This window comes from Amphiprion ocellaris, chromosome 4 (assembly GCF_022539595.1).
Source record: "Amphiprion ocellaris isolate individual 3 ecotype Okinawa chromosome 4, ASM2253959v1, whole genome shotgun sequence".
Classification (NCBI taxonomy): Eukaryota; Metazoa; Chordata; class Actinopteri; family Pomacentridae; genus Amphiprion; species Amphiprion ocellaris.
In genome coordinates, this window is record NC_072769.1 from 30669561 (window position 1) to 30741649 (window position 72089).

A 72089-nucleotide genomic window follows, 5' to 3' on the forward strand; every position below is an offset into this window, starting at 1 on the left:
TAATTTTCTTCAAGTTCCATCTGGTTATGACTTAGCTTATTAGTTTCTTATGGGTTGTGTGGTTGGCAATGTTTTTTTTTTTGTTGCTATTTTTCTCAAGTCTTTTCTGATGTCTTACATTCCTCATCAAACCATTTGTCAGTTTTTCTTTCATAAGGTCAGCTTTAATAGCTGTCTTATGAAAAATCACATTGGTACCACCAATGACTGTGTTTACACCCTCTCTGGTGAGGACATATTGATTTTGGTTATATATTGATATGTCATTCATCAGATGAAGTGTATAAGGCCATGATGGATTTGTCTCTCTGTAAGTAAGATTTAATTTACACAGCCTGCTGGAATCTCTTGTTGTGTGACTCATTTGACTCGAGAGTATAAAGAACATATTTACTTGGTTGTGGTTTGAAAGGGGAGATTGCTGTATGATTGTGAATGCACTGATATTGGAGGGTCCATCAGCGACTGCACAGTCCACTACACTTAACTTAAGAGCTGAGGCATGTGTGAATCTCCCTAAAGACTGCTCTTTACACCCACTGTTAACCACTATGGACATCCCTAATGCAGTACAGACACACACTACCTTCCGGCCCCTTTGATTTATTTCACAGTCAAGGTTGTTCTGACACGTGATGGTTGCCTGGTTAAACAAGGGAGACTGATGAAATAAATGGTTGTCGCCCTGTAGGGCAACGATATCAAGTTCAGTTCTTGTTCTTCCATTCAGATCTCCATTCAGAAGCACATTTCCCAGAGTTTAGAAATAGGAGAGTTCTGAATGGAGAGTTTAAAAAATGTCAGAAGGGGAGCTTTTTAGTTTGATTCCCACTGTTGCCAAGTGCTCGTTGAAAAGGGAACTTTGGTTTTGTTGGCTTCTCCTTACTATGTGAAGTGCTTTTAGATGGCATGTGTTATGATTTTGGTGCTGAATAAAACAAACCTGAATTGAAAAAAAGACAAACTACCAACGGGGTTAAAAACAGCAGAGATATAGATCCATATCCAATCTCTGAGGTTTGATCTAATCTTACCCAAATGTGTGATTTATCTTGTTTTACAGGTGAGATCTCATCTAAACCACACCAAGACCCCCTTGGATGTTCTGTTCCTGCACATGTTCTTTAATTTTTTAGAGGGCACCGTGACATTATCTCCTGAAGGACAGTGAGTGAGCAGATCATTTTGACACCAGGCTTCTGTAAACACAATCACATTAATGTTTTTTATCCCCCTGAGGTGCAGTGGAGCAGCTGTTCAGGATGTTATGAACATAGTGGACATTCAGGCTCCACATATGGTTTACTAGCAAAGGAAAACACTATTATTTATCCTGCAACTTTACACCCACTTCTACTAAACACTGTTTTGCCTCCTTGATTGATGGATGGGTGTCAACCGTTTTTTGCTTTTTTGTTTGTTTTTTGTTTTGTCTGTTTGTCTTGAAAGCAGGGTGGTATGAATCATGGCTGGCATTTTAACCCCTAAACTACTGAAACACTGTCCTGGCACAATCTATAAAATGATTTCTGAATCATTTTAGGCTGACAGCTGCTAGTGAATACTTGTGACATTCTGCTGGGTTGAGCTAGACAAGTTTCCACATGTAAAGGTGCAAGTACACTGATCTTGCCAAGACATACACCGAATCTTTACTTCTCTCCACTGTAACTACTCTGCATAGGCAAAATACTTGAGCAATTATCTTAAATTTCACCTAGACAATTGTGAATCGGTACTGTCCTTAAGGGGTATGTGAGACTTCAGCTGTCCTATGAACACAATTGCGATAACCGTCAATTCTGTATGCACATCTTTTTTAAAGTATCATTGTCAGTCTTTATCTAAAGTTGGTATTTAATTATGAGTGTCATGATCTCTGTTCCAGCCTCTTAATCCGTCTCCCTCTTTCTCCCTCTCTCGCTTGTCCTCTCTTTCTTTCTCTCTCCCTCACTCATTCTCTCTCTCTCTCCCGCCCTACATGCAGCCTATTGATTGCAGAAATTGGAGATAGTTGCGGTGATCGGCTCACCTGTCAATCACCTCACGCTATAAAACCCCAGTTCAGTCATCCACTCTCCGCCAGACCACAGACTTCCATAGACAGTCATAGCCCTGTGTTCCCACTGGTCCCTGATCTGTCTCCAGCCTGCTGTCCCCTAGCTGATGCTTCCTGGTCGACCTGCATCGGCAAAACGCTCGCCATCCCAACCCTCGGCGTCCCCAAGCCAGCCTGCGCCCCCTTAGTCTTGTTCCCTGCTTTGTCAGTACATCGTTTTGGTTTACTGGTTTAGTTACTTCAATTAACTTAGCTAGTTATTCATCCGAAGATTTCTTAGGCCCATAGTTTTGAGTTCTCATAGTTTTGCCCATCTTTTGAATGGTGTTTGGTTTAGTTTTCCTCTCAGTTCAGTTTCCCCATTCTGTATTGGTTTCAGTTTCTTGTCTTATTTAATAAAGCTGTTTTGAATCCTCTGCCGGTCTCCGTCAGCTCTCTGTGTCTAACCCTAACACCCTAACCCCCCCCCACCGCCGTGACAGAGAGATATTGAAATGTGAAATGGTCTGAAGTGGTGGTTTGCCAACTGACAGTCTCCATTTCTTTGTGCCGACATAAAAGTGTGCCTTTGTCTTACTGTCCTCTTTTCTCCTTCCTCCTCTGCGCTCCCTTTTCTCTACTCCCTCCCACAGCACGTGGGACATGGGACTGGTTCACCAGATAGCATATTAAGCTATTGTCAAAATAGCAAAAACACCCACAAGTCAAGCAGCGTTTGGAAAGAGTACACAGTTCTGCTTTTCTTTCTTGGCTGGCATTGCCTCTGCCAAACTGATTTAAAGGAATGGTCAGGGCTCACAGAAAGTGTGTGGTCAAGCTCGCCTTTGTGCAATAACAGAAAAGACGTGGTGGGAAATGCAATAATATAGAGGAGGAGAGTATGAGCAAAGTTTATCTTTCCTATTCCAGTGTGACAGAACATGTTTCACTGAGGGATAAAATAAGTGAAGTAAGAATCTGTTTTTACCAGACATTTGCCATTAAAAATAAACAATGCAAACTTCTTTATGTAAGAGAACAGTGTACAGTTATCATCTGTTGTCAACTGATAAACAGACTAAAAAAGAGGGAAAGCAGAGCAGGAGTTGCAGGGGAGAAACATCCTTGAAGCATGTTCGCTGGATTCTTGTAACGTTTTGACATCAACCTAACTACAGGCCTAAAAACACCAAAGAAACTGCAGAGTCTCTGTAGTGGATTGTAGCTATGCCAAAATTTGTAATTACTTCTGGAAAATCAGTCTCTGAGTGGTGGCATGTCCAACTGGGGAAACAGTCAGCAGCGAGGGGAGGAGAGAGTGAGGAAGAGGAAGGAGAGATCTGTTTTCAGATCTGATTCAAGCCACGGAGAAACAGAGGAGTAGGAGTAAAGAAAATGAAGAAGACAGAGAAGTTGTAAACAGAGGGATAAAGGTGGATTCATGGATAAGAACTGACCAATAAACTACTTCACTGAACAGAGATCCTGTAAAGCTCAGCAACAGCTTCAGAGCCTCACTGTTTATTTCATGGACACACAGTGCAGATCCCATGAAAAAAAACACACTGTTGCAGCTCCTACTGAATCACACCACAAAAAAGCATATCAGAAGGTACACCTATTGATATTTTACTGTTTTTTTCCATCAGAACTGATGACACAGGACCAACTCCAACATATTTACTGATGTCAGCTTTAAATGTAGGATGATGCTTTTACCTGAGTCATTCCACAATTGCCCATTTAATTGTTCAATCTGCATTACCTCCAATTAACTACCCTATGTCAGGATGGCCAGGTGGTCAAAGATGCTGCATTCAGGTTGCAGTCTCCCCTGGAGGTGTGGGTTGAAATCCTATTTCTGACAACAACTTAAAGCAATTCCCCTTGGGGCTCAATAAAGGACTTTTGATTCTGACTCTGAGACAAAAGTAGCTTGTACCCAGTCACTGGCATTAATCCTTTCTGTACCGGATTGGGTGAACAAACCATTCAGTGGGCTCCCATTGAATTTAGCTCCTGATTGTTTAAGGATGAACACAGGTTAACGTTAGTGTGCATCATCAGTTCTTTTGTGTTAGAATTTGGCCTAATTCTAGCTATGTTAAGGTGAGCTTGTAGAAATAACATTTGTGTAACTGAGTTGGCAGGTTGCCCAGAAACTAGAGAAGTGGATTAGCAGCTGATATTGGCATTTCCTCTGTTGAGATTAGTTTCTATATGATCTTTGACATAAATAAACATCCATCCATCTATTATCTATACACCACTTAATCCTCATTAGGGTCGTGGGGGAGCTGGAGTCTATCCCAGCTGACTTAGGGCAAAGGCAGGAGACACCCTGGACAGGTCACCAGTCTATCACAGGGTTACTTATAGAGACAAACAATCACTCTCACATTCACACCTATGGACTATTTAGAATCATCAGTTAACCTAAACATGTTTTTGGACTGTGTAAAGAAGCTGGAGTAGCTGGACAAAAAACCCACGCCTGCACAGGGAGAACATGCAAACTCCATGCAGAAAGATCCCAGGTCCAGATGCTTCTAGCCGCAAGGCGACGATGCTAACCACAGAGTCAGCATGCAGCCCCACATAAATAAATATGATAAATAAAAACTTGGACCGTGCTGCGCTTTTACTTGCTTTGCATGTTCAGAAAGACTTTCTGCAGCAGGTGACTTTGGAGGTGGATTAGAAGTTAGACACAAAGATATATTTTCTGTATTATTTTTAGAATATTTTTTAATACTTTTCATGTTTACAAAAATATCTTTTTCTTTACTGGTTGGACAAGATGAATGTTTGGGTGGGCCTACAGCTACCAAGTGCAAGAATTCTGTTGCATAGTAAAAAGCTTTTCAATTAGCTCTGCTGTTGTTAAATTACTATTTACAACAGCAGAGGTGAAGAATTAAATCATTGCTCCTATTACACTGGAGGCATATTTTACACAGAAGTGGTACTAGGGCATAGCTGGGCATAGCTGGGTACTGGGTAATGTTAGTACAGGTACGAGGCCAGTGAGTGAGTGGATCATATCCTTCATGGCATAATTATACAAATTCATAACGTTTTTTAAAGTTTTGGTAACATTACAAATAAACACAACTAGGATTGTGATTATGGCTGATTAATTGCAATTATTCTGACAGATGTGTGTCACTTGGTCACGATCATAGTGAGAATGGCAATTTTTGCATTTATTTTCCACTGAAAAAAAAGATAAAAATGATGCTGGGATTTTTGCAGCAATTTGTATCAGCCATGGTCCTTGTAACGTGATTTACAGACATGTAAAGACATCTCTGTAGGACTACACTGCTTCACTTAAATGGCAAGCTATGATGCATTTTTCCTTTATCAAAACATTGCAGCTGGTATGATTTGGATATTGCACTGCATAGTTTAGCTGTTAAGGTAATTTAATGAGTGTTTTTCTCTCTCCAAATTTTAATTAATATCTTGTAATTCAGTTATGTTTTTTCAAAGTGTTTGCTTAACTATAGTGTGTATGTGACTCAGTTAAGATCAAACCATGCTGAGAAATACATGCAGTGATTTGCACTACAAAGCTTTTGTCGGACAATGTGGTGTCTAACTCCCTTGTGCAGTGTGACATTTTGTTTCTGTTAAAAGAAAAAAATAATCAAAATGACAACGGATCGCTCTGCCAAAGGATTACACGGCTACGACAGTGTCAAAATCTGACGCCTGTCTGTGCTGAAGATGGGCTCACTAAATCAAAACCATGTTCTGAAAATAGACAAAGTGCGGCATATTTGCCAGGGGAAACACTTAAAATTCCTCAACTTTATTATATATGTATTGCCTCATGTCCATATGGAGCTTGCATCATATAGGAGATGCTGCTAGTTAAATGCAAACTTCAGCTGATTCCCCTTGGTGAGCGGTAACCTTGAGGAAATCCCCTCTACAGCCACATCAACATTCATTGCACACAGTTTCTTTCTGCAGCATGCATCTTGCTCCTGAAAACTGTTTTTATGTGAATTTTGATGACTCAGCAGTCCATCAGTGTAGTGACACAAACCTGTCACACAACCAGTACTGAAATTTGAAATAGATTTTAATAAAGTGTCTTCAGCATCATATATTTGGTTCTTTCATAATTTTATTAGAAGTCTTCTGGAAGATAAGAATCTGCTGGATATACATCGAGGAATTTAAATGACCACTTTCGGTGATATGAAAAGCTGTGTTAATCAAATTTTCTTAGTGACATGGCTTCTTGTGAGTAACTATGACTGACTACAGCTGCTGACTCATCTGAGGCAATTTCAATAGGGCCCATTTAAAACACTCATTAGACTCAGCCACAAACACTACGGTGGGAATGTCTGGGGAGCTCAGAGTTGATTAGAAAAAACAAATCATTGACTTGAACAAGTCAGGGAAGTCACCCGGAGTCATTTCAAAGCAGCTACAGATCCCAAAATCATCTGTGCAAACAAATGTTTATACGTATAAAGAGTATGGTACAGTTGAGTCACTGCCACGATCAGGAAGGAAACACAAACTACCAGCTGCTACTAAGAGATAGTTGGTCAGGATGGTCAAGAGTCAACCAAGAACTACTTAAAAGCAGGTGTGCAATTAACCACAGGCTGCTGGAACACAGGTGTCTGTGTCCAGAGTGTTATCCATCATCATGGGCTGACAGGCTGCTGTGCAAGAAGGAAGCTCTTCTTCCAAAAATGGCACCTTTAAGCACAACTGAACTTTTCTGCTTATCATGTGGTCAAAGAAAAGGCCTTCGGGAGGATAGTTCTGTGTTCAGATGAAACAAAAATTGAGCTATGGCTTCACCCAGAACCCTGGGTCATTGACACAGTTTGGTGTTCCAAAAGATAATGACCCCAAGCACACATCAAAAGTGGTACAAAAAAAAGAAAAAGTTAAATTAGGCCAGAATTAGAATTTTGGACTGGTCCTCTTAAAGTCCTGACTTAGATCTCATTAAGAACCTGTGGCCTGTGCTAAAGTTAGTTAGAGAGCCAGCAAATTTAGTTGAACATCAATTCTGTGAATACGAGTCATCAAAGATACAACCAGAAACTTTCCAGACGCTTGTGGATAGCTACCAAAAGTGCCTAACTGGGGTGAAAATGGCCATGGGACAATTAACAACATTTTAGAATTGCTGTATGTGCTGTATATTTCTGACCCAGCAGATTTTGTCATATTTCCAGAAGACCGATAATAAATCTTTGAAAGATTTGTTGTTTTAATGTTTCTGTCATAGAAAATCAAGAATTATAGGAGTCATTGGAATGTCAAGACTGGCATAATATACATTGTCTTTACAAATGTATGTAATATACACACTCTTCTGATAGCTCCATTTGTAAGAATGATAATCCTACGAAAAAATAACGTAGTTACATTTAATGACATTAGACACTGATGGGAAACAATGTATGTGGATGTACCTTCACAAAGTTAAATGAAGGAATATGGAAATAAATAAATGAATACGACCTGAAACAAATGGCTCCAGCAGAATTTACATTATTTACTGACAACGCTGAGGGAAGTGGTATATGTAAAGGGTCATTAGGAGACACGAACCTGAATGAAGTCAAGGCTGGACTAGTTGCAAACAAATCTAGATCAGCCTTTGATTTCAGCTCATAAAATAAATGCAATATTTGTTTGCAGGCTCAGGGGGAGCCGGGGCTGACATTCCCCACCAGCACACTCCAAACGAAATAAAAGTAATGAAATGAAATAATACTCCAGTGACATACATATTAATAACTTTCTGATTTATAGGAAGGAGCAAAAAAAGAAAACTAATTAAAAAAAACTCATTGTGTAGTTCCTTCACTAAAAACTGAAATGTCTGATGTAATTTAAATTGTGCAGATGACCAGTCTTAAGATTTCCTAAATGTGTGTGTGTGTGTGTGTGTGTGTGTGTGTGTGTGTGTGTGTGTGTGTGTAGGTGTGTGTGTGTGTGTGAATGTGGAGCTAAAGCATGTTAATTACCTTTTTTTCCTCTCACAGTTCCTCACCTAGCTCCATGTTAAAATGTCCTTCCTATTTTGGAATGGAAACAAGTCTGCTCTGCTAGTTTTGATTATTGAGTCTGGCCTTTCTTTCTTGATATGTTCACATTTGTCACAAACCCTCATGTGTCGAAAACTTAGGAGATAACTTCGTGTTGATTTCTGCAGTTTCCCAACTCTGCTGAGCTCTACTAAGCTGAGGAAAACATAAATGCACATTTTCTTGATGTCCTCATTATTTGTAAGTGAGACATTATTTGCTCATATTAACCTCATAAAATTGACAAGGCAGCAGAGTGTTATGTTAAACGATAAGGGACATTCACACTCCCATTCCCAGAATGTTCAAATATTGTTTTTAAAAACAACCGCAACACATTAGGAGCTGCAAATGAGTTTACTTACAGGAGGTGTGCGGTTAGACAAACTTAAACATTTAATTGTATTTCTGTACTGAATTTATCCAAATTGAAGAAAAAATATGATTTATGACTCAGAAAACAAGGGTCCTTTCAAAGTCATTTTCAAACTAAATCTCCCATAATGCCAATTTTTTATTTTTTTTTTAAATCACGTGGCTCCTTATTGAATCAGATAAGGCTAGAAGAACCACATAAGTTCCAGTTTACATTGATTTCTGTCCAGATCGATATAATATATTCAAAGAAAACTTTGAAGTGCACTGTGTTCCTCTATATGTTCAAAACTTGGCCAATAAATGTGCTTTTGATGGAACACAAAGTTGTAGTCATGACAGCAGACAATGCTTTAAAAATGGATGTTGCTGCAAAGAAACGACAATTTCAGGAACATGAATCCTTCGCACACATCTTCAACCTGGCAGAACAGAAGATCTATACAATAAAAACAACACCCAAGATTAATGCCACCAATTCAGCCTCTGACCAAATGTGAAATATGGTCACAATCACCTCTTGTGTTCCTAAGTTCCTGTGCTGAATAATGGCCAAGTGTATTAGCAGAACATTATGATGCAGTGGTGAAGTTACCCTTCGACCTTTTGGATCAAAAACATGATCATTTTCATCATCTTATCCTGTTAGACGTTTGTGTGAAGTTTTATTGTAACTGGCGTATGAATTTTTGAATAATGGTTAAAGATGTGTTTTGTGAGGTCACAGTGATCTTTGACCTCCAAACTGTAATCTGTTCATCCTTGAGTCCAAGACGATGTTTGTACCAGGCGTAATCTAATTCCCTCCAGATGTTCCTGATATATCGTGTTCAGAAGGATGTGACGAAAGTGAGGTCATGGTGACTTTTGACCACAAAAAATCTAATCAGTTTTGGTTCTTGAGTCAAAGCGGGCGTTCGAGTCATATTTGAAGAACTCCTTCCAAGCTGTTCGAGAGTTATCTTGTACATGAGACTGAGATAGACGGACAAACGGACTATTGCTGCCAGCGAGGAGGCATTTTAAAATTTCACATATAAAAAAAATGTTTTTCAAGCAACTTAAGTTTAAGACATTAAGTTGTCTTAAACTTAATGTCATAATTAAATCTAATTGAAAGTTTAATTTGGACAACAATCCCTTCAAAGCAGCACATGTAGGCAACTATCTCTATGTATTAAGGCTTTGATCATGGAAGCTGTAGACGGTTTCAGTCACTGACTGAAGTCTAACTTATTTGCTCTATACTGCATCTTCAAAAAGAAATGTGGGTCGAAGTGACAAGACTGTCACATGAGAAGCTTTCAGCTAAGCATTTTTTTGATTTCTGTTTTTTGAAGTTAATAAAAAATCTCTATATTTGAAGAATGAGCTCATGAAACTCTTTAAACAACTGTTATCTCTGTTTCAAACCTGCAATAGCATCAGTCAGAGAACTAGCGGCGAGAAAGACTGTTTATCTCAATTTCATTTCACAGACACTTCATAGGTTTTTCCTCACAACTCAGATGAGCAATGTTGTAAGTAATTAACTTCATTTTTGTACTTGCTGGTTAAGTTAAAAGGATTTATTCACATGTACTTATGCTGTTATTTTCTGTTTTTGCTGCAGTTTTCACTCTGTTTGTAATGTGTATCAAGAGCCACAGTAAAGAAGTCAAGTTTGCTATGACTCTACTCATTTTGCAAGCACGACTTTAACTAGTTGGATAGCTGCAGTTTTTACTTCGCAGTGAAGACAGCACAAAGGTTTTCTATATATAGCTGTATTGTGTTAAAGTGACTGATGTTAGAGCCCAGAAGAGCATGTCTTTCACATAATAGAATAACGTTAAGACTGAGCTAAATAATATGTTGAGATTATAAAGTTGATCCAAAAACAGCGGAAAATAGTCCTGGCATGACAACAAATTTCTCTTGACAGCTTTTCTTCTCCAGCAACATTCTGTATGTCCTTTAAAAGAACAGGGGGACGAGGCCCAGAGAGGACACAGTGAGATTAAACAGCTGGTGATGAGATGTTACACTGGCTCATCCTGTTAAAAAGACATCAAGCCACATTTGGATAATCTCTTCATTGATTTTGAACATTTCTAAAGAGACGTCATTAAGCTCAACGCTAACGACCCCAAGTAAACAGTAAATCGTTTTTACAATTTCTGCCTTTTACACTCACACTAATGCATCAGAAAACAATTTGAGTTTAACGGTCTTGAACAAAGACGCTGGTGATAGAACCTCCACACAAGACCTTGTGTAGGTTTTTCTTATGCGCATAATTGCTCCTTCAGAAAACACTAACACGGGTACACTCATTATAGATTCTCTTTTCGGATGTTTGAGCGTTAAATGTTAAATGTCATACAACAGCTCAAAAATAAATCCAGGGCCATGTCTTTGTTACTGTAATCAAACATTTCAAAAAGCTAACTGTAGAAGTGTCCTTGTGCAGCGTGTTTGTCACTGCACAAGGACAGTAAACATCTGGGTTTCATTACAAGCTCATAGTGTTACCGAGCTTCTATCACAATCTCTGCCCCATGTTCTTGTCTGACTTCATTATACTGCTTGGAAACCTGGTGAACTGCTGTAGAGCGAATCTTCATTAACATATTCATGAGAAACCTGATTCTCATCATTAATATCTCATGTGATCCTTTCGGACAGAATAAGAATCAGACGGCTTGCTCCACAGACTGTACACGCAAAATATCTTCAACTAAGCATCTTTTTTGGACATGCAAATTTAATTACAAAAACCTGTTAGAGGTGTGACTCAAGGGACTGGATGATGATTTTGGTCTAAGTAGGTCAAGATGGTCAGTCAACCATTTTGTTTCAGGCTGAAATATCTCCACAACTATTTTATGAATTGCCATGATATTTTGAACACACCCTCATGATCCCCCGCAGATGAATCCCTCCATGAAACACTAGTAGCATGCTGACATTTTGGGTTAGGTTGTATTGAAATATCTTGACAACAACAGGATGGACTGGCATAAAAAAGGAACAAATATCCAACATGCCACAGAATTGATCCTGATAACTTTGGTGAGCCTCTAAATTTCCTTTTGGTGCAATGGTTTTCTTTACAAATAAAGCATCAAAAATGCAATCATGGATGCCACTTAGCAAACACAAAGAGTTAGACCTATGTAACAGGAACATTAAATTATAATTTTCTGTGCTCATACCTATTTTTTGTTGGTCGAACTGCCTGTTGGTTCTTTTGTGTTGCTGTCATTTTGACTTTTAGCTACTGCTCTGGTTATTAATTTCCTCATTTGTTACATTACTTTTCTTCTGTCCCTCTGTTTTGTAACTGCATAAAAATTGTGTCCTTTCCTTGTTCGAACACACTCCCATTAGATAACACGAGGCCCTGAAATAGCTAAACTTAATAATGCTACAATGAGCAGCAGTGACCCTCAGATTAGTGAGAGTTTTTGACCATTTAAATCAGTACGAATTAGGAATTTAGTAAAAACGCTTTCCATACTGACTTGTTTACTGTTAAATGTATCCAAACATGCCAAATACAGATATCACAGGTTCTTTTATCTCAGCAACGTTTGGCTCCTCCTCTCACTCAGAGCACTATTATTAATAGCTGAATGAGTTGCAGGTTTCATAAAGAACCAATTGTGTGATACTAAATTGAGTACTGCTGTAACATTCAAAAACAAGTTTTCAGGGCCTTTAGAGAAAAGAAACACAACAAAAACACCATAAAATGTTGAAAAAGGTTGTTGTCCAAGCAGAAAACCTTAAGTGCTCCTTGGCACAGTCACAGTCTTTAGGCAGTCTAACACTGTTTATCTTTTGTTCTTATCGCTCTCTTGGCTGCTCTTACATGCTCTACTCGAAAGTGAAAACAGACGGAGTATTTCACTCCTGTTGCATGCGCCATGCTGCCTCTGATTCAGCACCATGGACAGAGCCTGAGGCAGCGCTTGCTCCATGATAACAGACAATGCCACGGAAATTTTGCCTCAAGAAGATGCCGTTTGCACAGTTCACACAAACTCCTCGAGATATTTAACAGTGCCACTCTCCAACCATTTTCTGTCCTTCACGCCATATTTTATCTCATAGATAACAGAGTGGGATAAGTGTTCAGTCCATTCCTTTTTCTCTCTGTATGCCTCTCAGTTCTTTCTGGCCTAAATGTGCCATTTATATCTCGACATAACTAAATTTGCTAGTCCATTTCCTCCTACAGAATCGAAGAGGCCCCGTTATTTTCTGCCTGCCTATTCAACCGTCCTTCCCACACCACTCTATTTCCCCAAAGTATCACAGGCTAATACTGGGAGAAGGATGATCCTTCTGTCTCAGTGCATTCTCCTGACTTTTAGCCTCCCCCTGGTGAAGATCTAATTCACTTCGCTGTGGTGTCTCTCTTCCTGTATGAGACCTTATAGGAATCACCTTTCACTTCACTCTCCCCTTCTCAGTCAATCCTTTCCCCACCTTCTCCTTTCCATCCTGTGGCCTTTCCCTATCATATGCTCTGGTGGTCCATGCCCATTGATAAGACATGATGGGTAAAGAAGGAATAAAAATATGCCAGCCTCCTGTTCACCTCTACTTTGCTACTTCCCTTGCATTCAGCTCTGTCTCCTCTCATCCTGGCTTATCACTCGCTCCGGTGGTCCACACTGTAGGACCAAAGGTTTTAGATGCGGTAATGCCGCAAGCCACTGAGGTACAGATCTGTGTGTGTGTGTGTGTGTGTGTGTGTGTGTGTGTGTGTGTGTGTGTGTGTGTGTGTGTGTGTGTGTGTGTGTGTGTGTGTGTGTGTGTGTGTGTGTGTGTGTGTGTGTGTGTGTGTGTGTGTGTGTGTGTGTGTGTGTGTGTGAGAGATACTCAGGTGTGCCCAGGCCATAAATTAACAAATCAGGATGCAGACAGAACGGGGAAGCAGCTCATCCCGATCCAGTGTTTCTGTTACAGCATGGTTAACCCCGTGATTTACGGGTGTGAGGGCATGTGTGTCTGATGGGGATGGACGGCAGACAGGGACAGTCGAGCAAGTGTGGATGCTGTAGAGAGATTGTGTGATGGCTCTGCGTGTTTCCAACATTAAGTACAGGGATGGCTGAAGGACTGCTTTGTGACTGACAGCAAAGGGAGGATAGTAGATGGATGGTGTTGTAACAGCATCAAGCCCTAACCAGCTACTCTGTCTCTCGCTCCTCTCTTCTTAACTGCTTCATCACTCAGAAAATGACCTCTTTCCCCTCTTTTATGAATTTCATTTTATTTTAGCTTCTCTGCCCTTGCCTTTCCTGTTTTTTTCTGTGCAGAGCAGTCTGAACTTGAATAAAATACAAGAAATAGCTGTGTATCAACTACAAAACAGCTACACCACTAAAGCTCTTACTATAATTCCTACATGAGAAGAATAAAAAACATTTCCCTGAAAGCAGTCTGACCTAATGTAGTAAGTTAAGTATAATAGAGGTGGAGGGTGAAAGCAAGGGGAAAAAGAGGATGGGAAAGTAAAATAAAGAGATATCTGTGGCTATGAGTGTTTCTTCTTTAATTGTGTAAAGAGGAGAGCGAACCCTGGGAGACAAGAATGAACCAGGACACAATGAGATTGAGAGATAGAGACATGTGGGTGGATGTTAGAGAAAAGACAATAGTAACTGCATTAGAGGCCCTGCAGCTCTAGGCACTGGCAATATTGCATTTCCTGCTGAGAAAAACAACATGAAAACAGGCCCTTAAAGGAGAGGGAATTCGCAGCTCTGCCTGATACGGAGCTGCTATTCACCGTTAACACATCAAGTCGAACATGGAGCCAAAAGGACGCCCACGATTAAAAAAAACCACATGCTTACACATGCAGAAACAGGAATCCTGTATCTGAAGATTCCAGAAATCACAAAAAAAGAAAACTAGAGTTCACTGCCCTCCTAACAGCTCTGCCAGGCTGTACTGATTATTTAGGAGTAAACCAACTATCGCATGCTAATGGATGCTAACGTGTCAACTGGCTGTAAACTCAAAATACAGCTTTTGTGGATCAAATTATGATCATTTTTCAAATAGTGAACAATCACTTCACTCTGCAGGAAAGTAGCATTTCATGCTGGTAGCTTGACTGTAAACATAGTGTACAAAGAACAAAATAACCCATTGCATGATCGAACACTTATTCCGTGGCTCAAACCCTGCAGAACATCAGTCATTATTACCCTGTCACTGAGTATTGAACAACATATTGAAATAGAAAACTGCAAAGAAGTGAGAGAATGATGTACAGGCTATTGTATCTAACCCTACAAACATCTGTGCGTTTGTGAGAGCGTGGGTGGGCTGTAATTAACATGACCTTTAACGACTGATTACACCTGTCTGTTTGCATGAGCTGTGTTTGACTACAAGGGAAGACTGCTTTCATCCATCACTGCGTGAGTGTGTGCACGTTTATGTGTTACAGAGAGCATGAAGAAATAGGTGCAAGTGTATCCTTTCTTTTTCATCTCAAGGAATTCATGAGGAGAGCAACTGAAAATGACCTTTTTCGTGTTAAGACTCGACTTGCCATAATGAGCAGCTCATATGATATCCTTTTCCCACTTCTCCCCCCATACAGTTGATTCAGACTGGTGGGAATTATGATTCATTACGCCCATCGATTTACAGTATATGTTACTTGGGAGAGAAACTACACACAAACTACACACTATGTTAATGTTGCTGCTGCAGCATTCCTATAAACATAGTGTGTAGTATGTGTGCGCAGCATTAACAATGTTGAGTTCAATGCTGTCTTATTATGTGTATATACTATATAGTGCCTATAAAAAGTACCCCCCCCGCCGCCAGGAGATTTCCATTCTTCTTGCTGTGAAATACTCAATCAACTTAACTCGTCTTTTTTGACAAGAATTTATGAAAAAAAAAACTCCTCATGTCAAAGGGAAAACATATTACAAAGTGGAGCATGTCTGAGTGCAATGAATGTCTCTCAAGTGATTTTACTGTAAAGACACCTGTAACTGGAAGGTTCAGTCACTGGTAAATCAGTACTCCTGGCTATAATTACAATAAGAAGACAAAGGAACACTTCAAGCAACTCTGTCAAAAGGTTATTGAAAAGCAAAAGTCAGGGGAAGGTAGAATTTTTTTAGGTTACTGAATCAAAAAAAATCAAAGCTTTACAGGAAAGTGGCAAAGATGAAGTCTCTGTTGAACAAAGCTCATATTAAAAGATAAGGCTAGAGTTCACCAGAAGGCATGTGGGAGACTTTGAAGCCAACTTGAAGAAGGTTCTTTGATCTGGCGAGACCCAGATTTAGCTTTTTGGTGCTATGTTTGGCAGACACCAGACAACGCACATCATCCGAAATATTCCATCTGCACTGTGAAGCATGGTGGTGGCACCAACATAATGTGGGGATGCTTCTCGATAGCAGGTCCTGAATGGCTTGTCAAGGCACAACATAAAATGTATGCAGCAAAGTATAGGTGCATTTTAGAGGACACCCTGATGCATACTACAGGAGAAGAGCAACTAGAGAGAAGATTTATTTTCCAGCAAGACATGAACCTGAAGCATACAGCCAAACCTACACACAACTGGTTTAAATACAAGAGGGTGAATCCTCTGGAGTGGCTGAATTTGGTTTCCAGACCAGGTCCAACTGAAAACTTGTGGCTGGATTTGAAAAGAGATTTTATGCAGTAACTTATTTTACTTTTCATATTTTCAATTAATGACACTGGTTTGCAGAAGTCTGTTTTCATACTTATATGAAAGAATCGATTTTTGTAAATTCTTGTCAAAAAATTCTAATTAAATTGATCATGATTAAGTGTTCAAAAATTCTAACTTTCATATCTTTTAATAGGCACTGCGTGTTCCCATACACTATATACTACTACAAAGTCTGCATAAATATTCCCTCAGCTAAATGTAGACCAACATTGACATAATGAGAATTTTTTTTTTAATTTGCTTTTTAGCTGGATCTAAAGAAAAGTTAAAAAATAAATATGAGGTGCTCATTTCAGTGTAATTTAACTGAAAACATTTTACATCTGCTGTGTGAGCTCAAATGAGACTAAAAAAACTAAACAAGAAAACTAAATTTAAAAAGTGGCAACATCGCAAAATGTGAAAAGTTGTACATTTGCAGGGGCTGTATAGATTAGTGCCTGTGACTCAGCAATTACTTCTCATGGGGATGCAACTTTGGGTTTGCACCAAAATGTACTCTGTTGGCACAAAACTGTCTTCCCACTGTAATTTCAGGAGACTTAAACTCCCTCTCACTCGCATTTGTTTTTGCAAAGCACTTCCAAAAATGCACATAACAAAAAATATGTAGTTATTGTTACCATGCTGCTTATATTTACAAATGTGTCATCTGATTGAGCAGCCAGAAAAGCAAAACCAGCCATTTAATGAGAGCCGGACATCAGCTTGGGAGGGTGGAGTTCTCTCTGTACTCAGCTGCTGGGAGACCGAATGGTCAGTGAAGCCAGCATCAAATCTGAAGTTCTATAAGCTCATTATGTCTTTTGTAAAGATTGCTAAAGCTGAACCTGCCTTGTAAAGACTGCATGCATAAGTCTGTTGAGAGGAAGATACACATGCAAAGCAAAAAAGTGAGACAATTCACACAGTTGTGAACAATTCAGATTGTATGGGGTAATTCTCCACACACCAAAGGCTGAAACATGCTTCTTTGGGTTCCAAGTCCATAAAAATGCATGAGAAGTAATTGGAGATGTACATGTAACTGTTTATTTTATACATGCATGTGATATTTTTTCCTTCGCTGTTTGAAACTGACCACCTTATAGGAGTTGGATCAACTGATCAGCTTGCTTGTGTGTTCCAAACATGAGGAGAATCCTGTGCAACAGAGAAATCCTCGAGATGGCTCTGAGTCAAGATGGCTGACCATTACAGGAGGGAGTTGGATCTTTTCAGTTATTCAGATTAGTCATCCGAATTGTGAAAATGTGACTTTTATTTGATTGTGTCAGCTTTATATGTGCAATTGTGAGTGGTGCCAGAAATTTGCAAGGGTTCCAATTCTGTGGTTTCAAAGGCAGTTCAATAAATGCCATGATTCCCTAGCGCTGCTTTAAACATATTTCAGGAAGGGAGGTTTATTGACAAGTTTTCAGAAGATTTATTGCATAGGGGACCTTCAGTTCATTCCTGTGCATGAGGAGCTGATAAAAAAAAATAAGAAGTGTTGGAGGTGGAGGAGCAAACCAAGCTAAGAGAGGAGAAGAGATAAGCCTATTCAGCAAATCAATACCTCTCCAGTGTCACTTCATAATCTTCTCCACTCTAAATGATGATTTACACAGATTATCTCACAAACATCAAAGTGTAATACACCCATGAGTGTCTGGCAAGACACTAGCAAGACACTTTTTTTTTCGAATGCAAATGTTTCAGGGAAGCACATTTATTGTTATTTTACTCATTGTGCTCCTCACCTGGCGAGGCTGAATAACTACTGTTCAAGGGATGCAGAAGCAAATAAAACAGCAACGATGCATTACTCTCCCAATGAGAGGCTATCCATCTGGTTTCACACTGCTGAGTGATGTGTGGGAACAACACTGCAATGGAGGTGTTAATGTTCCATGTCACTCTCAGAGCTTCTCCATGGGAGCTAGCAATGAGAGGCACAGACTGACAGTACTTTATGTACAACAACAGAGTCGTCAGTGTGGCCAGCTGAAACAGATTCAATTCTAGATGGAGTCTCAGAGGAATACACTGAGTACTCTGTGGGAGTCCTTTATAACAGTTCAAGGGAAAGTTCTCAATAAAATACTGCCTTTAGTAATATAACTAACCACTCAGTGCATCTTTTTGGCCAAAATGCATGATGTAAACATGTAGTATCATGTAAATATTGCAGAAAACCATTGTAACTGTCAGTGTGAAGACTAAAACAACAATTTCATAATGTTCTCAGAAAAAACAGGTCACTACATAAGAAATGGGAGGAAGACAGTTCACTATGAAATAAGTCTAAATGCAAAGGTTAAGTCTCAGGTCTAAAGATCAAAGACTTCTTGCTTGCTGCAACATTTTGCACTAGTATCCAGTAGACATTCAATTTCCCTCAGTGACAAAAGACTTCGAAGGCTCAACAAATCACTTCCCAGTCCATGCTCCACAGGACATGTTGTGCTCTGAAGGACAAACAACAACGCTCTCTCAGTTGAATCCTGCCCTCTCTTGCTTGCTCTTTCCGTGCCTGTTACTATTTCTCCGTGAACCTGCATGTAAAAACGCAGCTGGACACAAGTCCAGACCTGCCCCCCACGGTTTGCTGAAAGTCAGAGGAGATCTAACTGAAGTGGAAGTAAACAAGGCATGCTAAAGGTTTGTGTAAACACGAAGATACATCACAGAGTCCCTGAAATGCAGGTCATATCTCAGGATATCTATGTAGAGCTATCTGGAACTGTTTGTGGGGTTGTGTTCTAAGCCTGGTACAAGAGATGTAATGCTGGTGTATCAGGTAAGCAGTTTGGTCCAGACTATAGTATCTCAACAACTGTTAAATGGATTGATATGAAGTTTCGCACAGAAATTTAGGTTCCTTGATGGATGAATCCTACCGATTTTGAAGATCCTCTGAGTTTTTCTGCCATGCAACCATGAGGATTACTTTTCAGACTTTGACAATTATTTAATGAAATGCCATTAATTCTGGGATCCATATTCAATTGTAATGTCTCATTAGGTGATGCATTATGCTTCCTCAAGTGCAATCCTATCAGGGTCAAACTTTTACATGTTCCCAGTACTTCAATTAATGACGAAATACCTACAAAATGAATGACATTCCCATTACACTCAACTGCGCTTGGGGCTAATCAGAAAATGTTAACAAGCCAACCTGAGATGGAGAACACTGGAAATATTAAACCGACTGAGTAATATCATGTTAGCATTTTGCTTAAAGCAAATATATCCTGACAGAGCTGCTAGCGTGGCTGTCAGCAGCTCACAGTCTGCATTTGATCAAACAGTGCAAAGGTTTAGTCAGTTCAAGATACTCATATGCTTGACTCCAAATAACTGGAGATCAAACTGTCAAATCTACATCTATAGTAATATAGGAGAGAATAAAATGAATTTATTGATAAAGGAAAGTAGACACTAGAAGGATAAAAAAGAAACTAAAGTACAAATAATGATGAATCTCATTAAAGTGAAGGAATCTGTCTACATTTTGCTACAGCAGGACACAAATACAGCATGCCACTCTACTCCTATGTAAAAACAAAGAGGGTAAAACCTAAATTTGCTACCTCAACTACAAAATTTTAATTTATAAAGATTACTGCTAGCTGTTAAGGAACAGTGTGAGACTTCAATTTGCTTTTGGCAAATTGTCACCAACCAACAGACCTTGCATGGTGGCACACTGTATGTATGTGTTTGTGTGGCATTGGGCCTCTGTGGGTGGATGAGAGGGTTGGCATGTGTGAGGAAAATAGTCTGTTCTGATTGTCTGTTCATAATATCTGGTGTTAGCATCACCATCAACCTGAACATCCATATTCATATAGATATTGATGTTATCAGTGGATTATTTTAATATGAATTATTGTAAATACAAAGGCATAAGCGTACATGCAAGCATTGTGGTTGCCCATTATTCTTGTATATAAGAACTTGTAGATTGCAGATGTACAGATGGATTAAAGCACATATACGGCTCTGGTTGTTTGTTTGTCTGTTTCTATAAGCAGCTTGTTTAGCCCTGAGCTAAAAACCCATAGAAAAGGCTATCATGCATTCAGAATTGCAAACAAACTATGATTTTCCAACCTACCTCCTGTGGAAACAATTCTGTCATGGCCATTGTCCTCACAGAAAGGATTAACAAACCACATACACACATTCACACATAAAGGCAAACAGACAAAGTCATCACTTGCAATGCCACCTCAGTGAATGAGTAAAAGCCAAAGGCCATTGCTAAATGACTAGTTAAATGTAAAATCACACACACGTGGTCAGACAGGACAGCGATGTCAGAGGACTCACTAATACACAAACACATTGCTCACATGCAAACATCAATACAAAGAGCAGCCTGAAGGTTACAGTGAAGTGTTTGGATTATACATGGAGGCTTTTATTTGTCATTGTGTAAATCCCATGAAATTTGTGCTCATGATCAAATATGAACACCAAAAACTGTTTTATGTTTGCAGTTTTTTTTCTTACTGTGGTCATGTACTCTCTCTATATATTCAACATTGTTCAGTTGTTTGAAATTTTCTTTTTGTTAAACTCGCAATTATGAAACTGACAAAATAATAATCAACTACAAGTTGTAGGTGATATTGACCAGATGATTGTTGGTTCGGTTGTTGGTGTGATACCTGCTTACCTATTTACATGGGCATGTATTCAGAATGTTTCAGATGTATTAATGGTAAAATGCTAAAAAAAAGCCCCCCCAAAAAGAGTAATAATTTAAAACATCAGTAACAACATAAAATTTGCATTTTCCCCATCAATCCACATTCAGTAACCCACAATAACAAAATGAAAACACGCTGTTATGCAAATTTGTTAACAATCTAAATCTGCAATCTCTCATTTACTAAAATTTTCTGATCTTTTGCTATGGTCTTGTGCAGACTTGTCGTATTCGTATTCTTACATTGTTATATTATATTCTGATATTATTAAGTATTCTTGAGAAGTGTCAAAAACTGAAGTCTACTTCTTTATGAGCTACAGACTCTCCAGAGACCTGTAAACAACACAGCAATTTTTATGTAACAAGAACATAAAACTGAGTTGTTTTATATCCCTCTGCCAGGAAAAACAGCTCAGTGTAGACACACTTGCACTAGGATATATATTTTCTAATGCAAGCAAGTATTTGCAGACAAAGAAGGGTTTAACAGCTGTGTTCATTGTCTGAGGTCAAAGTGAACACAGAACCATCAGTCTGGGATTTTAGATTGTGATTTCCTGGGGATGAACTGACCAAAGACACAAATGCAGCCTGTCATGAGCAGCATGACAAAAACCTCTCCACATGCACTCTGGTGTGTGTGAGGTTGTGAGGGTGGGCATCGGTGTGTGACTGGGAAGGAATGAGAGAAACAAAAAAGGGGAGCAGGTTGGAATGAAACTGAAAGCAAAAACGAAGCAAGACAGAATGATAGAGGGAACAATCAGCACACAGACATCCACAGTGGAAGGAGTTCAAAGAACACAGTGTTTATCAGGCAGCAGATGGACCGTTTCTGCGCCATTAAGGATCAAAGATGCAATAACCAAGCTAGCACCACATATAGACATGGGCGTACGTGTATGTTTCTGCTATTACATCCATGTGTAAGAGTGTGTGTGTTTGTGTGTGTGGGTGTGAATGTGTGTGTGTGTGTGGTATAAAAGGGGTTACTTACCTTTTTTTCATTTCCTTCATCTTCAAGAGGGGTTTCAAAGGGGCAGTTTGCACGATGGAAATGAAACAAAGTATTTGTAATTATGCGTCCATTCACGTGTAATCACCTGTAACAATGAAAAACAGTGTTTTTGTTAGCTTAGCATGAGTTCTTCCTATCTACTCTACATAAACAGTGGGTCCTCGTCTACAGAATCAGCCATGTTGTGTTGCCATATTTCTACAGGAGCACAGAATGAACAAACCAAACACTGGCAGAAAGAAGGGCGTTTTGCATATTTAGAGTGAAGTCACACTCATTGTAGGTTTTTCTACAGGCTTGAACAAAGAGGTATTCACTTGGTTGCAATCTTTAACCTCACTGCTAGATTCCACACAGGTCCTTTCAAAGCTTTACATTACATTTTGTTTTAAAAGATACTTGCACTTCAGCTCTTTTTGTCAAGAAATGCATGTAACTTGGAATTAAAACTTGGACATTGACGTTGAGAGCTTTTTAGAATGTGTTGCATATTATTTGGATTGAACACTACAAAATTAGCAAAAAAACACAGCTTTTCTTTTCTTTTCCAGAGCTAGAAACTTTGCTAATAAGACAAATAAATCAGTTTGGGTGGTTGCTGAAATAAAGAGGGTAGCTGTCAATGATTTGCAACAACCATGCGGCAGACATCTGTTGCTGGAAATAATGAAACACAATGATTCAGTGCACGGAGAGACACACGAACCTGTCAGCTAACTGAATTCAGACCATGTCGAAACTCGGTTTTTATGCATTTGTCCGATTCATGACTTGTGTTGCATTTCGCTTAACGAGGAGTCGCATCTGGTTTGTGCTGGTTTGTTCACAAGGCTCATTAAAATGCTACACTTCTTCGACTGTCACACACATGTACACAGGAACACCCTGTAGTTGTAAGTAATCCCACATACTTTATAAAATCTCCATATTCACAGGAAGATAAACAGCAGCATGCATAACCTTCCTATTATGGCTTTACATCTGGTCAATTGGCAGCTAAATATATGGGGTGTATAATGTGTGTGATTAGAGGCATAAAAAGACAGCATGAAGAGGGAGTCTGTGGTTGGCCAATATAGAACATAAATGTCTTCTTGTTTTCCTAAGCTGTAGGCAAGTGTCTCTGTATGTAACTGTTTGCATCAAAGAATTGCCAGGAGACTGTGTGTGTGAGGTCTGTGTTGCTTCTGGCTTCAAGATAAATGCGTAAGGAATAAAAATGAACGCTCGCTCTGCATTTGAGTGGCTGTGGCTGGTACATGTGATTGATTGTGGCCGTGTGTGTGCATGTTTTGTGTAATCTTCATTTCATTATGTGCAACTCTAATTGAATCAGTCATGCCACGTTCATCTCCAGCATCGACAGCAGCAGTTCAACTCTGCGAGGAAGTTGGTCTTGAAGTGTGAGTGTGTGTCCATTTTTCATTGTGTGTGTGAAGGGAACCCCTCGGGAATCCTTACACTGCTACAATTCAGGAGGAGAGTGTAACAAAGTGTCTGTGTATTTGCATGGCTGCTGGCTACAAAAAGCCAAACGAAACTGATCTTGTACATTGGGTCTCAAGACCTTGACTTTCAAATGACTCGGTCCTCCCACAGATCGATTTACATATAATGAAAATAGACTCAGAGTATCAGCTTCAACAATAATATATTATAAGTGATTGTGAGTTGATGGTGCAGAGAACAGCACTGTAGTACAACTCAACTAGTAGTTGAAACATAACAATTCTTGGTTTGTTACTAAATCATATTGTAAAGAAGTGCTACAATTTAGCTGCTGTATTTACTTGTGAGCAAGATAAAATCTACCTTTCTCTATCCATCAGCGTTTAAGGGGAAAAATATCTGAATCATTTCTTAAGACACAGCAATGTGACACAGCAGACTGTGGTTAAATGCGCAGCCTCTGAAACTTGGCCAGTGCTTTGGCATAACCCCCTTTTCAGTGCTTGGAAACAGGCATCAAAGATGTGACGCTGGCAAAGAGTAAGCAAAATCAGAGCTTACCGAGATGCCACATCCATACAAAAGAAGGGAAAAAAAGGTGACACAAACCCACAAAACAAGAATAGAATGGAAGATTAATCATTCATAGCTGTTCAATGGCCCACTCCGGTAGTTTTGATTGATAATTCATTAACAACAAATTGTGTATTTTAGATTTTCTCCTCAGGAAACCAGAGACACAATTTGGCCATTGCCCTAAACTATTTATCAGCTGAATCAGTATGCATCTTGTTTTATATAAAATATTAAAACAAACTGTCAAACACACACCCCAGACCTATTATTAACTTATTAGACTGTTGTGGCTAACATAGCAAATAGACAGAGCAATGTTAGCATTTAGTTCAAGCTGCCACCTGACAAAAGTCCAGTAGTCATTCTGCTTGTAGTTGGGTTCTAGTCTGGGTTCGACACTACATTATCTCCAGATGGAAACATGTAGTTATTCAGTTGGTAGATATTAGCCTTTCATCACCAGCCATTTGGTGACTTTGTGTGTCTGCTGTTTAGATATTTGTGGCAGGATGTACACAGTTGTTTTTATCAGCATTTGTTTTGCACAAATGGGCATTGAAAAGGTTGAAGAAGAGGAGCAATATGTCCAGCAGAGCTAAGAGTAGAGCTGCAGAGCTTAAACAAAAGTTCTACTTTAATTAAGCTACAAAAAATACTGTATTTGCAATATCAATATATCACAACCCATAACTTCAAGAGGAAGATAGAGGATATTACTTCTGACAGAGACTGTAGAACCCTCTTTATAATATTATGCTGCTTTTTTCTTCAGAATATTGTGAAGTTTGTGATCCATAAAGATTGAGCAGGCATAGATTATGAAAGAAAATTCAGCAATCAAAAACCCAAGAACATTTTCAAATTGTAAGGCGCACATTTTGCCCTTGTGGTAACACCAAAAATACTGCAATTCAAAAATGCTAAAATTAAACCTAGGTGACTCAGTGCTCACAAGTGCAAACATTAGCTGGTACATTTTTAAAAAGGCACTGGCGTCATAGATTAGAATAGAAAAAAATAGTTCCATCTTCTGTTTAGGACATTAATGAATGACAAATACAGTGGAGAGGGAAAGAAAGAAAAGAATATTAAGACGATTAGGACGTATGGGGGTCTTGACATGATCCCAACTTGTAAACAGTAACACATTTATTATTATAAAAGTGTAGCTGGATGAGCAAAGTCACAGGAATATAAATCTGAGGTTGGTAAAAACTCAGTTTACCTTGAAATTCATTCAATTCTAATGCAGTCTCATCTTATTAACATCAGTCTAGGTGAGTCCAATCAGTACAATCTAGCTTGTCTAAACCTCCCAATTCTCCTCCAATCACACTGAAATCAACATAATGGAATCTAGTCAGCCAAAGTAAACATTGGACACTCCTTTTCACACACTCATGAACACATAATAAACGCTAAACACATGAAGACATACTGTTTTAGAGTGACAGAGGATGAAATCAGCAGAAATTTGCTTTGGCACAAGCTCTGCGGTGCCATTCTTCAGAATGGAGGGCAGTATTCATAATCAGGCAGAGAAGCTGAGATGTCACCGCTCCAGCTGAAAAACCACACTGACACCACAACGGCAAAGTCTGCATTCAAATCAGCTGGCACTGTCAGCGCCTGTCCACAGCGGTGGAATTAAAAGGGTTTAGAAGCAAACAGTCTGCATATAGGGAGTATTTCTCAAACTTAAAGAAGATTCAGCTGCTTTGATTCCTCTATTGAATAAAGCATGTTTCCTGTGAGACTGCGATAAAAGCTAGGTTAGAGGAGAATAGCACACAAACATGCACACTGAGCAAAATACAAACACACACATACACACTCTCCAAACATCGCTGATCCCTAACTTTCACAGTGTGAAAGATGGTACAGTTTAAGCTGCAATCGGAGAAAAGAGAAGGGGAAAGAGAAATGATACAGATGCCAGGCCAGCAACGACACAGACAGGGCAAGACTAAATGGTTTCATCATGCACTGTCAGGCCTAGTAGATATGAGAGAAGTGGCATCAAACAGTGTACCAGTGTGTCGGAATCATTTTCCCAGACCTCATCAAATGTAAATATGTTTGCTGTATCACAGTGCCAGACATGAACTGCTGGAGGTACTGATAGGAATGGAGCTTCGGGAAAGAGAGGAAAGAGCTGCAGGACAAACCTCTCTTCTGGTTTAATACATCTGATCAACCAACCGTATCTAAGGTACGGTCACAGTTGTCGACAGATCGAGGAAACTGCACCTACACTCAGGGAAGTGAGGAAAGCACATATTTTAAAAGAAACAAAGATTTCAAGTCTCTCTCCAGTCATTGCTTTAACTCTTAGAAATGCATCTCTATGCAGCTCAAGTACAATCAGCTCACCTCACCTGCTCATACACGAAAAGACTACTGTACACTGTCCAATGGAAAGTTGCACTTTTGGAGAAATTCAGCACATTCACACATGATTCTGAAGAAGAAAAATGACAATGAAAGTCCCAAGGCTTGTTACATACGAAACCCCAGAAGTCTAAATGCATGATTTTTAAACTGTCAGTGGTGTCCTGCAGTTTCAAGGTGGAAATGCTCAGCCGTGGTGCTGACTGCTTATTTTGATCATGACGCGTCTCCTGGCATATAAAAATCATATAGACATGTTTACAAGACGAAAAACTTGATTTTACACAGAGGGGTCTTTATCGAACTGGTACCACAAATGTCATGATGCATCAAAAGAAAAAGTCAGAAGAAAACCACAGTATTTTTCCTCCAGCAACCATGAAAGTCTGTGCTGAATGTCATAACAATCTATCTAATAGTTGCGGTTGACAGACACTGCCATCCCTACAGTCACCCCACGAACAAAACCACTATTATCTCTACCAAACTACCACAAATGTTGCATTACTGCAACATTGACTGATGTTGTGTGTACTCTGGAACACACTTTAATTAAATGACTGATTATTGTCATGAATGTCCTTGTGGCTGCCCAACTGAATCACCCACAATACTGGGTTCCTTTAATGTAATGTGGCCATGATCCACCCATTAGGTAAGTCCTGACCATTCTGTCTTCAGCATATAACAAATGAAAATTCTCTCCAAAGCAGAGAAATACCAGTACATGCTAAAGGGCTGCGCATGTGGTAATGCAGATGTGCGTTTACCCCAAGAAGGAGAAAAAAAATAATGAGAATAAATGCCCCAACCAATAGGTACAGTTCACATAGTACAGCTGTATCCCCTGGATACAGTTGCACTATGTGAAAATATGACCAACAGTGAGCTGGGAAGTGAAATATAATTTATTACACAATCCCAAAGTGCAAATAGTACCTTTCTACCTCACTGCTAATCAAGTGAGGAGGAAAGGTTTCTTCCACCCTGTGCAGCTTGCTTCATTCTTCCTCCAGTATTCTCTCACTCTCTCTTATTTGCTTTTTCTCTTTCCCCTTGTATGTTTCCAAAGTTTAGTGCTTTCCACACTGGTTTCAGCTTTATGGGGACAGCTCTCAGGCAGCACAGGAGTGGGAACAGTTTGGAGAGACACGGTATATCGGAGAAGCTGAGAGCACTTCAAAAATATTTTGTGGTTACTTGGGGTTGTAAAATGATTTATCGACCAGGGTATAGGGGGAAAAAGTACTGTAATGCAAAAGGCTTAGGTGGGTTTATCTACAGCTGATGCCTTGCAGTGTGATTTCATATTTGATTGGATCTAATAGTGCTCCCCCTGAGGGGTTTTACTCTACCAGCTGACATGTCTGGCACTGCCAAACTGCTTCAAGGTGATTGTTGGACACTGGGGAGCACTGACACCAGAATAATATAAGTCCATCAACTCTAGAAATATTCCAGTATGTTATTAGACATGAATGAACCATTTAACTCTCATGTGTTGACACTATTGACAAACCAGAACTAATGATGACCACCGATCATCCATCACTCTCTCTTGTCATCAGCCTCACAATTGATTTCTGCATCAATTCTTCCGTTCTGTCTCGGCCAATCTGTGACCTCTCTGCAAGTGACACTTCACAGATGGTCATTTTTCCACCAACGGCATATCAATCTGGTGTGCAGATCATGATGCAACACCTAGTCGACTGGTGTTAGTCTGTCTGGGGCTGTCACGTTTTCAACACATTCCTGCTGCGCCTAATTTTCGAGTAGCCTGCAGATCTTCCATTTTGGCCCAACTGTCACTCAGATGGACAGTAATGACTTTACCAGGCCTTACACTGCACAGCAACACTCATCTCAAATAAGGCAGCGATTGTAATTGGACAGTCAACCTTTTTCGGGACAGTTGAGTGATCTAGTCTGCTCTGGAACAGTCTGGAACTGTTGTGCTACAGTTGATATCCAAATGTTTTATTAGGTTGAAATGGCTTCATGGTGTCCCTTCTGGACCAAGTTTTGTGGAAAAGCTGTTTGATTTGTGTTTGCAGTCATATTTAATAATTAAGACTGGCACCCACTGACACTTCTTTGTAAAAGATATTGACCACTAACAGAGATGACATGAACTGCTAGAAAAGACCTTGACTGTGACTGCTGTTATTAAAATGATGGAGCCTTCTGCTAAGTAACTGTTACATAAGACCTAGCTGAAGATGAGCGTTAATGTCAGCATGACCTGATTTTGAAACATCTTTAATATTTCAGTTGGGTTGCAGGATATGAAATCGTGGATGACTTAGTCTGATCGCTTTTATTTTGATGTTTTCATCAAAGTGAGGCACATAGTTACAGTGCTGATAATACAGTGCACAGCCTGACAAATTGACTAATTTTTACCAGAGGTCAAATTTTTTCTCAATTTTGCTTTATTTTGTGTTTATCAACCAAGTCATTTGTATTTTATGCAATGTAGTTGTTTTTAAGGCCGAATATATTTAATCCTGTTAAATGCCCTCTCTGGTTATAATTTTTAACCCCTAAAAATTTAAAATCAAAATTACAGATTTAGAGATTTTTCCCATTAAAATAATCTCTTTTGTCTAGAAATGGCTAGATGTAACTCTATACCTCACGAATATGTAGATATACACTACCAGTCAAAAGTTTGGAAACACCTTCTCATTTCATGATTTTTCTTTATTTTCATGACTATTTACATTGTAGATTGTCACTGAAGGCATCAAAACTATGAATAACCACATATGAAAATTATGTAGGAAACAAAAAGGTGTGAAATAAGTCAAAACATGTTTATATTTTAGATTCTTCAAAATAGCAACCCTTTCCTTTGATTACTGCTACTGACCAATCAGGCCTTTATGGTCAAATAGCTGCTAAGAAGCCACAACTAAGGAAAAGCAACAAGCAGAAGAGATTTGTTTGGGCCTAGAAACACAAGGAGTGGACATTAGACCAGCAGAAATCTGTGCTTTGGTCTGATGAGTCCAAATTTGAGATCTTTGGTTCCACCTGCCATGTCTTTGTGCTACACAGAAAAGGTGAACGGATGGTCTCTACATGCATGGTTCCCACTGTGAAGCATGGAGGAGGAGGTGTGATGGTGTGGGGGTGCTTTGCTGGTGACACTGTTGGGGATTTATTCAAAATTGAAGACACACTGAACCAGCATGGCTACCACAGCATCCTGCAGCAACATGCCATCCCATCCAGTTTGCAATTAGTTGGACCATCAATTATTTTTCAACAGGACAATGATCCCAAACACTCCTCCAGGTTGTGTAAGGGCTATCTGACCAAGAAGGAGAGTGATTGAGTGCTGCTTCAGATGTCCTGTCCTCCACAGTCACCTGACCTAAACCCAGTCCAGATGGTTTGGGATGAGATGGACCACAGACTGAAGGCAAAAGGGCCAACAAGTGCTCAGCATCTCTGGGACTCTTTCAAGGATGCTGGAAAATCACTTCAGGTGACTACCTCATCAAGCTCATCCAGAGAATGCCAAGAGTGTGCAAAAAAAGCAATCAAAGCAAAGGGTGGCTATTTTGAAGAATCTAAAATATAAAATATGTTTTGACTTCTTTCACATTTTTTTGTTTCCTACATAATTCCATATGTGTTCATTCATAGTTTTGATGCCTTCAGTGAGAATTTACAACATAAATAGTAATGAAAATAAAGAAAAACCATTAAATGTGAAGGTGTGTCCAAAGTTTGGACTGGTAGTGTATGAATTCCTTTCCTCTTTTTTCAATCACCACTCACTACAGCTCGAGCACACCAGCTCACCTGCACCTCTGCACAAACACTTTAAAACTGCTCTGCTCTATAATATGGCAAGTTGGAGTCAGTCATACATGTTTGAACCAGAAATCCATTCTGGAGAAGAATAATGAAACAGAAATTTCACCTCCACAAATTTACAGAATATGTCCCAAAGGTCCAAATCTTTGTTTTTGAGACTGTCAGTGGGATGCTAGACTTTCCCCATTGAAGTGCTCAGCCATGGTGTTGACTGCTTATTCGGGTCATGATATGCCTTCCAGCATATAGACAAACACCATATGGACAAGATAAAAAACTTCCCCAGAGGGGTCTTTAAACAAACTAATACGGATACTAAAGTCATAGCCATAAATGTCAACCTGATGGTGGTACTAAAGGAAAAGTCAGGAGAGGGCCAAAGTTATTACTGCTGGAGGGAGGCCTTTCAAAGATTCATACATCTGAATATGATGACATCTACATAGCACAGCCTTTGTATTTACAGCTGTAAACTGATTTATTGTCATCTGCATATAGACCAAACTGCTTAACAAAAATATGTCTCGCTAAGAAATCAATGTAACTGTTGATGCACAGTATTGACTGAGTATCTTTACTACTAAGGCAGCAGAGTCACATTGCATTGTGTCATGGGAAAAAAAACCATTTGCCTTGGTGACAGCACACATGCTTTTCACGAGACAGTCACAGAGTCATGCACTAAACGCCGCTGACATTGTGTCCTTTTCAAATTGAAACACAGACTTTCTAAACAAGCGTCTAAGATTGATCACCTGCAGAGCTGAAAGAGGCTTACAACAGTATTTTCACATTACGTACTTGCTGCCTGTGTTTTACTTCTCTTCAGGCAGTGCACACTTCATAAAACCTTGATCACCGGAGAATGCTTTCATGCCATCAATAAAAGTGGAACGCATCTGCCCTCTTTTCATGTCCAATATGTGCAGATAAAATGCCTGCATCTCCTTCAAATGAACAACGGCCTGAATTCTGAAATGCCAAAATGCACTCAGCAGAATAAAGCCTTTATGTTTCATGCAGCCTCAGCCTACATCTGTTTCGCTTGTTTTTTTTATTCTCCATTAACTGCATGACTACTTATGTGCTGAGAATCTACCACATTTTCAAAGAACCATGCCAAACGATCAATAAAGCATTTTGCACAATGGATCATCATTTTCACTTAACAGAGCAGAGAGGTCTGTACTATTACCGATTAAACAACAAGAAAAATATAGATTATAAGAGAAAATGTTTTATTTTGGGAGATGTAAAAATAAAAAAAATTGCCATTCACTGAATAAAAATTGCATTATGCAGTAACTTAATTATGAGATTCAAAACACTTTTGGTCTAAAGACTGCACTTCATTAAAGAAATTACAGACATAAATTCCACAAATTAGTTTTCAAATGTAGCTTTTCAGAAATGGAAGATAACAAAACATCCAGATATTTCAAATTCAGGATCAGTGCTTAAATAATTCAGCAGTTACCCTTTCTATGCACATCATTGTGGAAACCCATTAAGGATAATTTGTAAGTTCACAGAGAAGGACATTAGCACTATTGGAATGCAACCCTAAAAATCTTCTTTTCCTTTGTTTTTCCTTCTAATTTGTCTGCATTTATTCTCATTGTTTAACTCCACAAAAGGGGTGTCAACATTTTGTGAGATTGATGCATATTTTAGTCTTGCAGCCAAATATTTTAATATTTAGTGCATGTGTGTGACCATCACCAGCCCTCCCTGAAAGCTAAGCTGACATTCTTTATTAGAATTCCCTATTATGAGCCAGGGAGGGCAGTGCTACACCTCAGTGATGTGTGGGGGAAACAAAGACTTTACAGGACGAACAGGATGAACAGGGACAAGAACTAACAGGCGGTGCTATTACAATTGAAAAGTGTCAGGTGCTTTGTTATTCCCGACTACTGATTGCCCATCAATAAAACAAAACAAAAAAAAAAGAGATTAAATAAATAAATAAACAAACGGTATCGAACACCATAATTGTGGATGTCTTGACAGAATAGAATAGAATAAGCCAGAAGAGGATACTAGTGAAAGAGAGAATAAGTTTTTTGTAGAGACTCTGGAGAGAGTCTCAGCACATTCTGGCGGGTCCCATAATTTGTCAACAATGGAACTCGACAGGAGCTGGCGAGACCTGATCAAAAATCTTCTTTTCCGAAGTTAAAGCTGAAAGAGAGAGCCAAGAAATCTTACTTCTTATGTTTAAAATGCATCCTGCTTGACACAGAGTCACTTCCGTCGCAACGACGCCAAGGTCACATCCTGTGTTGTGGATGGAAGAAGCACAAGGTTGAGAAAGACAACAGTGTAAGATAAAGCTCTGACCTAAAAAATATATATACTTGTCTTGCTTCTTCAATCCTTCTGACCTCTAGTAGTTCTGACAATCCCACACAAACAAATACAAACAACGAAGCGTCTGGGAATGATTGAATGGCTGGGATCACTTGGAGAGATATAGATTATTTCGAAGCAGATATAGTGAGCTAAGAAATATCCACAGCACCAACTTTATTTTGAATTCTAACAGAATTACATTTAAGAATCCATCCATTTACAAATAAAAAATTTAAATCAACTATGCAACTGATGTTATTTTACTGTTTTGTCCCCACCAGGTAATTTGTCAAATAAAGCCATGGCACTAGATAAGAAGCAAGCCCTGCTCTGTGAGGTGATGCTAGCAGGAGAGAAACTCCCCCCGGGGCTGAATGTTGCTTCAGTGAACTATTTGTTCTCGGCTCTATCGTTGTCTGCCCAGGTAACACTGTCATTTGTCACTGTCATCAGCTAGTAGCAAACCTCCCCTTATAGAGGGGACTCATACGGAAACACATTAGGGACGATGGGAAAATTAGAAGTGGCTGTTGTTATTAGCAACAGCTTAGATTTCTTTGGAGAATTAGCTTTTGTTAGTGTGTGCTGGCCTTAAATGTGTTATATACCTTTGTTCATGCACATATGTGGATGATAAACATTTATAAGAAAGAGGTGGAAGCCTTTCACTCCATGTCTTCTAGTTTTATGAGCCACTGATTGTGTGGTTGGAGTGTTCACTGTGTTAGACTTTAATGGGCCACATAAGGCTGGTCATGTAACCTTGTTAGAAGAACTCAGGTGTATTATTTTTGGAGCTCTGCAAGACTTGTTGTGCTTCTCACTAAATGAAAGTTCTGGGCACTTCCTCCATTTTCATTTCCCCAAACACTGCATTGTAGCACTTAAATAAATGTACAGAAGACTGCAAACTAAGTAGCATTTTGTTACATAGAGCAAACGAGGGCAAACTTTGTAATTGGACCAGAATAAAGAAGAAGAAAGCGTCAAAGAGAAGAAAATGGATGATAATTGAGAGTGGAATCAGCACAATGCCTTGACTTTAAGAGATTAAAAAACTATTAACAGTTTCCTTGAACCCAAAATCTGGCTCCTGGGTTGTTGCAGAAAGAGCTTTTTCCCCTCAGAGCTCTAGATCGGAAATAAGGAAAAGGCTTGGTATATTAAGGCTTATCTATCTCCTTAAAATTAGCCTAGAGTGCAACCAGATTGACCTACAGCATCACTCTGGCCTTAGTTAAATTTAAAATGGCAGCGTAAGTAGGAAAAAAGTGTTTTGGGGGATATGTAGGAGGACAAATTGGGGACTGTCTGCCACCCTGACTGTGTTTCCCAGGCAGATGGACCACGAGCCCTCCTCGTTCCACCTCGTGCCTTGATGCGGATCAATTTGGACTTGAGCATTTCTTGCGGCTGTGGCTGCTCTTTAACTCAATATGGCTGAGCAGTCTGTGATTAATGGCAGGTACTTAGCTGGGAGACACGGTCAATAAACGCACTGGCCCAGGAACTTAATACCAGGCTGTACTCCAAAGGCGAGAATGGGTTTCTCAAGGAGGCGGCACCACCCAGGGAAAATGGGGTTAACAGGAAAACAAAAAAAAGAAACTTTTTAACCAGGCTTTTTTTGGATTGACTTACTGTTGTGGGGTTGGATTTAATGTAAACAACCTTGGCAGAGTGCTGCTGCACCATCCTTTTGAAAAGCCTTAACGTGTGTATGTGTGTGTTGGAGAAAAAGATAAAGAAAGACAGGCACTGAGTGGATAGTGAGGACTGAAAGTGAGACAGAAAGAGACAGAGAATGCTCTGATGCTTGTGTGTGGAAAGTGTGCATGCATGCGTGTCCTCAGGGGAAGTGAAATACATCAATTAACCTGTATGCATTAAACTGAAAACAAAATTAAGCCAATAACTGCATGTGAAAAAGCTCATGGGGGGGCAATCACGAGCGGAAGATGGATACTCATTAATCATATACCATGCAAGCCCTATTTTGTTCTCTGTCTGTGTGCACTGCTATCCATGCAGATAATTTTTGGTATCCCCAAAAGCCATCTGAACACACAGTATAATCCTGTAATCTGTTTATCAACACAATTACCACTACACAAACGCGCAAAATGTAATGTCAGGAGAGCGCAGAGAAATTATAAAGTTTCCACCGCAAGGTCACACACGCTCACCATCGCACTGACGCATGTTAATAAATAGGCTGCATAGTGGATTATCAAAATGATTCTTTCAGTATAATATTACCACTGTTCACATTTATGGTGTGTAAGTCCGCCTACTTGTCCCTCCGGAGCTGACTGTTACAACACTGACCTCCAGTGTGTGCACAGGACGGAGCGGACTGTGCGCTCCTTGGTGAGGGACTTAGCCGCTGTCAGTTTGCGTTTGGACACCAACGTGACCTCCAACCAGCAGCTCCTGCTCACTCAGTCTCCTAATACTGACACAGAACTTCAAAAGTGAAATTAGAAAAGAGCGATTTTCTCAGCGGCTGTCCGATTTGTGACTCTCAGCCACTTTACGCATTTATTGCAGAAAAATCGGAACTACATTAAACCACAGCTCCCACATCATCACCATCAGCGGCAGCCTACATTGATTTTATCGACTATTCCCAAATATATTATCACTCATGAAAATATATATATATATATATATATATATTGCTTGCTTATTTGCTTGCTTGCTTGCTCTGTTCACTCCTCCAATAATCGCTCCCATCTCTCCTCCTGGGCGGAGCGTGTCCCTGCCAGTTCTTTCTAATTAAAAAAAGAAAAAAGAAAAAAAAAAGACACGTGGTTGTTACAACCCTCTCTCAGGACACAGCGGGGAGGCGGAGGTGGAGAGATGCAGTCGCAGTCGGGATGGGAGAGGACGCGGTGAGGAGAGTGCTTCCTTTCAACCATGGACATTTTGCTGCTGAGAAGCCTGCACGTTTTTTGGAATAAGGACTTAAAAGACTTGCATATTACCAGATATTTTCTCTTCCCCCTTTCTCTCTCTCCCTTTTTAATTCCAAAGGAGAGAGACGCGCTTGCAGAATGTGGAACATTGCAGGTGGGGAGAGAAGAATAATGCAGTTTGATGTAGATTTTTATAGTGAAAAATGCGCTCAAGTCTTAATTGGATACTTACGCACGTTTTAATTTTTTAAAAGTCGCCTGGACTGCAAAAAAAGCCAAAAACAAAAACATGGATTTCTTTAATATCTCCAGCCTGGAAGACGGGATAGAGGCAGAAAATAGCTCCTCTAATTCCACCTCTGGGAGCCAGTACACCCAGCTCGCTATCTGGGGACTCGCTGGTCTTGTCAGCTTTCTGATTTTGTTTACAATAGTCGGGAACGTTTTGGTGGTCATCGCAGTTTTAACGAGCAGAGCTTTGAAACCACCCCAGAACCTCTTCCTTGTCTCCCTGGCCAGTGCGGACATACTGGTGGCCACTCTGGTCATGCCCTTTTCTCTGGCAAATGAACTCATGGGCTACTGGTTTTTTGGCAAAATCTGGTGTGACATCTACCTGGCTCTGGATGTTTTATTCTGCACCTCTTCTATTGTTCACCTGTGTGCTATTAGTTTGGACAGGTACTGGTCAGTGACACAGGCAGTAGAGTATAACTTAAAGAGAACGCCTAAACGAGTAAAAGGCATGATTGTGGTGGTCTGGTTGATCTCAGCCGTCATCTCCTTCCCTCCACTGATTTCAATGGACAGGAGCAGCAGTGAGGCCAGTCCCCAGTGTATCCTCAATGATGAAACCTGGTACATCCTCTACTCTAGCATTGGATCATTCTTTTCCCCTTGTGTTATCATGATCCTGGTGTACATTCGGATCTACCAGGTGGCAAAAACCAGGACCAGAACAATGTCAGAGAAGAAGAGGGATGTGGATTCGCCGATGGAGAATGGAATGGACCAAGCTGAGCCCGGCAGAGGCGGGTCTTTAAAGTCCAACAGAGGTGGGAGCATGAAAGACCAGGAGCATGAGAATGGGCACTGCCAGGATCAGGCTGTCCGATCCCCTCTCCCGAACCAGCCGAAACATCCATCGACCGATCACGACGACGACTTCGACGACAGCAGCTCGTCGGACGAGAAAGTTAAAAAAACTTCCAGCTCCTCGAGGCATCACCATGAACCCAGGAAAGACAGGAAGACTAGCCGGAAGAGCAGCTCCGCCTCGAAATACTCCAGCAGAAAATCGCGCGCCAGTTCCAAATCCATGGAGCTGTTTTCTTCCCGCCGAAAACGCCAGAACACTGTCAACCGGAAGAAGGTCTCCGCAGCTCGGGAGAAGCGCTTCACCTTCGTGCTCGCCGTGGTCATGGGCGTATTTGTCGTGTGCTGGTTCCCCTTCTTCTTCTCCTATAGCCTGTATGGAATCTGCCGTGAAGTGTGCAAGATCCCAGACACGCTATTTAAGTTCTTTTTCTGGATTGGCTACTGCAACAGCTCGCTGAACCCGGTCATCTACACCATCTTCAACCAGGACTTCCGCAGAGCCTTCCAGAAGATCCTCTGTAAGTCATGGAAACGCTCCTTTTGAGGGCTGCTGCATAGCTGGGTTTGTAATAGACATTTTACCCCGGAGGACAAAGTGTCACACTGTTCTGAGCCGTTTGATAAAGTGCCGGCCTGAGGGTGCTTTCACACCTTTTTCTTTCAGGGATTGTGCATTAGAAGTGAAGGCATGCTTTACGGTTGAAAGGATTGAATTAAAGTACGGAGGAAAAAAAAGGATCTAAATTTAAAGATAAGCTCGGATCATTTTTACAGAGGAGGCTGCTATTCAACGCCTGTCAGGCTGCTTTGGGACTCAGATGTGGGCACCTCAATGACTTCTCTCTTCATTTTAATAAAATTAACGTACTCCTCGCAGTTGCTGTGATGCATGCCTGCCACAGTGGCTGCACTCGGATGAAATTCACAGGAGGCAAAAATGGTTCACGGAGACACTTGATTTACAATGTGACCTCAATTCACTGAGTATAATGCTTAAGGCCTTGACAATCTTCACACAACCGTTGTTTGTGACGTTAGATAGTATAATCTATCTTTTATCTCTGTCTCTTACTCCGATATTTCTTTACCTTTCTATTGCGTCACACTCTCAACATGAGGACCAATGGGACGAAGGGGCTTCTTGCTTACTGTTTAAGTAGCAAAACTGTTTAAAAAAAAAAAAAAAAAGACTTATCTTAAAGAAACAAACAGTCATATTTCTGCTTCAGTGTTCTGCGTGAGGTTTAAAAGTGTCTAAACTGGAAGATGCAGCAAAAACTTTTGATCAAGGCGTGAGTTTATGGCGAACGGCTTGTACAGTAAAGCGGCAACACAGGAAATTTTTCTCTCCAGGCATGTGTTTGCGCCTTCCTCTCCCCTCTGTGAAAACAGCTGAAATACAGAAGTACTGCTGGAGCAGATGGGCACCTACTGAGGCATTCACAGCATGTGTGAATTTTCATGTATGTATGTGTGTGCGAGAAGGAAAGAGGGAGACAACATGTGGATCCATGTTGTGAAAAAGCAAAGCCAGAGGGTTTACTACATCTTAACCCAACTTCCAGTCTGTGATTGTGTGTGTGTGTGTGTGTGTGTGTGTGTGTGTGTGTGTGTGTGTGTGTGTGTGTGTGTGTGAGTGTGTATAAGCCTGCTTTGTCAAATGGCCTGATTCTCTCTGGTCCAGTGTCTGTGTATTCTGTCTATCCTGGTTTTTTTTTTTATTTTGTTTTGCCCCACATCCCTTTTCTCCTTTACAGCCACAGTAAAAAACCAAACACTGTATTGCTCTTTTGTAACGTCTGCTGCTGCCACACAAATAATGAACACACATCTGCATTATTATCATGTACACAAAGATATAGAAATGATTTATACATTTCAAGCATTTATAGCCACAAGGGCTGTTTTTTTTTCCTTGTGTAAATAATTGAAGACAGTGCAGTATTATTGTGTGGTGCCCCATAATCACACATGTATCAATATGCTACAAATGTTTATGTTTGTATAATGAACAATGCTCTGAAAGATTTTCCATGTTAAACAGACTTCTGTCCTTTTCTAAAAGAACAAGTGTTTACTTCTCTGCTTTGAGCACATTTAAAAAGATCAAATAAAGACGTCACTTCAGTTGTTCACTGAAGACTGCCAGTGTGTTGGATTGAATTTTTCACAACTAATAATCTCTACCTTTTTCACTGCTGTGCGACTACTGTTTATTTATTACAGTGATACTTTCACTGTCAGAACATATGATTAACATATTCTATATTTGTGACCATTTCAAGATAGCTTTATTGGGAGGCTGTTGCTTTTCAGACTCCAGAGCCAAGGTGAAAATAATCTATTAGGGAATATAATCAGCACAGGAAAGTACAATCCTACATTTTGTTATAGTTTTGGTGATTTGCACCAATCAAACCGTAAATGTTGCCGATATTCAAAGCTTTCCAAGGGATCCAACATTAGATAACAATAAATCATGAAATGAAACTAATGTAATGTGATATTATAAGACCTCAGGCATATTTTATGTGTCATGTCAGTGCTTTTGAAGCTTTTACTGTGATTTAACAGCGTTAACACCCGAAATGGTTAAGGTCAGGGTTAAAGTCAGGAGAGAGGAGGTCATTCATTACACCTATATGGTGTGCAATGACACACGGAATGTAAAAAATGCATTCTGATAACATTCATAGTGACTTTAATGTTATTTATATGCCTTTTCGAGAAACTAGCCTGTTACGTGCATATCACGTTTATTAATTTCAGTTTGTTTTTACATTTAAAATAACATTTTCTCTAAATTCTGCTTCATTTTCCAATGGTATTTCCTCCTGTGGCTGTTTTATTTCATGATACCACTTTTCATCACAATCGCTGCTGAATTTGACCTGAACACCAACTGACTGATCCTTCTATATTGTCTTTTATCCCTTAATTGTATGTTTATGGTCCCTTCTGTTGACTTCTACATGCTAGGTCAAATGTCAAAAAGTCTTGGGTGATAGCGAACTGGTACGAGCTTCGTACAAAGATGGACACCTCGTTATCACTTCCCACTATATGCAAAGTGAAGTTAAACATCATTTTCTGTTGACTTCTGCCTTCTACAGTACAAGGATTTCTTTGGCGTTGTTTTGTAAAAATCAACTGACTTTCATCATGTGATGTGGCAGTTTTATGATTCTTAATCCTTTTCAGCTCACATCTGACTAAGTTTAAGTGATTTGCGTTAGGAAAGTGAGCATTGAGTTTGGTGCCGTCCGATTTTAACAGCATGACTGAAGACCATGGATCATAATTTCCAGCACATGATTCTCAGTTCCTATTGACCAAAGAGCAAAAGTAAATGTAACTAATTTTCTAATGAAAAAAACCCCAATACATATTCAGTGAGTAAATGTTTGGTTTGAGATTTGCTTACAACCAACAATGTAATGGAGTGATATTAGGACAAACAGCTTTATGAAAACATATTTTGCAATATTTTTTATGTTGCTATTTTAAGAACTGGCTGGGGACAGCAGATGAAAATGAGCTTCAGGGCTAAGTGACTTGTTTTCCAGTGTTGATCAATGAATGCTGTGTCAAAATTAAATGAATATATTACATTTTCTGCAGTAAACTAAAACAACTCTGTTATTTACTCATGGACAATTAATACTGTATTTGCACCAATGATTATGAAACATATTGTATTAATTATCTGTCAGTCAGCAGAGTCTGAATCTGAAAGGAAGTGCAGAGCTGCATTCAAAGAATGATGAAGAACCACACCAGCAACAAGTGACACCTTGAAAAGAGGGAAACTTGATGCAGAACTGAATTGATGCCTGGTTGAGGACCATTTGCTTTGTACATCCAGCCACAGCGACAATCTGACGGCTGCCTTTGTTGCTGTTAAAGGAAGCGTCAGGCCGAAGCATTCAGGGTTGGGCTGTGGCTGCTGCATATCACAGTGTAATTGTTCGCATGTGCTTTATGATAAATAAATTACCTGCAGCAGAGAGTTTTGAACTTGACGTATGAACAAATAGTGCAATTTTGGGTGAACAAGGCTGCACATAAACTGTAAAGTAATGAAGCTTTAATAGTTTGCTGAAAATTAACTCAAGATGCTGTAATAATCTCTAATCACAAGTCTACTGACTGTGTGGTTTCACTATAATATCACTGGGGAAATTAGGTTACATTCCAATAATGTCCAGCTCTTTATAGGAAAAAAAATACATTTTAGTTCTGCGATTATTTAAACTGAGAAGATAAAACCAAATTGTCAAAGATTTCTGTGAGTATTCAAACATTTTTCTGTCTCTTACTGCCCATGTCAGTGTTTGTAGTTCACTTAGCTGACTGAAGGAGTCCTCGTTTTCTGCACTGCTGTGCGGGACAGGTTGCTTCTGTAAGCACAATATAAAGAGATGAGCAAATGAAACACATGCAGATCAGTTTGAGCTGTGCACCCATCCATCCATCCATCCATCCATCCATCCATCCATCCATCCATCCATCCATCCATCCATCCATCCATCCATCCATCCATCTATACACCACTTAATCCTCATTAGGGTCGTGGGGGGCTGGAGTCTATCCCAGCTGTTAGGGCGAAAGCAAGGGACACCCTGGAGAGGTCACCAGTCTATCGCAGGGCTACATATAGAGACAAACAAGCACTCGACCATCCACACCTATGGACCTGTGTGGTATGAACACCAGTTAACCTCGGCATGTTTTTAGACTGTGGAGTAACCGGACAAAACCCACACATACACAGGGAGAACATACAAACTCCTTGCAGAAAGATCTGGGATGCGAACTGGGGATCTTCTAGCCGCAAGGTGACGGTGTTAACCATCGAGCCACTGTTTAGCCCTACTTTGAGCTGTACTATAAATAAATAGAAAAAAACTAAGTGACTCCTCCCAATTATTAAACTGGCGCCGAAGCCTCTACAAAGAACACCATGTGCCGCAGAGAGTACATCGAACCATGTTAGCATATGAGCTGCTCCCACATACTGAGTAATAATTAATAAAAAATCATTTAAAAAAGCAGAAAAGGCAAGAAAGAAATCATGGCATTTATGCCTTCTTTAAGACAACAACACAAAAACACGTAAACTACACAAAAATGCTCAAATGAAATCACATTTTGACATCCTTTGAGCAGTGAAAAACAATATCAACATCTTTTTAAAAATGTATTCTTTACAGTTCTATTATTAAAAACATGAAGAGATGGAGAGACAAAGTAACCAAAGCTAGGTTGTAGAAGTAGGAGTGATAAAACAGACTCTTCATCAATAACACGAAGAAAAAGTTGTGATGGAATGTCTGACAGTTTCATTTAAATGCATTAGATGCCAATGGCCCTGAAAGCACATGAAAAACCCCACGTGCGCTCCCTCCTTGGATCACAACATCTCATCATATTCCTTGATAATGGAGCTGCTTTGCCCCCTGCTGCTCCCTGTGGTTATCATGCAGGTTCTCAAGGCGCCATAGACCATGACTGCAGACCCAGTGGAAGCTGCAGCAGACAGACTGGTCGTTGCCATTTCGAAACAGGCTTCATGATCTAAAAACACCTACGACTCTGTGTCTCCGACTATCTGCATTTCCACCCAAGCAATGCACTCCTCCTGGTGGCTCCTTCTTCAAGCCGATGTACGATGATACCTCGCCTTGGTCAGCCAGCAGGAACCAAAACCTCAGTGCAACATGGCAGTTTCCTTCAGTTGCCCTTTGGTTTTACTAACTTTCTTTATCTAATCAATCCTCCATCCTTCCCCCAGCTCTTTATCAAAAATGGATCGCAAAAAATTTGCATTAATTATCAAAATCGGCTGAAATCAAACATTTTATCATGATCAAATTTTCGGCTGTCTAACCCAGCCCTGGTGGCAACCCACAGTTTACGAGCACACAGTGTGTTCTTGTCGGTATTGAAGAGTAAGGACTACAAAAGCATCAAACCACACCGAAGTGACATCTGCAGTCACATTTACATGCTGTTTACATGCTGAACAGCTAATTAGCTTTCCCTGCTGGTTTCTTTGTGGTGGCTCAATCAACAAACAAAAGTGCAGGGCAAGATGTGTGTCCATGTTTGTACAGTGAATAAAAATGAGACTTCATCTGGAAGGATAATGTGGGTTGTTGTTCAAAATCTGTTTCTCTTGTCTTGTTTATCAGGCTGCTGTCTGGCTCAGTGGGACCATCTGCTCTGCTCATGATACAACTCTGACGTAGCTGCTCTGTCAAGATTGGAGTGGTGATATCAAAATCAAATCTCCATGTCCATAAAACGGATGTCAGAATGGTATTTCATCAATTTAATAGAAACCAAGGAGTGGCCACTGTTCACCACTGAAATATAAAACATTTCTCTCGTTCTGTGTGTGATTGTTCTCAAAAGGCACAGTACATGTAGAAGAGTTTGCTTTGGTAAAAAAGCAAATCCCATGCCAGTTTTCAGTTTGAATAAGATGAGGTTTGAAATCCATTCAAGTCCACCATATTTGAAAAATGGCATTAGTGTTGATGAAGAAATACTTGACTTCATATTATAGGCATAGGTTTGGAAACCACTGAATTTCAGCATTGATAAATTATTGAAAAACATTCCTGGAATGAGACAATTGACATATTTTAAGATTGTAAAAAAAACTGGTGGGCTGGTTTTGAGCTCTGGATGTCTTCCTCCCCCTCTCTTATATTACAACTTTTCTTCATAAAAAAGAAAAAAGCAAGAAAGAAAAGAAATATCAGTCCCCACCTCTGTGTACTTTGCCTGATATATAGGTTATCTCTTTTTAAGGGTAGTTTTTAATGAAGGACTCCTGATAATCATTCAATATATTTGTAAAATTTGTCTTTTAATTTGTTGATTTTGGCAGCCTGCAGAACTTGTATTAAAAATGTTTCGTACTGTGATTACAATGAAGAATGAAGCATTGCAGTTACAATACACTATAACACTTTCTAATGAATCAGACATGTCCAAATTTAGAGTTCACGGAGCACCAAACATTTTGTATATGCAAAAATCTTTTGTAATTGAGGTCCAGGGTAGAAAATCCTCAGATGGCTGCTCTGACTGTCTGAAATGACCAAATGACACAGTGCACACACTAATGTCATCAAAAAGGCTTATGTGGCATTTGCTAGTGTGTTTTTTTCCCACTACACATTTCTTTCATCACATTACTCAAACACTGGCTCAGAAAACTTATCATAGAACTTGCATTGTTTGTCCAGACTTTGATTTGGTTTTCCAAAGATGCATGCTGTTATTTAAGTGAAAAGGCAGAACCAATTTTCCCATTCCAAGACTGTTCTAGCTCTCCCACTGTCTGAGACCCTGGAGCAGAACAATATATTTTCTGTTCATCTGGTGCATAATTTAATATATTCTCCAGACAGACAATGGCTCATTGTAGAGGGGATAAGGACTTGTAGTGGACTCGCATACTGCCTATTGTAGGCTGGAGAAACTTACGGAGAGGCGGACCACAGAAAAATATGGATTACAATGAAGTGTACTACTTTCAGCACCATACACGATGCTGTGGATTTATAATTAAAGGTCCCATGTTGTGCTGCTTTTCAGGAACTTGATGTAAGCCTCACATGTTTCTTCACAAGTCTTTCAAAATTTCAGCTGAAAATACTTACAATGATGATTCATTTCATTATGATTGTAGAATATCTGATTTAGGGCTGTTCTAAACAGGTTGTTTCTGTCTAGAAACCAATGAGCTACTGCTGTGCATGCCCCCTTCAGGAAGAAAACTCCCTCTGAGTGTGTGATTGACAGTGCAGACCAAAAAAGCTCGCCACACAGCTGACATAGGGTCTTTCAATCACTTCTATCTTTCTGAGCAGTCAACTTTTATGGAAATATTGCAGAATTAACAGCATAACCACTGTTTTCAACTCATGTATTTGGTGCATTTGCCAGGCAAAGTTCTGGTTATACAATCAATAGTTTAGTGGTGCAGAGGGACATTTTGAGGAATGACTATGAAGTGACTGGCAGTTAACATGACATCTTAATTTGCTGCATTTTAGTCACCATTTCATACTCAAACATAAAGTTATGTAAATGAGAAGAGCTTTATGGGGTATTTAGTTGTAATAAAATGCTATATATGTGAGCACAGAGGAACTGATCACTCCCTAATCTTCCGCCCGTACACTCACGACAATAGACAAACTGCTTCTCTATATCCCCACCACCAGACTCCACACCACGGCGGACAAAGTTTTCTGCTCAGCTGTGGAACAGTCTCCCCATCCAGCCAAGGGCAGCACAGAGCCTGGAAACTTTTAAAGCAGAGCTAAAACCTACGTGCTTAAAAAGGCTTTTAACTGCTGCATTTGTACCTTTCATTAGTTAACTGTTTCTAAGCCTAGTATAAATTGTCTTTGTTTTTTGTTTGTCGCACTTCAGACGGGTGAAAAATGCACCATCTCTGAATATCCTTCATCTTTAGAATTAACACAGACCTCTGACATGCTGGCATACAAAAGCTAATAGTAACATGACAGATATCACTGTACGTGGACTAAAACTAGGTTTTTCTATTGTGATGGTGATATTTCAATCAAAAATAAAAGTAATTAATTTGACCTTTATTACCTCAGATATTGGCAGTGCATAAAGACTCTTGTGTTCACTTCTGCAGCCAACAACAAAGCATTTGGTATGCTCTTAGAAAGCAGAAGCAGCTGTAGAAAATATACAAGTTTGATGACTGTTGGTTAGCTATTTATGAGGTAGCACTTGGGTCAAATTCCTCCTCGACTGTGAAGCAGGGAGGGTATCTAGTTTTGAGGGGGCTTGAGAATGGAAATGGCAGAAGTAAAGATCTTCATACCTCAACAGATTTTATTTTACACCTCCAAGTGTCTTACAACCAGAAACACAATAGAAATGGATTTTCACCATATGGGACCTTTAAACGGACATTTAAGAAACACTACCAGCTATTTGAAAAGCATGCCTGTCATGGATTTTTACCAATAAATTGCTCAAAGCTCAGTCAGGCAAAGGATAAAAAAAGACTAAAGACTAAGACTAAACCAGTGGGACAGGCAACCAAGGATATAATGCTAATGCATACAGTTTTTCATTCTTTTTTGGTGTTTAATACAGTCACAAAGCCTCATAGCCTACACAATCAAGAGACATCAACGCACACATGACAACAACCAAAAGTGTGAAAGCAATGTGTGACCATTACTACAATAACCAAGCAGACATGGTGGTCCACATCACAAGTAGCAACAAACATCACTATTTAAAAAACAGACCTGATGGCCAGCATCTATGATGAGTTCACAGTATGTCATCACAAATAGCCTTATGAATATGAAACGGTTCACCAATGATGCATTCATGCAGGATCCGTCATTTTGCATCCAGTGAAAATAACAAGGGATATACTGTAGTCTACATTAAACTTCCAATGTTCAAATGTCCAGTATTCAAAAACTCATTTAAACATGTCAAACTTAAATGTATTCCAGAACCACCCTGCTCTCCTTCATCCTCACAATCCTTTCAGCCTCCTTGTGAGGTTTATGAGTCTAGCTTATTGTATACAAACTTGAAGATATTTTTCAATTAACTTCAGGTGCCTGAACCTGCATTCCACATTTGCACTGATGACTGTAAGTGTTTTGAAAGTACAATAAAGCACACTGATGCTTAGATATGCCCTTTCCATACCATATTACAGATAATAATTGGCAGAACTCTTTTTTTTTTTTTTTTGCTGCAGTCAAGTCACACAGAAACATACTTTATTCAAAATATTGAACTTAACTGCAAAAATGTTAAATCGGGCAGACTGGGGTCAAGATGAGCCCCTTTATAAGTGGGGAGAAGAGGACCCTCTGTTCCTCTGCCTCCAGAGATGCAACTGTTTTGTGTACTGACCACACTAGATTTGTATTCTGTGTAGATCCAAGGAGTGCTTACACAGAGCCTGGTGGGTGGCTATAAACATCCTGTGTGGTTACATTAAATTTAATCAAGCTCCGTGGTTTCAGTTTTGTTTATCACACAACCTCCCCACCTGTGTCATTCAAACAAGTGCAAATAAAAGGAATAAAAGTGATTACAGATCTGTTATGATACAGAAAATCATTATGAAATAAAGACTGTTTTTGTCTTCAGTTGCCATCAGCTTACAGTGACATGCATGAGCAAAAAACTGTGGTTCATCCATCAGCGGGGTTCTTCTACCTCAGCTTTTACTGGAATGCCTTTGTGTAATTGTGCATTTTGTACATTTGCTGGAAAACAGTACTCACCAGAGACCCTCTAATCCAATCAGAGGTCAGATTTGGGTGAGAATTTACCAGGAAGATGGGATCATTTCCGCTGACCCAGACAAGGTAAAACACACTGCTTCCCACTCTGTCTGCCTCATGCTTATTTATTTATCCTCTGAAAGCTGACTAGTGTAACCTCCGTGACCAAGCCCAGTGGATTCTCTGATCGCTACTCCTCCCCTCATCAAAGTTTTTATGGCTTGCTGTGTCAGCAGGTCACATCCTCATGCTGCTGGTAGCTTGCAGCTCTAAAGCAAAACCCATTAAATGATCCTGAAAGATGCATATATATAAAGTTAAAGTTGACACTGTCGAACCTCATGTGTACAAATATGGACACATTTATAATTGACTTTCATATTCATTGCAAAGCATCATGCATTCTTTTGCTTACACGTTGAGTTTGAAGCTTTTGCAACTAGATCAGACATAACTTCTTTGACAAACAATTCTAAAAATACTTTCATGAAGTGAGCTTCAAAAGCATCATTCCATTAAACTTTAAAGCCCATAACCCTTTAACTATGCTGCCTTCCTCTCTGGAAGGTGACAGTGATGTCTTCAATTCAGCCTGACCTCCCAAATCCCCCATCTTCTCTGCCTCCCTCACACATGTCATAACTAATTTCAGCGGATCAGCATGAGGGCTCAGTGGGCGGTAAATGGAAAATCAAAATGCACCAGATTGTAAAGTAATTTGTGTTTGTACAGTATGTTGCAGTAAATACTGATAAGAGGTTTTAAAGCTACATTCCTTGAGACACAATGCTCAAGTTTTGAATGTGGAAGAGATCAACTTCTACTAGAACAGACTGTATTTATATTTATTTTATTTTTTTTATTTGCAGGAGTGATCTGAGGTATAGAATTGGGTCTTATGAATCCACAAAAGTGATCAAATGTGTCACTCCAACTTTCTCTGCCCACTTCTTTTTTCTGTCTTTTCTTTGATTGCATATTGCCTCCCTCCACCAGCCTCCCCTCTGTGTATGATCACACATCCCACAGTTTTTCTCAGCAGTTTCTCTCTCAACACGACGCTGTACCTGACTCAAATACTGTTTTGATCTTCTGCACCTGTAAACTCTATTTTACTTCTCATTGCAGGGATTTTAGGTCTGCCTCAGTGTATCAAACTAAATCTTGTGACACAGCAGCCACATAAGCACAACTGTGCGAAGACAGAACACAAAGACACGTACTGAACAATAAGCAACCACTATTAATCTAGCACATGTAACTGCATGAATAAATTTAAATTAAATTTGCACACTCTTGCCAATAGTGTCACAGCATTCCACTAATCTATATTTGACAGCAACAATGACGAAGGCAGAAAAGAGGAAGACTGCAATGGATGAAAACAATAATGATTTAAAATGGTTATGTATACTACAGTTAAAGATACACACAACATACATTGGTGAGGAGCACTGTATTGTAAATATTAGTTTACAAAAAATCAACATGGCACTTCTGAGGACCTCTCATTGACTACAATAAGCTACCACCACTTAACCCTTAGAACCAGATGGATGTACTCTGCATCTGAATTCACATCCTTTCTTCTCAGTTGCTCTCGAAGTATTTGTTGCAGTGAGGCGAAGCACAAATCAAACGAAACTGCATGACTTGACCTTTTCAACAAGTCTAGTGGCTCACCTGTGCGACAAAGTCAATAAGAAAAAATACTTTTTAATTTCCATCAAATTTAATCATAGTTGTAATCTGCATAGCTGTGCATCAATTTCCACATCAGTTTCTCTTGTTTGAATTCCTCATAAACTCATCATTGCACAGATATGTCTATATACGATATATGTATATCTATATCTATGTAATCCAGTCGTTGCATAGATATTAACATTTCTGTGCAATGACGTGTATATAATAAAACAAGACAGAGCAGAACTAGAGCATAGAAATTGTGCTTATTGGGCTACATATTTATACATATCTGACTAATAAAAAGGTCACACTTCTGCAAAGCAATATCTTACCAATTTCTTCACCTATTTTAACTCGTTTGTTTCATGAAGCCCCTGTCATTTCCTCATGTCACTCATTTGTATATAAATATGAACTGCAGTATTACCGTTTCCAGTTATACTAGCTTTTTCTCTGTGCACCAAAGAGTAATCAGATTGTGAAATTGCAGCACATTTCTGCGTTGTCTGAAATTACATCCCATGTTGTATGGAAAATAATCATGGATTTGTTTTTTTTTTATTGCATTCACTAAAAGTCGTCATCAAAAGATGAGCGCAGATCACCTGTGCCAATGAAGGAGGTGGTGATCCTAGGTTCTGGGGGGCCCAAAGCAAAGGGGCCATTAGGGGGCACTTGGGGGGGGGGGGTTAGGATGGGAGTTGGGAGCGTTAACATTTGCCTGCTAAACCACCTCTGCAAGTAGGCTATGTAAAGACTTCAGTTTATAACAGTTATTTTTGTCAGACACTAAACACAAATTTTTACCAATTTCTAAGCCATAAAGCATCACACCATCATGGATCTACTAGCATTTTATGATGAGATACATTTAAAAATATAATGTCAGAATATAAATTTTTTTTTTTTAATGTAAAGAAAAAAAAATCTGCAAGTATTATTATACCAAATTCTGAATCAGAAACATATTCTGACTGCCCACAGCTTCCAAATTATGGAAGCTATTGAAGAAAATACAACAAAAAAATAGATACAACACATACGGATAGCCAAGAGCAATAAAGTAAAAGCAATGGAAATAGCTGGGTTCATGGATTTAAATGAAAAAAAAATTATAATTTAAAAGAATAATCAGCATTTTGAGATGCATGTTTCTAATCAAATTTAAATCTCAGATTAGAAAATTTGTGTGAAATTCATGCCTGTGCACTAAGTTTAGTGTTATAGTCACAAAGAGAATGAAAAAAAAAAAATCAACCTGGCACTTTTGAAACTTATAAAAAAATATTGCTACTAACTCAACTGGAACTCACTACCCTAATCAACACATTATCTTTTGTTAAAGCCTCTATTCTTGCACAAAAATAGAGGCTGGTGAATAACTGCCAGGTGCACTGACTTCATGGAGTTTTGTTCTCACCACAATGTTGCCGAGAAAACAATAAAGATGCTACACAGAACAGGGCAGAAAATTTTTAAAAATAAAAAACAGTTATAGCAGGTAATCTAAAACACTGTCTTGAAATTTCTGTTTGTGTGAACAAAGAGTAGTTGTTTCTCTTTGCTTGTATTGTGCAACAGCACTGATTACCAAGTGAAACCCACGCTGGTATCTCTGCTACCAATACTTGTGTATCAAAGCTTTATGTGTACAGAAAATGGAAATAAAAAGTAGACTATACCAGTTTTATTTGCCAGGCATCTTGCGAGTGTTGCTGTTCTAGAAGAATTATCGACAAATGATACAAATACACAGGGCAACCTATATGAGACCCAGCGGCACTACGCTGTATGCGAAATGTTATTTAGCTGTAGCTGTGTTTACAGCTTCAGGTTAACAATACAGCCAAAGCATCATGAATGGTGAAATAAATAATTAAAATGAGGTGAGAAAATCAATAAGGTAAGGTTTTACAGAATGCCTCATTCTTAAACTTTAATATAAAACAGAAAAGTCAATTACATAACAAAAAATAAATGCTATAGTAATTACACAAATTAGTCAATAATCTGTCAGCTGACAAAATCAATGAGTCTGTGCCAGTGAACATCAGTGGCTGCCCACAAATCTACAGTTGTGGTCAAAAGTTTACATACACTTGTAAAGAACATAATGTCATGGCTCTCTTGAGTTTCCAGTTATTTCTACAACTCTGATTTTTCTCTAATAGAGTGATTGGAACAGATACTTCTTTGCCACAAAAAACCATTCATGAAGTTTGGTTCTTTTATGACTTTATTATGGGTTAACAAAAAAGTGACCAAATCTGCTGGGTCAAAAATATACATACATCAATGCTAATATTTGGTTACATGTTGTTTGGCCATTTTCACTTCAATTAGGTGCTTTTGGTAGCCATCCACAAGCTTCTGGCAAGCTTCTGGTTGAATCTTTGACCACTCCTCTTGACAGAATTGGTGCAGTTCAGTTAAATTTGTTGGCTTTGTGACATGGACTTGTTTCTTCAGCCTTGTCCTCATGTTCTCAATGGGGTTTAAGTCAGGATTTTGGGAAGGCCATTCTAAAACCTTAATTCTAGCCTGATTTAGCCATTTCTTTACAACTTTTGATGTGTGTTTGGGGTCATTGTCCTGTTGGCACACCCAACTGCTCCCAAGACCCAACCTTCGGGCTGATGATTTTAGGTTATCTTGAAGAATTTGAAGGTAATCCTCCTTCTTCATTATCCCATTTACTTTCTCTAAAGCACCAGTTCCATTGGCAGCAAAACAGCCCCACAGCGTAATAACTACCACTACCGTGCGTGACGGTAGGCATGGTGTTCTTGGGGTTAAAGGCCTCACCTCTTCTCCTCCAAACATGTTGCTGGGCATTGTGGCCAAACAGTTCAATTTTTGCTTCGTCTGACCACAGAACTTTACTCCAGAAGGTCTTATCTTTGTCGATGTGATCAGCAGCAGACTTCAGTCGAGCCTTACGGTGCTGCTTTTGGAGCAAAGGCTTCCTTCTTGCACAGCAGCCTCTCAGTCCATGGCGATGCAAAACACACTTGACTGTGAACACTGACACCTGTGTTCCAGCAGCTTTTAATTCTTGGCAGATCTGCTTTTTGGTGGTTCCCGGTAGACTCTTCACCCTCCTGACCAATTTTCTGTCAGCAGCAGGTGATAGCTTGCATTTTCTTCCTGATCGTGGCAGTGACAAAACAGTGCCATGCATTTTATACTTACAAACAATTGTTTGCACTGTTGCTCTTGGGACCTGCAGCTGCTTTGAAATGGCTCCAAGTGACTTTCCTGACTTGTTCAAGTCAATGATTCGCTTTTTCAGATCCATGCTGAGCTCCTCTGACTTTCCCATTGTAGCGTTTGTGGGCGTTTGTATCCAATGAGCCCTATTTAAATGGCCTCAGAGAAGTTACCAGCTGTAGTCACTCATAATCACTCACAAGAAGTTAAGAAGCCATGCTATGAAGCTCATTTCATTGACACAACTTTCTAAGTCACCAAAATTGCTAATTCATGTTGCTGTGTGTATATTTTTGACCCAGCAGATTTGGTCACTTTTCTGTTTACCCATAATAAAGTCATAAAAGAGCCAAACTTCATGAATGGTTTTTTTTTTTTTTGTGGCAAAGAAGTATCTGTTCCAATCACTCTATCAGAGAAAAATCAGAGTTGTAGAAATAACTGGAAACTCAAGAGAGCCATGACATTATGTTCTTTACAAGTGTATGTAAACTTTTGACCACAACTGTACATCTAGTAAGGTAAGGTTTGTAGGTTATAGAGTAAATCATTAAAAATTGAGATGTACCATTAAAATTGAATTTATTAGCAATGAAACAGCCATTTCAGCATCATCAGTTTTGAAAGTAATAATATTACTGAGAAATATTTTATTTAAGTGATATGAGGTGATTCCAGGGACACAAGTTTCACCTCAGGCTGAACTGAAAAGTTGCAGCCTTGTATCTTGTACTATGAAGCAAGCTCAACACACCCAAGGTACATTTTTCTTATCTGGCTTCTCTAAACCCAACAATGGCAGTCAGTGGTCACATAAAGCTGGTTATCAGCTAGTTAAGTCAACCTAGGGTTTCCAAATCTATGAATGTTTTCATGTGAAAGAGGCTAACGTGGACATGTCTAAATTGCATATTTCTAACAAAAAGAACAAACTATAATCCTGAACCAAAAGGTTAAAATGTCACAGCTGCAGCAGAAAACCCGGCAAAAAAACAGTTGCCTGTGTGAAAGTGAAGGTTAATAGGGTTATCAAAATCACTGCCCTATCATTAGGGCACGAGTAGATCTGACTTTAATGTATTCTATTGATTGTGCTGCTTAGACGTAGCCTATTGTTATGGTGTGCAAGACAGTTTCGGTGCTTCACCTTCATCCCTGGAGGTGTTTAACAGTCCTGGGAGAAAGTAAAGAACAAAGTAAAGAACAAATAGTATAATATACAATAATTCAAACCAGTAAGTTGGCTCACTACAAATCATATAAGGTCAACAAATACAAGGCTTTGTGCTTATCAGTGTCGGTATTAGGATTTAATTGCTATACAAGGTTGCCATATGAGATCCCTTCATAGCTCCCCCTGGGTTGGAGGGAGTTGCTGCACCACGTGAAAGAGTTCAGGTATCTCTGGATCTTGTTCGGAAAAATGGAATGTTAGATGGACATATGCATTGGTGCAGCATCAGCAATAATGTTGGCGCCATATCGGACCATCATGGTGAAGAGGTAACTGAGCTGGAAGGCAAAGCTCTAAATGTCCCAGTTGATCTACACTCCAACCTTCACTTAAGGTCATGAGCACTGGGTGTTGACCCAAAGGACGAGGTTGTGAATACAAATGAATTTTCTCAGTAGGGTGGCTGGGTCTCAGCTTTAGATTTATGGTGAAGCATTCAAACATCTGGAGGGAGGTCAGAGTAGATTCGCTGGTTCTTCTCATCAGAAGGAACCAGCTATGGTGGATCGGGTATCTGATTAGGATACTGTCTAGGCACCTTCCTTTAAAGGTTTTCCAGACACATTCAACTGAGAGGAGACCTGGGGGGAGACCCAAAATGTGCTGGAAGGATTACATATCACATCTGATCAGGGAACACCTTGGGATTTCCCATAGAAACTGGAAAGCATCGCTGTGAGAGGGGCATCTAAAAAGATGGATGGATGGATGGATGGATGGATGGATGATGGACGGATGATCTGTTATACTAAACATAGCTTCTCCAGGGCACGTTTTTTTCAAGATTTCCCCTAGTAAGAAGAACCACCATCGTAACCCAAAAACCCTTGAGTTGAACCTAAAATTACCCAAATCGTATTTCGTAGTAGTAATCTTTAATCAAGCTATTTATTGTGGCATTCATGTCACTGGCATGTTTATTTTCAGTGTTTGAATAAAACACATTTCAGTGATTTTAGTTTTAAGAATGCTTGGTACTCTTGTTGTTTAAACATCAACACAGAAACTGAGGCCTAGATGTACACAAATCTCAAATTCCCAAAGTCAGTGATAAACATTGCCATAGCTGCGCTCTCTCTCTTTCTGAATCTGTAGAAGTAGCTCCAATCAGTCAGGTATTATTTAGACGAGGTCCTGGTAGTAGCATATTTACTTTATACATTACCTGCTGCTGATGACATGTTATACATTTAGCCAAATTACTGAGTTTAGATATTGGTCTCTTAATACTAAATTTGAACAGAAAGTTGGAAGTATCAGTATTTTAGTATTTCAGTTGATCTGCGCACCACTACTCTCTGCCTTCACCTTTTCTGCTCTGAAAAGCTCTGCACAGGTCTAATTAAAGGAATAGTTGGCAGTTTGGAAAAAAAACACTTCTTTATAACTCTTTCCAAATCAGGAAACATTGGCAGAACTTTCATATGTGAACCAGCACTTCAAGCTTAGATTAGACAAAGGCAGGGTGAAACAGCTAAATTAGATTTGTTCAAAGTTCAAAAATACACCTACGAGCAACTCCAAAACTGAGTGACTTCCAGGAATTTTTGCTTGACATGCAGTGGGACTAAAGTAAGCCCCTGCACTGAAATAGTTCCAGTGAACAAAACCCTATGAAATGAAAGCATTTTCCGTTTTAGTATGAATGAAACACAGAACATATATGTGAGCTTTAAATGTGCTTGTAGCTGTACGTTAGAGCTTTGGAGTGAGCCAGGTTAGCTTCTTCCAGTTCCTTCATTATAAGCTAAGCTAACCGCCTCCTCTGTATACTCAAAAGGATTAGCTTGGGGAAATACTTCCAGTTTTATATTGAACCTATCATTTCTAGTATTTACACTAAGATAAGCTAAGTGACTTCTGGCTCTGGTTCCACATGGATGCATAGGAGACAGGTGTTGATCTTTGCATGTAATTTGCAGCGAATGCAAATATTATACTTCCTAAAATCTAAAAAAAAATCAAGAACAGTTCCTCTGCTTAGGTCCAAAGACCAAAGCTGTTTCTCTTAGATTAAACCTGAAAAAACATAGACACTCATTGACACACACACACACACACACACACACACACACAGAGTTAAAATGACTTTAGGCTATTAGAATGAGGGATGTACAACTAAATTGCGACAGCGTACTAAAACGCTGACAGCCGCTTATCTTTCTCCACTGTCGGGCAAACAGCTCTGTCAGCAAAGAATAAAGGTTTTTGTAATGGTTTTCGCTGAATGTCATGTTTGAGCCTTTGAGCAAAGAGTGCATGACTAACACTTGTAATTTGTCATGGTGCATCTGATATCTCACAACACTAGAGGTGTGGTTGCTGGCAGGTAAATGCAAAGGAGCAACTGGATGTGAAGGGCGTTTGATTACTAAGATTTAAAAAAGTCTGGAAAGGATTCATCAGCAAGAAGACAAGTCAAAAAGCAGACAAGGAGACTCAGTTGTGGGGAAAAATCAATTCTTCAATTAATCACTGCATCCTTTTATTTCTTCAGGGTTCTTCTTTCCTCCCAGCAAGGATGGAAAGAGGAGCAGAGAACTTGATCTCTCATAGACCATCTGCTATCAGTCTCACACTCTTCGCAGCCTCTGTCTTTCACTCTTTCTCTCTCTTCCACTATAAATCTATTGCTTCTCCTCTGTCTGACAGCAGCCATCCATTCTGCGAAGCGCCTTCTGCTCCACTTGCATCCCAGAGCAGAAGCAGAGTGCACATACAAACACACTGAGGCTGGAGTAAATACACCTCCAGTTTCTTGTTTTCGTACATGAGAGATTGCTTTTCATCAGGTGTGCCTCTCTAACGAAAGCTACTCCTAGTAACGCTGTCCTGAATAAGTCCTTATTGGTTTTAATTGAATGCCTTAATTCGAAGTAAAAAGGAAAGCTGTCTCTGTGGGTTATATTTTAACAGCAGAGCTGTTGATCGATTTTCACAGGGAACACCTTCTACTTTCTAAGAGAGCTGCCAGATAGTCACTTCTGATTGTTTTTCCCCTATTGTTTTAGCATTCACTGGCTACATCTTACCCCGAGCCACCCTCAAAGCAGGCAACCTTAATCTATTCATCACCACCCAGAACAAAAGTAAAATGAACACTCTCTTTTTTATTGACTAGACTCTCAAGAAGCTTTTTTTCCCCACCTTTATACCCAGAAGTAAAAGCAAAACTTGTTTGTGGACAGGACTACATTAAAAACAAAGTTGTGTAAAGTGCACAGGAACAGTAATTATGATACACTAGAAAAGAGTGGAAAAGTTGATGGAGGAAGAGAATGAGGGGCTATCATTTATTTACAGCTTCCAAATGCTCTAGTTTTGTTGTGACTTGCATTTTTGTTTCAGAAAACAGTGAGTCTGGCACTGAATTTACTCCTGCACAACAGTGCTTTTAGCTGATTGCTAATGTCAGCACACTAACTAGCTCCCATTAACAATCATTTTACTTTATTAAACTTGTTGGCATGCAAACATTTAGCAATTAGCACAAAACACAAAGCATAGCTTTGGATAATGCTATTCTTTTAGTAGACTGGATAAACCAAGGAGACGATCATGGACTTCAGGAGATCAAAGCAAATTGAGCACTCTGCCATCTACATTGATGGAAAGGAGATAGAGAGGGTGGAGAGCTTCAGGTCCCTCAGGGTCCACATCTCTGTGGACTTCACATGGTCCACCCACAACTGACACCAGGTGGGGAGGGCCCGACATAGACTGCACTTCCTCAGGAAGATGTGTCAGGCTCATCTCCCCCAAAAGCTGCTCATAGACTTTTACCACTCCACCACTGAGAGCTGACTGACCTACTGCTGTACAAGGTGGTTCAGCTGCTGTACTGCAGAGGACAGGAAGGACCTGCAACGGGTGGTGAGAGCAGCAGAGTGGGTGATTCTCCCCCATCCCCTCTGGAAGACGTTACAGGACACTTGGAGTCAAAACCACCACTGAAAAACAGCTTTTATACCCCACCCCACCCACACACGCACACACGCACGCACGCACACACACACAGACACACACACAGACACACACACACACACACACACACACACACACACACACACACACACACACACACACACACACACCGAATGTGCAATATTTATGCTTAATTGCAATATTTATGGTTGTGCAGGGTATTCATATTATGTGCAATAATCATGCATAAAGCAGGTCTCTAACCACACAACCTCTGGTCCATATTTGCTCTTTTTTTTTTAATATATTTTGGCTGTATATATTTTTTAGTCTGTGTTTAATATTGCTTTATATAGTTTATTTTTTAATGCTGCTAATACAGAGATTGCTAAACTGATTTTCATTATTTTTGTAACAGTGATAATAAAGGCCTATTCTATTCTATTAATAAGCCAAACAGGTTTTCCGTTATTCTTATTTTCTTGCTTTTTACAATGAAGAAAGTCAGCAATCTATTTAACTGACATTCACAGTATGAGGAAGTGCAGTTATTTTCACAGTTTTTTACTTTAGCTTTTGCAGCTGCAGTACAGCTCCCTAGTGATGAGCTAACGCTGGTTTTCCTTCCAGCAAAAGGAAAAATTAGTCTGGACAGGGTTAATGAGTGTCACACCGCAGTGATTAAATACAGTATGTGCTGCGAGCTCTACATCCCTTCAGCACAGCATAATGTCCATGTTCAGATTTGATCATTAATTACATTAGCATTTATTAGTGTCAGTGTGGTGCTTCTTGGTAATTAGTCCCTCAGTCACAGTTAAAACTAAAAATTGTGTAATTTACATGTTTAGAAGAAGATCCCAAGATATCATTTGTTATTTAAAACAGGTTGATTTTGCTCTGTGGTCTGAGTGAAAAAACAGCTGTTTCAGGAACTTCAGGGTGAGTCATAGGCCTGTACCAAAACAAAAGTCTAACACTTACCTTTAAATTTCATTTTCAGCTTTAGCTGGCTTACAATAAAGTCAGTTAACAATCCCTAACAAAAAAAGGATAAAGGTGTCTCAATATACTTAACAGAGGATTCCTGGCATAAAAAGTTGTCAGCGATAAAATTCAGAGCCAAATAATTCTGATTTCAGTTTTTAGGTTGTGCTACTTTAGGTCTGTGGTCATTATTTTATATCATTTTTGTAAGGTGCAATTCCTAATATGTATATTTCTTAGATATAATCACACCTTAAATAGCACTGTAGGCCCTAACTGCATTGTTTAGTCTTTTTAGGTTACTTTCGTCATGCAAATCATATTCCCCTTTTCTGGAAGGTCCTTTGGAACAGCAATTGTTGCTGTACTAAAATGCTGTTTTGATTTAACTGAGCTATGTTAACTTGTTTATTTTGCACATTTGCAATCGTATTCAATTGATTGGTTCTCATTATTTATCTAATTTGACATTTGTGTTATTGTAAATCACTTTTTGACTTTGGTTTTGAAAGCTATACAAACAAAGTTATTAGTAATATTATCATTATTATTATTTCCCAGAGTTCCTAGTGACTGACAGATTATTGAACCAAGAACAAGAAAGCTCCAACACACAGAATAATACCCCTAAAACCATAACTGTACACCAAACTCAGAAAAACTGAAAAGTGCAAAGATAAAATGAGGATCACAGTAAAAAAAAAAATCTGATTACTTCAATATAAGAAATTTTCAATAGTGATTTTAGGTTTCAGTTTGTGGTTTGCAATCTCACATTTCTTTGCATTTAAATACAAAAACATATTTAATCTCACATTAGGATTCATTATCTAAGAAACATAAAAGTCAATTTACATTCATCCAATAACTGTAAGATGATAATTTAGTCTGGGCCAAAGTCATGGACTGACATTGCCATCCAGAGCAATGCAGACAGTATGATAGAAAAAAACAAAAAAACAAAACATGAACAGTGAGATTTCTGGTATGGGAGGTCAAATTCCTCTCCCTGGAATACATGATTTTTATCAGTGGTTGTCCAAAGAAATGAGATTTACCATCTACACTTTCCATCCAATGTCACCCGAGTATTGAATTTAAAAATGTCTTCCTCGTGCACTGGTGTCTAGTTTCACTGCCTCCATGTGGCAGCTGTACAACCTAGAGGTCAGGAGTTCATTTCCTTCTCCTCTTTTTTATTCTGCTACCATCCCCCTCTAAAACCATCCCTCAATGTCTGTAAAACAAATTGATGAAGAAAATGGAGAATCAAAGCGCTTCTTTAAAGCAAACAGAAAGAAGGTGTACATTGCAGATGCAGCTGTTATGACCCCTGAACTTTTAAGGTCTCTCTACATTCAGATGGTATTTTATGTACACATACACCCCAGTCTCATGACAACTCCTGAAGCAGGTATGTAATGGGGGTCTATTATGTGTGTTGAGGCAAACAAAGTAAACTTAAAAGTCCACCAGGTTATAAATATTGTTATTAATTTTAAGGTTATCTCTTCATGATCAGGAGAAAGAAAACAACAACTCTTGGTTTACTGTGTTTGCACCAACACAAATAACTACATTCACAGTTGGAGGCACTGCAGTAAGATTAGGCTGCCACAGCAGAATTTAGAGAGATTTCAAGCTATAATTTTTAGGGAGAAAATAATCAGCAGAAAGTGGTTTGTACAATAATCTTTTTGAGGGCTATTGGTTGGCTCAGAGGTGCATGTTGGATTAAAAACACCCAAAATGGCAGACAGCTTTTATTTACCAAAGGCATAGCCAAGATCATTAGCCTCCAAATTCTAACAATTAGTTTATTAAAAATTTAATACACAAAAAGCTTTCTTCTTATTGATCTCACTGGCTTCTGTCAGAAAGCAGACATTGAAGCTTTGCTGGCTCACCACTTTTGTCCTTTTGTTTGATTGAAGAGGGTACATGTATTGGAAATTCTTTTAGCATCTGCAAAGGTTAAACTAGAAAGCTTAAACTCAATTTCCTGCATAATCTGGTGCCATAAGGTGCCATATGCAGAGCAAAACTTGCAAATGGTGATTAATGTATTTACGTTGTGATTCCTGTATCTAAATGATGATGTACAGAATATTTATTGCACGTAGGATGCTTACAGTGGTGAATCTCGAATTGTTTTGTTTATTAGGCGACATGGTAAATTTTGAGTTGTGAACTTGGGGCCAATCATTGTAGAAAACTCATTAAAATTGCCAAGAGATATAATGAGATTACTGAAGTCTTAGCTTACTGCTAAATGTAATGTGGCACACACATTTGGCAGTGTGCACAAAAACCGCAGTGACACAAACACTTACTTACACATGTGCACTCTCACTCCCCAAACAAAACCTCAGACAAGTAGGCTTGGACGACACCTGACATGAAAGGCGGGCAGGAAACAGCATGAAATAATTCAACAGAAGATGGACTGCCAGTGCATTTTGAGTAGATATTAATGGTGGATGAATTGTAATAACTTTGATCAGTTGACCTTTAAGTCAATGTTGTCATCAGGTCAATCCTTCCTTTTGTCCAGTCCTTTAGTTTCCGACCTAATATTTGCAAAACTAATGACATCCAGTCATCCATTTCTCAGGATGTGAGGTCAAAGGTCAGGTCTCATTAACAGCGAAGACATGTAATAACCATCTTTGTGGAGTTGGCATAGCCACAATTGATTTTACATAAAATTTCACTATAGGTTGTCTCGTGGATGACTGATGTTATTGGAATGTCATTAATATCAATAATTGACATACTGATGTGTGTGTGTGACACAGGATGGTATACACACGCACACGCACGTACACACACGCACGCACACACACACACAGGTCTTAGTGCTGATCCCGATAAATAATTATGGGAGAAAGAATGAGCGAAAAATGAGACATCCTCAGAGTCTGAACTCTACTGCTGGCTTATGTGGTTTGGGGTGACATCGTTATTGATTTATTGCAATTAAAAAAAGGGATGCACAAGAGATGAGATTAGTGTGACAAAGAAAAAGAGAGTGTAAAGTAAGTGGAAGCAGCAGCTCTAATAAACATGATGAATTGCTGTCTTGCAACCGTAGATGAAGACATTAGATTTGTGGTAAACAAGCAGCTTAAACATATTCATCATTCATGCGCAGAAATGAGGAAAGATGAAAATGTGGTTGGAAATATCACAGTGTAAAAATATTACATTAGAAATGAAAGTTCTGGTTTTATAATTTTACTTAAAAATATAGAAATATTAGTAAAAAAGGTAAAAATACACATTAATAGCAAAAATAGCCCTTTTAGCATAAAAATGAATAATATTATTATATCTCTTAAATTATTAATTATGTAATTAGGCTTGTATAGATGGATTAGTATGTATCATACTGTTATAGTCGATAAAGGTGGTAGAAATTGCAACTACTAATAAATATAATGAAAATTATGTTTTGCAAGTATGTACATTAACTAAAACTAACTATGAACTAAAACAGACAAATGTCGTGTTCAATTTCACCTTCCACCTGAGACTTTGCGTCATCTGTTTGTCGTTTTGTTCTGTTTACACGGACTCTCCATTTCATGCTTAATCTCACACAGAAAATGTATCCCTGGGTCTCTTTTGTGCCTTTCCTCTCAACAAATCTTCAGTGCACAATGCACCTGGATAGAGACAGGAATGCTGACAAACCCTGAACAGGTCCATGTATGTGTGTGCAAAGGGAACAGAGGGAACAAAAGAGGTAATGCAATGCAGAATTGCGTTTAGTGCCTGTGGGTGTGAGGTTTGCATGCACACGTTGGTGAATTAGAGCTGGAGTGTGCGATACAACATGAATCACAAAGTCTCCCTTACTTTCCCCCTTCCTTCTCTCTCAGGATTATAAAAGATAATCCTGCAGCTGAAGTTGCCTGCAACGAAACAGTGGTTCCGCATGACCTCATCTTGTGCATTGCCTTGATGGAAGCGATAGAAAAATCCTGTGTGTGCTGAGCCACAGGTGGTCCCTCATGGGGCTAGATCTGTATGGTTTCCACTACAATGTAGGGTATAATCCTGCAGCAAAAGATGCCTTTGCCGTCCTCCAGGTAAAATACAAAAGATAATGGAATAGTAATGGAACCGGGCTGTTTGTCCGAGTATGTTAGTGCTCCATCCATCTCACATACTACCTGCAAAATGCACAACATGGCTCACACATGGGACCAAACCGGAGGAATTCTACAGAAGAGTCGACTGTATTGGAATACCTATAGAGGTTTTCTTTTAATCATCTACACACATTTGTCTCCACAGAGGTGTAAGTCACGAGGGATTTTAAAGTAAGCATGAATGTACACATTTGATATATCTGATAGCCAGAAGGCAACAGTGTGGTGTCCACTTGAAGATCCAATTCTGTCTATCAATAATCCCCTGTTGACACAGAGCAGGGAATTCTGGCACAACTTCATCTATCTTACAAGGTATATAGACAAGAGGAAAAAAATGTCTTAGGAGATTAAAAGTCCAGCAACAAGGAGCATAAAAAATAACTTCATCGACAGGTTGCATATGTGGCCTTCATCAAGGTCATCATAAAACACTCTACCCTCCATCCATTACAATAATGTTTTCTAGGTCTGCAGTGGTGGAATACAAGCTATATACTGCCAGATAAATCATTTGATTGTACGATGACAATATTTGATATTGGCAACTGGGTTGAGTCAGTTGAACAGGTTTTGCAGTAAACACAAGGGGGCTGTGACCAAAGAAGTGTTACGGTCCATAGGAGAGGGGGAAATGAAAGGTGTCTGGTAATAAAGAAAGTGAGATGAACAGTAAAAAAACAAAGGCATGAAAACACCAGTGTTGACAGCGAAAGCCTTGAAGCTGATATTGGGTTTGAAAGAAGAAAAAAAAAAGGAAAGATGGAATGCCAGCACCTTACTGTTCTAACCTTGAGCCTCAGAGAGATTCACCTGCTTTATCATTTCCACTGACATGCAGGATGACAAGAAACATATGTTGTGATACTGGCAGCCAGAATAGTAGAGCAAAGTCTGAGTTACATTAAAAGTTACTTTGCTCGATATGTAGAATACAAACATGCGGAAACGTCACTTTCTTTTGTGACAAATTAAAGAGGTGGAATTGGAGGTCAAACTGTTTGACAATACAATAATAAACAGTACGTGACTGCAGATCAGCCAGCGGAAAAATTGGTCTCTGTCTGTAAATAATGTGAAATGAGGGATTGAGCTGAGACCAAAGTGAACATTTATCTATTTGTGTTTTACTGTCTATAATGAAGTCTCTTGTGTTTTCTTTGTGTGTGTACACATAATCCTAAATAACCAGCACATCTCTTGTGTCATTATTTCTTTTGCTGTGTATACAGACAACTGAAAAGCTCTTGTTTTCTCACCCTGGCTTGTTTTAGTGCAACATTACAGGTTAACCCACAGTGGGCTGAATGACTGAGAAGAAAGGACTGTGGCTCTATCCATACTTCATGTGGCATGGCTGTCCTGGAAATGGACAACAAATCCGACTCATAAGAATAAAGCAATCTGCAGTCAAAACTCTCAATACCTTCATTTTCAACTATGAGGTGCCCTCTTCTGTGACAACACTTTACTAAACCGACTGCCACACACAAACAAAAGCAAAAAAAAAAAAAAGAATAACTAACTGCATCTTATTTTTTAAACTAAGGCTCCTTAATATGTAGCAGTTTAATTGTTACAAATCAGAAGAAGAAGTAGCACATCTGAGCCATTCAAGTGTAAGATTGGACATTGATTATTAGTTCCAATTTAGAGCCAGTTCCAAAAATGCTGATTCCAAATTAACCAATAAGAAAGTTTCAATTCAGTTTCAATTCTGCTGATCAGATCCTAAAGAATGCCTCTTCTGCTAGTTTCAAAAGTGCACTGCAGACACCTACCACACATCTACTGCTATCTGTCCGTATCATTCATGTGAGCTAAATGCATGTGTTGTTTCTTTCATAACGTCTAGCTTTACTCTCGATTTACCTGACTGTTTCTGAGCTGCTTGTTTTACATGTAAATAACACAAGTTATGCAATTGGCTTGTAACAATCATCTTAATTCAGCAAACAGCAAACACTGCAACAAAATACAGCACAATTGGATTTCATTATTTTTCCAGCAAACTAGGTCCAAAACACTAAAGACACCGGGTTAGAATTACTTTCTGTGTTTCTGCTGATGATATTCATCCATAGCAAGTAGCATTTCATGTACTCTTTATTACTCCTCTATATAATTTAAAAACCAAATTATATTATTATTGATCTTCCTCAACCAGAATTTCTGTTTACTTGTTCAATTTTTCACAGATTTGGTTTTTGGATTTTGTTGTATCGGTTGTTCCTCCTGCTGAGCTAATTAGAGCTTTTACTGTAATTTCTTTTTTTTAATTTTTAATCTGAAAAGTTACTCAAGTAACTTTACTACTCTTACAGCAACACTTCACTGTGAATGTGGCAGCTTCTCTCACACACTGGGACAGGATAATTTACAAACCCACTAGTTCACATCACCACCATCCGGTACAGGAGAAGTGCAGTTAGGCTGTGGGCGTGCTAACCGTACTTAGTAAAAAATATAGTAACTATATTAATTCATGCAGTTCTTAAGGGTTGTTTACCTTGACAGACAGATGCGCAGTGGTGGAAGAAGTACTGTATTCCTTTACCTAAGTAGAAGTTGTAAAACCACACTGTAAAAGTCCTGCAGTGACAAAGTTTTCAGAAGAAGTGATAGTAAGTAGAGTATTTCCTCCTATAAATAATCAAAAATGAAAACTTCAGAAAGACAGCTGATTGAAAACACAGACTCCAAACTAGAAACTCAGTGCAATGATCATGAATACACCTGTAATCACTGACAAACAAGAGAGAAAACCAGTGATCATTAAAACAAACTCATGTGCTCCTGTGATTTCCAATTAACCTAATTACATGAACATGGATATAAAATGAGCTGTGAGCATCAGATTTTTCTTCGTTTCAGACCACCCGGTTGTGTCTATCTGCATGTTCGTGTCGTGACTCCACATGGAAAAGTAGGAGCTGGATGAGTTCTGATTGTGAGACTCCACACAGATGGAACATGGCACAGGAAGATCTGTGACCAACTAAAAATCTGTCAAAACACAGTTGCCATGAGCCACAGTTGTACTATTTAGAACTGCAGTGACCATCCTCCTAAAATGATGCCAGGGACTGTGTGCAAGTTGCACAGTCCAGCTCTGAAAAACAAGCGGACAAATGCGTCAGACTTGGCATAGGAGCTGTTAATGGAAATCAGTTGCTGTGACAGCTCATACAGCGCGAATGACATTTCATAACTTCAACCTCTTTCAACAACATCCAAGAAAAAAACCTTGTTTGATTTTTGACATTAAACAGGAAAATCAAACTTGATTAAAACACAAAAAAATATTAAGAGATGCATAAAGTGATACATTTAAGTTCAAGAAGACAGGAGTACAGATTTAGCTATAAAAGCTCTGAAAAGAATCCAATCAATAAACTTTTTCAAAAGTAACATGTTTTTAATGTTAAATAAATGTAAACTCATTCTTGGTTTAAATTGCAAAAAGTACATTTTAAAAATGTACTCTTGTAAACTGCATCTGTGCTGATTCATCTTAACAGTGATTTTAGCTGCTGTTTAGCAATGTTACAAAATTTAGAGGCTTTATGTCAGATTTGTGTTTTTCCACACAGAAATGAAGCCACAATTACAATCACAATTTTTGCAAAAATGTCTCTGGACATGCAGTCACCTCACTATGTGTTAACCAGTAATCAAAGTTCCTTAGAATATTCAATTCAAAAATCCCAAACTTTTCCAGACTTAAATTTCCAGACCTGTACACAGATTTTTCAGGCCGGGTTTTACATGTGAGCACAAATAGCTAGATGACTGTTAAGTAAATAAATGGTTTTAATATCCAACTATAAACATGCATGCAGAAATAACTGCCAGATAATCGTTGCTATAGGAACTGCACATATTACAAATCAAATAATAGCACTGCATTGTATTCAAGCTGCATTGTAAAACAGTGAGCAACAAGCAAGACCAATAACATTTCTGCCCAAAGAGGACACCTGCCACCCGTACTCATATCATTTTCCTCTGACATAAGGAATAAATATTATCATCATAGTTTTCTTTTTTAATCTCTTTAAAAAAATAATCATCCAAAAAGGAGTTGAAAATAGGGTCATTTCATTTTTACGACATCTGTGCAGCCTTGTTTATTTACATTGTCCTTGGAAACAACAATAAAAGTCTGGTTTCCTGACAGCGAAAACAGTCTCTGATAATTGCATCATGAATGTTAACACAGGCTTAATATTTGGTTGTTTTTGACGTACATATAAGATATTACTGCATTTTCTCAAAATTCATTTGTTTGTAAATTTGGTGCTGTTATGAGGTGCTGGGCCACAGGTGTCTTGCAGTGTACAGGCATAAGCTCTGCGTAGGAGTGTCCGTTCAGTCACATGCCATACTTCTTGCCTTGCTTTGCTTTCACCAACATCAAGCGCACTCTGGCTCGCACTTTCTTACACTGCAGTAAGCATTTTGGCTGCACTGGCTGTCTGCTCAAATGCCAGGAAAAACATTCTGCTTGTATGATTCATTTATTTTTAACATTTCTGATTTTTATTTTCTAGAAAACAGACAAGGGCCAAGAATCTAGAAGCACAGGTATTTTTGCACAATCTCTTTTCTTTTGTTTTTTACAAACACACATGCATTCAGCATGAGAGGTTTAAAGGCAGACTTGTTAGCCCTGAACTACACTACGGACATTATGGTTTCAGTGTATAGTATATTTAAACAAAATTCACAAGTGCCAGTTCCTCCTGAAAACCTTAGACTGTAAGTCATTAGCAACTTAACGACATGCCATGCTAAGCTTAGCTCAAGCTGACTGGCATGCATGGAGAGTGTAAATGACAAACAAGGGATAGAAAACTCTGCCATCTCCTTTCAAATGAGCTGTGGGAAAATTTTGGGTTCCCTGTGAACTAAGTCAGCAATGTAGAGCAAGTGGTGGATCTGACAAGGATGGTGTGCTAGTGTTGTGTTCCCCCAGTTTCTGAGTGCCTTTTGATGGTGAAGAAAACTGTACTGACACCTTGACTTTCGTGGTAATTTTCCTGTTGGAAAGACCTACATTTTTAAGTGCTACGATGGTCTGTCTCTCTTATATTGTTAGTCGCCTTTACCTCTCCATTTTTATAGCAACACACTACTTTCTGCAGTACAATACTGTTCAAATAATGGTCTCGAAGGTATGGTGCCACGGTGTCTTGCAACACTATTTTTATGCAGACAGAGAGGGTTGTAAGTAATCAAGAAGAGTTGTGACACCTATAGGATTTGGTAGCACCAACTTTCAAGGCTTGATCAACCTCCTTGCTGCAGAACAACCCATTTCTTGTTCCCTGAAAAAAGCCTTTTTGTATAATTCTGACATATACATTATTTTTCAATTTTGGTAACCTTACCTATTTTTTTAACCTCTGGCAGTTCACCACTTACCTTTGTACCTTTTAAGCTATTCTTTGCACTTGAAATACTTGAATTTCAATTTAAAAAAATGAAAAAACTGGGGCGTTCTAAAATGTTTGACTGGCAGTGTACGGAAAAAAATGTTGGACTTTTTATGTTGTTGTTGTTGTATGTGTGGCACCAGAAACGTCCCAAACTATGACTCCAAAGTCCAAGCACATACCAAACTGTTCCTTTTGCGTACCCTTACAGCCTTACTCAACACTACACAATTCCTTCATTGGCCTGTCAGGATTTAATCTCTGCTGTTTGGCCAATAGAGGCCAAAATTCACAACTGCAGTTACAAATTGAAAAATCAGCGGATGTTTTGCGAGCCTGCATGTTCATGTAAACATACAGAACGATTTCCATGACCATCGCATGTCACCTCACGTGCAGGGAGCTCTTGCATACTGTGCTTCCCTGTAACATGCACATCATTGACTGTAAATGGAGGAGAGGTGACATTGTCTACCATGTATTAAGCCCATTACATGCAAGGTGAATTATAGAAAATATAGACTCCAGCACCATAGGACTGAGCCATCTTCCCTCCTCCCAGTTTCTCTTTAACTCTCTCACCTCTCTCTGGCTTTGCCTCCCATTCCCTCCTGTATCTCTGCAAGGTCAGTTCACCCAATTACTTCCCTTGTTCAGGAGAGGCAAAGTGTCCTTCTTCCCTCTTCAGCTCTACAAGTGATGAGATCAATAGCACTCCTGGTCCAAAGTTAGAATGTCTCTTGGCTTATTAGCAGTGAGCCACCCTCTTGACAAAAGCCGATTAACCACCAAGAAACTCCTCAAGCTTTGGTTTCATTGTCACAGTGGACAGAATGTGGTGTGTTTCATCCAAAATTGAGATATCCTCTATTTAACAGGAGCGATTACACCCATGGCTGCACAAGGACTGCTGCCATGAGAGTGAATACTGTAATTCACAGTATGAAAAAATGTGTCCGTGCAGTGAAAGAAAACATATGCAGAGACCAATGAGTTTGTTCACTGAGCTGTTTTTACTGTGCTGCATTATATCAACTTATATGAGCGCCTCAAGTAAAAAATATTGTATTTACTAATGCAGTAAGTAAATATGAGGGTAAAATATGAACCGTATAACAACTTAACTATTTCTGTTTTTATTATTGCCATACATTAGATTTTCCCATTACTGCAAAACTTGGAATATTAAAGATCTACTTGGGAGACTGGATCGATTGCAGTTAACCAGTAAAAACAGAAGCTTTACACGTCACTTCACTGTAAATTTTTATTGCTCCAAGTCCTTCTGAGAAACATCTAATCTGTTTTTCTATACATGTTCATATATCTGTTATTTGTGCTTCCCTTAAAAAGTGCTCATTGGATCAACAGCAACGGCGATGTTTCTGCTTGAAGTAACTTCAGAAAAACAAAGTCATTAGTTCCATTAGGTCTGTATCAGTCTGCTTCACTGCATACTGGTCTGGTTTACACTGAGCTCCATTAAACCATAGCCCAGTCTTCCAGCTGCATATCTTTGGTTTCCTGTAATTTCATATCTTGTATCTTAAGATGAATTAATTAATTCACTGTCATAAAATTACACTCATGAGTTCACAACAACGAATGCTTGCTAGGGCGTTGACACATGCCTGGAGGCAGGAACAATACACACATGCATACACCCACGTGCACATTTGCTGAGTATGTGCATGTTTGCATGTGTTTTGCTGGGAAGCTAGTGTGTGTGTGTGTGTGTGTGTGTGTGTGTGTGTGTGTGTGTGTGTGTGTCTGTGTGTGTGTGGGTGTGTGCGTGTGTGTGTGTGTGACGCTGACATTAATCTTGTTACAATGCATTGTTCTGCTGGGAAACCTTGGTTCTTGGAATTCATGTAGATGTTACTCAGCTATGTACCACCCACTTAAAAGGTTTTTGCAGACCATGCACACCCTTCATGGCAACGGACGAACAAGAAAAAGGACTCAAGGTGTTGACTTTGCTTCCAAACTCCCCAGATCCCAATCCATCCCGTATGAGTGGGATGTGATGGAGCAAGCCTGACCCACAGAGGTCCCACCCTGCAACCCACAGGACCAAACAGTGCCAACGTCATCTTCAGAGATCTGGTGTCCAGGTCGCAAAGGGTCAGAGATATTTTGGCACCAGAAGGTAGAACTACACAATATAAAGCACGTGGGTGTTATGTGTACGGTATATGTGAGAAGAGGTTCAGGAAATGAGAAACCACTAATTAAAAAGCTCTGAAGCGAATCATAGTTATCTTTACAAATAACAAAAACGTTAACCTGCTTTGGAAAGAAAGCCGTAAGTGACGCACACACACATTCAAAGGCTTCATGCCACTACTCAGGAAGTGTAACCACTCCATTCCTTTCTCAAAGCTTCATTGGTGTTTTTTGGCCACTCAGTACAGCAAAACAAGCTTTAAACACATAAATTTAAGCTTATTATGCTGTTTTGTTGTGCTTGCTTACAATTACCAATTAGTATTAATTCTGCATTGTGTTTCTAACTACCTGATGTACTTAAAGCCAATATTGACTCTTCTTGTAACTCTGTTTTGACGACCACCAAGTCATGGGTTAAACATTTGAATCTTTTGTAGCTAAATACTACTCTACATTCACCATCTTGCTGCTTTGTCTTTGTCTGCTTATTGGTTCTGGGCAGGTTGAGTACTATGGTTGTATCAGAGATACTCTCTGACTTTGCTGCCACTGCTGCTGGGAATTAGGTTAATGAGAGCAGTGAGGGTGAACCAAAACAGTCCAGCTGAGAACAGTAAAACAAACCAAAAAAATCTACAAGACAAAACGATAGCACTGTAGAGCTGAAATGAGCTACAGAGTGGTAATAATTCAATGTGGGTTGTTCATTATGAGTGACCTTTCCCATTACACAGTCACCAGACTTATTGTGAAAATAAAACACTGATTAGTGCAGCAGTAAAGATCAGTGTCCCAGTAGTTGTGGTGACTTATTTTTATTTTTTATTTTGGTATTGCCATTTTTAAATAATAAATCATCTTGCAGTTTCCTTTCTGGATGTTCATCTTCTTACTGTTCTGCATTTTGCAGTCTTAAAAAATAAATTATATGGAACTGGTAAAGAAGCACAAACACACAAAAACAAACAATGACAGTCTGCATTATTATGATGCTAGTCGTGCTGTGCTACGGTGAAAAATGCCAAGGGCGCTTCAATCAGTCAAGGAACAAGTTCGACAGAGAGGGACAACTCAGGAAACAAATACCTTCAATGACAATCTTAGAATTCACACCACCAGGAGTCCAAGCACATCAGAGTGTGTGATGGCTACGAATCACTTTGGCTGGTCCTTTGACAAGTCATTTCCCACTCTGTTCTACAACATGACCGCTGCTATTACTGCAGAATGATACATCACAGGATCTCCATGAACAGCGTGAGCCAAACACAATTCTCCTGGTACAGGTATATCAACTGCAGATGCAGGTACCTTTAAATAAAATGTAAAGAAGTTGTAGTTGTCAGCTATCCGTATAAATAGCTCATTGTGAAGGATCTTATTTCCACAGAGGATAATGACACTGACGCATAATGTATAGAGTCATTAAAAAAAAGCTAAGGGAACGGAAGAAAACAAACATCACATCAGCATTAAGAATCAAAGCAGACACAAGAGTATAGAAAAAACCAACTGAGCCTGTGGCGATTGACAGCGCTGCACAGCAAGCTGCTGACCTTCAAAACAACACAACAGTCAACACTTTGTCAACATTGTGTGTGTATGTGCATATGCGTGTTTGTGTGTAATGTCACTCTTTAAGCTCACTGTCACTGCACTGCTGACATTGTCACCAGTGTCACAGGAAGGCGAGAAACACGTTGCAATATCTAGAGTATTTAAGACCTGATCAGTCAACAGGACACGTCTCAGAAAAGTGAATCATCTCCAGTAAGTAACCTCATCAAGGTGAGCAGGTTTTCAGTGGAACAGCTAAAAGTTGAGTCATTTTCAATGAGTAAGTGTGAGATGATTTCCTATGGAGGGGGATGACATTCTGGAGAAGATCCCTGCAGAACAGACACTAACCAATAGCCTTTGTAGACACCTATAATGACAGTGATATTTACAAATTAATGTGGTCACAGAGCTCAACCTCAGAGAGTATTATAATGGATTATCCTGGAAACATGCAAAAATTGATTTAGAAATGAATAGCCCCACTTTGCCAGCTCAGTCTACTGAACAAAATAGTGTGGTTTCACTTCAGTATCATTGTGTTACAGGGGAAAATATGCTGGCGTGTTTCTTTTTCTTTAATCCAATCACCAAGCTAAGCAAAAAAATGCATCTTCGGTGTTCAGTCAAAACAGTGGCAGGTATAATATATATATTGTTTGGTGGAACATTTGCATGCAGGAAAAAGAGCACTACAATAGATATTTCATTGAAAAAACAAACAAAAAAAAAGCAGCTATGCCTTACTACACAATCCAAATCCTTGGGAAATCTGAAACCTTCATTAGTTCCTCCCTGTTGTGAATCTCGCTATCTGTGGCTACACAGACAGCACAATG

At 39.2% G+C, this 72089-nt stretch overlaps 1 protein-coding gene across 1 annotated transcript; it reads left to right on the plus strand.

Moving 5' to 3' along the window:
• The first annotated feature begins 35383 nt into the window (after positions 1-35383).
• adra2c (adrenoceptor alpha 2C) lies at positions 35384-38703 on the plus strand. The gene has a single exon (XM_023282583.3). It carries the CDS (start codon positions 35755-35757, stop codon positions 37105-37107), a length of 1353 nt encoding a protein of 450 aa, XP_023138351.1. The 5' UTR covers positions 35384-35754; the 3' UTR covers positions 37108-38703.
• The last annotated feature ends 33386 nt before the right edge of the window (positions 38704-72089 follow it).

What these genes read in the sequence shown, in the direction of transcription:
- adra2c (XM_023282583.3), top strand. Translation starts at nt 35,755, where the DNA reads ATGGATTTCTTTAATATCTCCAGCCTGGAAGACGGGATAGAGGCAGAA.